At 49.0% G+C, this 70,881-nt stretch overlaps 1 protein-coding gene and 1 pseudogene across 2 annotated transcripts; one reads left to right on the top strand and one right to left on the bottom strand.

Moving 5' to 3' along the window:
• Positions 1–19,858: 19,858 nt before the first annotated feature.
• Positions 19,859–33,944, bottom strand: LOC121167764 (annotated as a pseudogene).
• Positions 33,945–34,361: 417 nt separating this feature from the next.
• LOC121167763 (alanine aminotransferase 2) lies at positions 34,362–66,332 on the top strand. 2 transcript variants are annotated; one of them, XM_040997344.1, is made up of 11 exons: positions 34,362–34,678; positions 43,598–43,687; positions 45,600–45,708; positions 50,587–50,720; positions 52,721–52,964; positions 57,379–57,458; positions 59,309–59,445; positions 62,125–62,299; positions 63,485–63,640; positions 64,468–64,580; positions 65,820–66,332. In XM_040997344.1, the coding sequence occupies exons 1-11, from the start codon at positions 34,433–34,435 to the stop codon at positions 65,908–65,910; spliced, it is 1,575 nt and encodes a 524-aa protein (XP_040853278.1). In that variant the 5' UTR covers positions 34,362–34,432; the 3' UTR covers positions 65,911–66,332. The 2 variants fall into 2 exon arrangements, with proteins under 2 accessions (XP_040853278.1, XP_040853279.1); XM_040997345.1 differs by having other exon boundaries at positions 34,571–34,678; positions 63,485–63,649; positions 64,477–64,580.
• Positions 66,333–70,881: the final 4,549 nt, after the last annotated feature.

Genomic DNA, 70,881 nt, shown 5'->3' with positions numbered 1-70,881 from the left:
GCTTACCCAGCAGAGCTAGATTACAGTATCCACCAGTGAGTGTTGGAACAGGGGATGGGTCACATTAGGCTGGGTCATGACACTAACCAGCATGTGAGAAAATCAGGTCTGAGGGCAGATTCTGTGAAAGATTTGTGGGCCTACCCCTGTGGAACTATAATTTCAGCTGGTTTGCTTAAGAGCTGGGGGTGAATAGACAGGCTGAGGTAGGCAAGACTATGGAACCCTCTGACACTCATGGGTGTTGGGGTTGAGATCAGGCTAGGTTGGTCCAGCCTGCAGCACCTACAGGCACACCCAAGAACTGGGTGCGCGATGGGCAGGGCTGCAACATCCACCAGTTCATACAAAGGTTGGGATGGAGGGGTCAGACTATGTCAGGTAAGGGTCTAGCACCCACCAACATGTGAGATCTGGGTCTGGGAGTGGGCCAGATGAGGGAACTTTGGAAATTCCCCTGGTGGGCCAGAGCTCTCCCAGATGAACATGTGATTTAGCCCTGGGTGGTGGTCAGGTTGAGCAGTGTAGCTCCATCTGTCAGCAAGTATGCGGGTAGGTTCTGGAGGGGGTGGACCAGGCAGGGCCAGGTCAACCTTAGCCCACAGGCATGTACAGAAGGCAGACAGGTGTGTGGGTCATGCCAGGCTAGGTTATCTACTGGTATGCATGAACCAGGGATGGGAACGGAGTAGGCAGGACTAGGCTCCAGCATCTGCCAGCAAGAGTTGAGACTGGAGGGCAGGCTGGGACAGGCCAGGCTGCAACATCTGATGGCAAAGGCCAAGATGGGGGATGGATTATGCCGAGCAGAGCAACCACTGGCAGGTGCAATATCTGTGGCTGGGAACAGGCATGGTTGGGGAGCTAAGGGAATGCTCCAGCTAGGTTGTGGTCCCTACTGGTGAGCTGAGAATCAGAATGGTGACAGTGATCTGGGCTGGACATCACCGCAGTATCTCTTAGCATGAGTGTGGACTGTGTCTCAGGTATGCCAAACTAGGTTAAGCTCCAGCATCCACTGGTGCTTGTGAGAACCAGGGTGGGAGTACAATAGGCTAGGCTAACTTTAGGCTCCCGCTGAACCACATGAAAGCTGTGTCTGGGTGTGGACCTGGTGTGGCTAAGTTGTAGCACCCAACAGTAAGAACCAGAATGGCTGGGCAAGGCTACTATTCCTGCCAGGATAGGAGGTGGACTAAATCAGTCTGGGCCAAGGACCCACTGGTTACCACTGGGAGGTGACCTGATAGAGGAACTTGGGGAACTCCCAGAGTCCAGCTCCATCTGAGTTCAGGACTCGAGAAGGGTGCATGAAATAGGCACAGAGAAGAAAAAAAAAAAAAAAAAGAACCACAATTCCAGGATCATAATGGACAATGCAAGAAAGCTTTTTCTACAGAAGAAGCCAAACTCTGGCACAGACTTTTTACGTCATGGTCAAGTGGGTGTTTTGAAGGATAATTTTGCTTTTGTTTCACCTTAAAGCAGGATGTTATCCATCCTGACCCTGTGGTCAGGAAGTTCTCAATAGATGGTGCATATCAATCAGTAACACATTCCTACTACAATCCTCATTCTACAACTTAATCTTGAATCAGTTAAGGGAGGAAATGCATCACAGAAGGAGGGAGCTAAAGATCAAGGATGGTCAATGGGAGAGAGAGACAGCACGAATTGTAAAAGGCCCTTTTGCTAAGACGTTATCAGCAACATCAACTTCCAAGCTCACATTGATAGTAAAGACCAACTCCACAGAGGCAGACAATGCCTAAATAGATTACAGAAATCTCAGCGGGGTTGTCTGGTGTCCATGCAAAGGGAGGTGGAGCTGCATTCAGGTGGTTGTAGAGACATCCACCAGGCCCTGCCATGCAGTGGGAAATTCCTTGCAGCCCTGCCTGCAATGGAACAATACTCTTCACACCTTCGTGTCCCCCACATCCACTGCACGGACCCCAACAGGGAACTCCTCTGTCAGAATTCAGTCCCTGCAGGTGAGCACAAGAACCAAGTCTGAAAGCAGCACAGACCAGGCCAGCTTACAGTATCTACCAGCATTCCTTTGGTTCAGGTCTAAGGGTGGGCCAAGCTGGGCCAGTTCATAATACCCATTGGCAGACCTGAGAATCAGGACAGGACAGGACAGGATGGGTCAGGTCACAATACCAGCCAGTTGACATTTGGGCCAGGCCTGTGGTCTGGCTGAGCTGGGTTAGGCTGCAAAACTCGCGTATGAGCTTGACCTGGGGGCAGACTAGGCTGGGCCATGATACAGCTCCCACCCGGCAGAGCTGAGTTGAGGCAAGCCACACCAGACTGGGCGGCAGCACTCACCAGCACTCGTGAGACCCAGTGGGAATGGATTGCAAGCTGGTGGAGGAGGGGGTGGGTAGGGAGCTGCTAAGGGGACCTCTCTTCTAAGCCATTGCTCCCACTGGTAAGTGTAAGAACTGGGACTGGGGGCAGACAAAACTAGGCACTGATACAATACCTCTTGGCCTGCAAGTGCATGAACTAGGTTAGAGGGAAAGCCAAGCCAGGCTAAGCAACTGAATCCACTGGTGCATGCAAGAGCCAGAGTAAGTACAAGCTGGTTGGGCTTTGCTACAGCAGCAGCTGGCGAGTAGTGGGACTAAAAACAAATCCTGTCAAGCTAGACTGCAGAACCACCTAAAAAGTACAAGATCCAGGACTGGGAGTGGGCCCAGCAGGGAAACTGTGGGCACCTCTCTGATGGGTTGCAGCTCCCACTGGTGAGCATGGGAACCAGAGCTGAGAGCGGGACTGGCTAGATAGGCAGTGCCACTTGCTGGCATGAGTGTGTACTGAAGAGTAGGGTTGGTTGGGTTGAATTAGGCTTTAACGCCCACTGATATGTATGAGAGCTGAATGGAACAGGAGATGGACTGCATTAGTCTGCTACACATACAAGCAAGTACAGGAACTAGGGCTGGGGGGAGGCCTGGTGGAGGTTACTGGGGGTTGCTCCGACTAGGCTGCAGTTCCCACTGGTATACATGAGGGCCAACCGTATGGCGGGCAGGTTTGGGCTGGGTCATAAGAAAAGGGGGTGAAGTCAGAACTGACCCAGTAATTACAACTACCAGTGTGTGCATAGGTAGATGTGGTGATGGACTGAGCTGGACCTTGTACTAATAAGTACACACAAGAGTCAGGTGTGAGATTGCTTAAGATGAGGTTTCTTTGGGGATCCGCCCCCCAGCTGAACCTTTGGATTCAGAACTCTAACCATGAGGAGAATCACAGGATCTATGGTCTGACCGTGGAATGGGCCTCCTTAGAGGCTCAGAAGGAGCAGTAAACGGTATGCCCAGATGTACATGCAGGATATGGCAGTCCTTTGGAGCCTGCAGAGCACATCTGGTACCATAGCAGAAGGAGGGCAGAACAAACTGATCAACTACTCCAACCAAGCATTGACAACGAATGCATGGGTGAATTGAGGCGACGGGATGGACTGTGTCAGCAAATCAACCTTGGAAGGATTTCCTCATCCTTGGTTTAGCAAGATCGAATTCATTTCAAAACTATCAAAACCATTTGTGCAGAACCCTCGGTGCGTGCTCCAGATTTGGGACTCTGGGGTGACATGGGGTGGCTGTTCCCCATCCTGGATACTGAGGAAACTGGGAGGCTGGGTGCAGTTTCTCCCCTTATCTCCCCCTTCCCCCAGATACAGGAAGAAGAAAAAGAAAATTTGGAAACAATGGTCTCACCCACTTTCCCCTAGTCCTCAACATTTCCCACCCTAATCAACTATGTAAACATCATCAAAACTAAAAGTTTAAAATAAATAAAAATTTTTAAAGGATCTGGATGAACTGTGATTACATCAGTGCTTTGTGGAATGTCTGGCACATAATAGGCTCACAATAAACATCTGGATTCCTGAGTAAAAATCACTGAAGTTGATACATTTTTCTTAAAACAGAAAACTAGACAAGGACAAAGCCCAATAATAATCCAAGCAGAAGTGGGTGCCATGGCATGAGCCCACTAAGCTTTTACCTGAGGTGCTGGCAACACATATGGGTGCCAGTTTGAGTCTCAGCTGCTCCACTTTCAATCCAGCTCCCTGCTAATTGGCTATGGAAAGCAGTGGAAGATGGCCCTTGGATACCTGCATGGGAGACTTAGAAGAAGCTCCTGGTTTCAAACTTGCCCAGCTGCAGCCATCTAGGGAGTAAACATCTGGTTTACTCTGTCTCTCAATATCTCTCTCTGTAACTGCCTTTCAAGTAAAAATAAATAAGATCTTTTTTTGTTTGTTTGTTCTAAAGATTTATTTTTTTATTATTATTATTTTTTTTTATTGGAAAGGCGGATATACAGAGAGGAGAGACAGAGAGGAAGATCTTCCGTCCGATGATTCACTCCCCAAGTGAGCGCAACGGTCGATGCTATGCCGGTCCAAAGCCAGGAGCCTCTTCTAGGTCTCCCACACGGGTGCAGGGTCCCAAAGCTTTGGGCCATCCTCAACTGCTTTCCCAGGCCACAGGCAGGGAGCTGGAAAGGAAGCGGGGCTGCCGGGATTAGAACCGGCACCCATATGGGATCCTGGGCGTGCTAGGCGAGGACCTTAACCACTTTGCGCCACCGCGCCGGGCCCAAAATAAATAAGATCTTAAAGAGAAGGAGAAGGGCGAGGAGAAGGAGGAAGAGGAGAAGGAAGAACCCAGATTCCTAAAGGCAAACAAAAGAAATAAAGGGCAAAAGAAATTACTTTGAATCAGGAAGATTTATATAACCCCACCTGTGTAGCATGAAAATGTGCCCATCTTTCCATACCATTTGCTGCCAGGATCTGAGATTGTTACTAAGAAAGGAGTGGGAGGAGGATGTTAAGAGAAACAAGATGCTAGGCCAGGACACAAGCACCAGCATTTGGGATCTGCACAAGAAGAGCTGGAATACAAGCCTCGTTCGTTTCTTGGGCTTCTCTCAATCATGGAGTTAATGACCTAAAAACTTATGAAGAAGTAACCACTCGAAAGGACAGTTTACACTTGTTAGAGAGAAAGTTCAATCGCAGTCCCAATTTCCCCTCTAGCTGCATTTGTGGAACGGCTATGTTAAAAAGAGAGAAGGGCTATAAATGGCTTACAAATTGGTGTGTGTGTCATAGATTGAAGCAGTTGCTGCTGTACAAGCTGGCAGCAGAATTGTGAATCAGAATCTGAAGTTCCAGAACAAGGTTTGTGAATTAAATCTCACAATGCCCTGTCCTTAATGGCATTCACCAGCTAGGCCCTCACCTCCAGACCAGCCTCAAAAAACCATACCCCAATATGCCAACACACAAAGAAATCACTTCCAGTCACTTCATCAGAGTCTTGTGCCAAAAGATTTTTTTTAAAGATTTATTTTTATTAGAAATGCAGAATTAGAAGGAGAGACAGGGAGATCTTTCGTCCACTTGTTTGCTTTCCAAAAGGCCACGGAACTGCTCCTGTCCAAAGTCAGGAGCTTCTTCTGAGTCTGCCACATGAGGGCAAGGGCACAAGCACTTGGACCATCTTTTGCTTCTTTCCCGGGCCAGGGAGCTAGATTGGAAGTGGAGCAGCTGAGACTTGAATTGGTACTCATATGGGTGTCAGCATTCAGAGCTCAGCCTGCTTTACTACCCACAGCAGCTCCGCATCAAATACTTTCTGTATTGAGAATTTCTCAGGCTAAGGATCAGTACATTTCAGCCAAGACTTGCCTAGATCAAGTCCAATGTGTAGAGATTTTTTTTAGCTCTAACTTGCTTTAGGTTTCACTAAGGTTTACCTTATTGACAGAGACCAGGGCATTAACTTTCATGGGCACAAGACCAGGGTGAAGGCATGCCTCCCTCTGGTAAGGTCCCTGCCATAGGCAGGGATAGGTGTTTCAAATGTTGATGTCTAGGCCTGGTTGCCACACAGACCATGGAGATAAGCAATCATAAGCCTGTGTTAACAGGAGGTTGATCACTTGGCACCAGGCTGCCCGGCAACTAGGAAGACAGTAACTAAAACAATTAACCAATGAATGTGTTTGCTAACAATTGTTGTTTTTAACCTGCAAGTAATCTCAGACTCTCAGTTTTATGTCATGTTTGGTTTCTACACACAGAATAAAAGCAGGCTCAGAGAGGTACTCTGGGCTCTTGTGCTTGTCTTGTGTGCCAAAATTCAACCCTGATCCATGCTATTTATCTTGTTATTCATTCATAATAACTCCTATTTCTACTCAATTCTTTCAGTGCCCATCTCTCAGCCTCGTACCGTGTAGGATTGTTGTGTGCTGGCATCTAACACCCATGCCAGCTCTAAGTATTCTACATACAAGAAATCAATCTTTGTTCATAGCAGTCTTTCAAAGGAAGCAGTTATTAATTGCCATCTCACAATTGAAGCAGCTGAGGCACAGAAATTTTTTTAACTTACCCAAAGTCACATGTCCTAAAATAGTAAAAGTGGTTAGAATCAAGGTGGTTTTGCTACTTCATGGCCCACGGCCAGGCCATGCTGCATGTATACTCTTGGGTGCTGCTACATTAACCAGCCTGGCCCACCCCAGCGCTGGCTCCTGGGCTCACTAGCAGGAGCTGCAGCCTAGCCTAGCCCAACCTCTTCCCAGCTCTGGCTCCCTTGAGTGTTGGTGAGTTTTGTGGTCTCTCCTAGCTTGGCCCATCATCATCTCTAGCTCTTGTGAGTGCTACATTCTCACTGAGGTGAGCCCACAAATCCCTTTCAGAATCTACCCCTAGATTCAGTTCTGCAACCCAGCTTGGTGTGACCCACGCCCTCTGAGACTCACAGGCCATTACTATGGCCTAACTTTGTCACGTACGCTCCCAACCGCAGCTTTTGTGTGTGTTAGAGTGTGGTAAGTGGTAGCAGGGAATGCTACTTAGCCCAGACCAGGTTTTCCATTTGGGCCTCAGGTCCCTTGGCCTGACCCACGTATGCTCTCCAGCTTCCCTCTCTAAACCATGCCATTTCAGCTCCTTTAGCTACCCGGAAGTGCAGTGGCATGGTGAGTAGAAATCCCCAGAAGTTGCTCCTCATCCATCAAGCATGTTCTTGGTGGCCCCTATTCCACTGTGTCCCAGATCCCCTTCCCCAGGCAATCTGCAACTCTTCTTCTGCGCAGCAGTGCACAGCATGCCTGGGAAAGGGGACACAGCAGAACAATGTGTTCCAGCTCAGCATCCCCTACTCCATCTTAAAGATATATAAATGTATGTATGCATGTAGATAGATAGATAGATAGATAGATAGATAGATAGATAGATAGATAGATAGATAGAAACAACCAATCAGCATCGCACACAGGTAGAGTTAACACAGAGTTGTTATTCATGAGGCCCAGAATGCCTGCCAGCTATTGGCTGCTCATCTCCTAGCAGTAAAACACTCCAAAGCAACCCCGGCATTTGCCTACAGCTGGGGAGTTCCTCAGTGTTGCAGCCTTGAGTGGGGGAACTTTGTGGAACTTGGGGGCAAAGCTGTCATGAACAGACTGATGTTTTTTCTCATGAGATTGGAGTACCTGTTGTGGGAGCTTTTTCTATCTATCTGTACGTCTTTCTTTCCTTCTTTCTTCCTGGTAATTGGTTTATTTGAGAGAGAAAAAGAGAGGGAGAGAGAGGGGATGAGGGAGGAAGATCACCCCTCAATGCCTGCAATTTTGTAATACCTGGGTTCAGCCAGGCTAAAGCTAGGAGCCAGCATTCAATCTAGGTCTCCCAGTGAGTAGCAGGGTCCCGGATGTTGAGTCATCACCTACTTCTGTCTGGAGTATGCACTAGCAGTTAGCTGGAATCAAGAGCTCAGCTGGGACCTGAGTCCTGATAGTCTGACACTGGATGCAGAAGCTCCAAGTAGCATTTCAATTTCTATGTCAAATTCTATTCCAGCCCCCTTTTCTATCTTCGGAATGTGTCTGCCCTTTCACTTTTTTACTCTGAATTAAAGCAGCACAAAGCCCTTCACCAGATGTGGCTCCCCAGTTTTGGACTTCTCAGCCTCAGAACCATGAGGCAAAATAAACTTCTCTCCTTTGTAAATTCCCAGTCCCAAATATTCTTTTTTTTTTTAAAGATTTATTTTTATTATTTTTTATTGGAAAGGCGGATATACAGAGAGGAGAGACAGAGAGGAAGATCTTCCGTCCGATGATTCACTCCCCAAGTGAGCACAACGGCCGATACTATGCCGATCCAAAGCCAGGAGCCTCTTCCGGGTCTCCCATGCGGGTGCAGGGTCCCAAGGCTTTGGGCCGTCCTCGACTGCTTTCCCGGGCCACAGGCAGGGAGCTGGATGGGAAGCGGGGCTGCCGGGATTAGAACTGGCGCCCATATGGGATTCCGGGCGTGCAAGGCGAGGACTTAACCACTTTGCGCCACCGCGCCGGGCCCAGTCCCAAATATTCTGTGATAACCTCTAAAAATTAATGAAAGGGGTCCAGCACAGTGGCACAGTAGGCTAATCCTCAGCCATGTGGTCCCAGCATCCTATATGTGCATCAGTTCCTGTCCCAGCTGCCCTGCTTCCCATCCAGCACCCTGATTATAACCTGAGAAAGCAGCAGAGGATGGTCCAAGGCATTGGGAACCTGCATCCATGTGGGAGACCTGGTTTAGACTCCTGGCTCCTGACTTTAGATCAAATCAGTTCCGACCATTGTAAACATCTGGTAAACTGAATCAGAAGTTGGAACAACTTCTATCTCTTCTCTCTTTCTGTAAAATTTGCCTTCCAAATAAAAACAAATAGATCTTTAAAAGTTAATTATCTAGAGAAGGTACCGGGCCTGGCACGGTGACCAGCAACTAAATTCCTTGCCTTGAACGTGCCGGGATCCCATATGGGCACCAGTTCTAATCCCAGCAGCTCCACTTCCCATCCAGCTCCCTGCTTGTGGCCTGGGAAAGCAGTCAAAGATGGCCCAAAGTCTTGGGACCCTGCACCTGCCTGAGAGACCTGGAAGAAGTTCCTGGCTCCTGGCTTCAGATCGGCGCAGTACTGGCAGTTGCACTCACTTGGGGAGTGAATCATCGGATGGAAGATCTTCCTCTCTGTCTCTCCTCCTCTCTGTGTATCTGACTTTGAAATAAAATAAATCTTTTAAAAAAAATAGAGAAGGTACCATCTAAGCTACACCGAGCTATCCCAGTAACAGCTCTTGACTTTTTAAAAATTTCATTTTTTATTTTGATGTTGTTTATGTGGTTGAGAAGGATGCATGCCCATGTGGCTCACCAATCACAGTGGGGAGGGTTGACCAATGGAGGAAAGCACGTGAGACAATTATTTATAATCTCCTCTTTCTTCTTATATCTGAGGAAAGTGAGAAGAGAAGGGGAGAGGATTCTCAGCAGTTCAACGACGTCAGTACCTGGGAATAGGGGACGGCCACCCCGTGTCATCCCAAGGTCCCTGATGTGGAACCTGTTCTGAAGGTACTGCTTAAGTGGTTTACACATTTCTGAGACGCTGATGATTCTGTTGCTTCAAGGTTGAGGAAATCCTTCCAAGATCCATCGGCTGACATAGCTCACTTAGAGACTCCACTCATCCAGACACTGCCTGTCAAAGCTTGACCAAGAAAGCAGTCCAATTTGTTCTGCCCTGCATGATACTAGATGTCCTGTGCAAGCCTCAATGAATCGGCTGTCATGTCCCCCATGTTCATCTGGGCATGCCATCCACTGCACAAGTGTTTTGCCATATGCACTCCATGGTGAGAGCACAAGCCCTTTGATTGTCCCCATGATTGAAGTTCTGGGTCCAGCGGTCCAATTGGGAGTGTCCCCAGAGGTGACCCCAGATCTGACTCCTGTGTGCTAGGCAATGCAGGGTCTGGTTCATTCCATCATCCACATCAACCCACACACACACACACTGGTAGTTGCAGTCATCCTGTCAGTTCTTTTCCCTGCTCCATCTCATACATAAACCAATGGATGCTGTGGCTCAGCCTATCACTCCCCACCACACACACCCTTCACACACAACAGTGGAAACTGCAGCCCAGTCGGAGCGATCTCCAGTAACTCCTACCAGATCTGTCCCCAAACTCGGTTCCTGCACATGCTAGTATGTGCAACAGACTGGTCCAGTTTGTCCCACATGCCATTTGCTCTCATACACATCAATGCATGTTGGAACCTAGCTCAGCCCAACTGACCCCTGTCCAGCAAAACCTGCCTTCAGCCTTGGTTTTCATGCTACCTGGTGGGAACTGAAGCCCATCAAAGAGGTGCCCACAATCTTCCTACTAGGCACACTCCCAGCCCCAGATTCTCACTTTCCAACCTGATAGGACTTGTCTCTAGTCCTAGCAACTACTAGCTGATGTTGTGGCAAATTCCAACCAGCCTACACTTATTCTGGCTCATGCTTGCACCAGTAGATACAGTCACTTAGCCCAGCCTGGCTCTCCCCCAACCAAGCTCAGATGCAGGCCAATGGTCTTTGTAGCCTTGCCCAACCTGTTTTGCACCCAGCCCCAACTCCTGTGCTCACCAGTGGTAGCAGTGGCCCAACAGGGGAGCTCCTGCATTCTCCCTACTGGCCTCTCTCCCTCAGCCCAAGAGCTTACATGTGCTGGTGGGTACTGGTGGGTACTGGTGGGTGCTGTGGCCCAATCTGGCATGGCCCACCTCACCTCAGCACTTGTGAATGGGTATTATAGCCTGGCTCGGCCTTGGGGCCTCCAGTTCCGGCTCATGCTGGCAGGTGTCCTGCACAGTTAGCCCCAAGGCCCAGCCCTAATATGAGCTAACTGGTGCTGCACCCTGTCCTGTTTCTTACATCTGCCAATGGGTGCTCTGAACTGACCCAGCTTGGCCACACCCAACCTGAGCCACATTTATGTCAGCAGTTACTATAAGCTGGCCTGATCTGGGCTGCTCCCAACCTTGGTTCTTGCACTCACCTGCAAGGGACTGCATCCTGACAGAAGAGTTCCCCTAACTCCTCTACCAGGTTACCTCCCAGTGGCAGATCTTATGCTCATTGGTGGGTCCTTTGCCAACCTCCTGTCCTGGTAGGTGCAGTGGCCTTGCCAGACCTGCCCACACCCATTCTGGCTCTTACTGTTGGGTGCTACAACCCAGTCCTGCCTGGCCCAATCCAAGACTTAGCTCTCACCTGGTTCAGCAGGTAGAGCTATCCCAGCCTGTCCTACACCCACCTTGGCTCCTGCAAGCACCAGTGGAGGCTGGAGCCTAGTACATACTGTGTTTGGCACACCCCATACCCAATCCACACCCATTCTGAGGGACACTGAAGCCACGTTCAGGCCAATTTGCTGCCCCCATCCTTACTTTCACACTCACCAGTAGGAACTGTAGCCCAACCAGAGCATTCCCTTGGTTCCCCGGCTAGGCTCACTCTCAGCTATAGATCTTGCATGTGTTGGTGGCTGCTCTAACACAGTCCACCATAAACCACTACTCAGCTTGGCTTTTGCCATTAGATACTGTAGCCTGACCTAGCTTAGCCTGGCCCACCCCATTCCCAACTCTCACTAAAGGTTGCTGTAGCCTAGCTCTGCCTAGCCTCTCCCCACCCCTGGCTTTCACCAAACCGTTGGTGTAATAGCCTAGCCTAACATGGCTTGTACACCTATCCTGGCTCCAGTGCATATCACTGTGCTATGTTTTGATCCAGCCCTGCCTGTTCTGAACCTCCAGAGTCAACCCACATACCTGCTGACTAGTAGAACTACCTTGCCCAACCTGATCATCACCAAGCCCTGACTCGTATGCTTACCAGTGGGAGTGACGGCCCACCAGGAGTTCTCCAAGTTTCCCCATCAGACCCACTCCCAGACCCAGATCTCCTGCATGCCAGAAGATGATAGGCCTTTACCTGGCACAGTCTGCCCCCCAGTCTTGGCCTTTGTGTGTGCTGGTGGATGCTGCGGTCCAGGCTGCCCCACACCCAATTCTTGGGTGGGTCTGCATGTGCTGAAGTCTGTTCCCCACCCCAGTACCCATGAGTGTTGGTGAGTTCTACGGCCTTGCCTAACTCAACCCATTACCACTCCCAGCCCTCAAGCAAATCAACTGGTATGGCAGTGATGGGTTATGCTGGGCTAGATCAGAGCAACCACCAGCACATTCAAGATTTATGGCCTGGTGCTGCCCATTGTAGCAGTCTAGGCATTGAACCAGCAGATGGAAGGTCTCTCATTCTCTCCCTCTCTCTGTAACTCTTACTCTCATAATAATTAAAAATAAATCTTTTGGGGCCTGGCGCCATGGCCTAGCGGCTAAAATCCTTGCCTTCAACACGCCGGGATCCCATATGGGTACTGGCAGCCCCGCTTCCCATCCAGCTCCCTGCTTGTGGCCTGGGAAAGCAGTTGAGGACAGCCCAAAGCCTTGGGATCCTGCACCTGCATGGGAGACCCAGAACAGCTCCTGGCTTCTGATCAGTGCAGCTCTGGCTGTTATGCTCACTTGGGGAGTGAATCATCAGCCAGAAGATCCTCCTCTCTGTCTTTCCTCCTCTATATATTTGACTTTGCAAAAAAATAAATAAATAAATAAATGTAAAAAGAATAAAAATATATCTTTTTTAAAAGGGTTCTGAAAAAGCTGTTTTCTCAGGCCACAAGCAGGAGCTAGATGGGAAGTGGAACAGCTAAAACATGAACAGGTGCTCATATTGGATCCTGGCACTTGCAAGGGGGAGGATTAGCCAGTTAAGCTATTACGCCAGTGTGGTTTCTGCCATCTGATTCATGCATGATATATCCTATCATGGCTGGCACTATGGTACCGTAGATTAAGTCTCTACCTGGGACACGTGCATTTCATATCAACGTCCTGGTCCAAGTCCCAGCTTTTGTGTATCCAGTTCATCTTCCTGCCTACATGCCTTCTGTGTGGCAGCGAGGGATGGCTCAAGTACTCAAGTTCCTGCCAGCTACTTGGGAGCCCCGATAGAGTTCTTGGCTTCTGGCTTTGGTCTACCTGACTATTGTGGATACATAGGGACTGAATCAGCAGTGGCAAGATCTTTCTTGCTAGCTCTCTCATTTTCCCTTCTCCCATTACTCTGCCTTTGAAACAAATAAGTAAACAAGTCTTTAAAAAAAAAAAATTCTGCATAAGCCTAGTGAAAGCTAAGCCAAAAAGTCCATTAAGTACCAAGGCTGTGAGGAAACAGTGAGTCTGCTGGTCAAAGATGAGCCCATGACTCGAGGCCATCACCAAGTTAAAGAACAAAGAGCCAGAACCACATCTCTAAAACGTGTAGCCCTTAGGACGTAATGGATTCATTTTCGCAACTCCATTAACATACATGATAATATTTAACTCTGGCTAATGTTAAAAATGACTTCCAGTGCTTTCTCAGCAGGAAAAAGGGTCATGGGTCAGAGTCTTGAAAATATTGCAAAGTCAATCAGCCATCGAAAACAAGCAGGAAGCTTGGATAAGAGAGGAATGGCCAAAGGCCACTTCAGCCTTATCTACATGTGAATCCTTTCTAAAGAGAAGTTTTTGCAAATCATTCACATAAATAAATATTAACTTTAAAAAGTTGAAATTAAAGAGCAAATTGTGTTATCACACTGTCTTGCTTAATGCCTTCTTACCTTTTTGAAGTAGTAGAATGCTACTGAAACATAACAATGAACATCTGCTGTGTTTGCCTCATCCTTTCTTTTTTCAAATAGAGATTTGTTTTATTTATATTTGGAAGAAAGTGTTATGTGAAAAGAGAGACAATGAGAAAGAACTCTCATCCGCTGGATCACTCCCAAAATGGTCACAAAGGTCTGAAAACAGGAATTTTTTCTGGGTCTCCTGCTCGAGTGCGGGGATCCAAGCACTCAGCCATCTTGCATTGGTCCCTTAGGTGCATTAGCAGGGAGCTGGATTGAAAGTAGAACAGCCAGGACTCAAACTGGCGTCCATATGGAATGTTAGAGCTGCAAGGCAGCTGCTTAAGGCACTAACCCTGTGCCTTCTTATCGTGTAAATTCAAGAAAAAAGGAGAGCCTGTCTCTGGAAACGACGTTCTCCCTGTCACACCTAACTGTGGTGCAGGTTTGTGGCAATGAGTCCTGGCCTGGCTATGGCCAGTAATAATAAATTAAAATAATATTGGTAATTAAAAAAATAAAAATAATATTGGTAATAAATAAAATAATTTGCTTCCTAAGCTCTTCTGGTCTTGTTTCATTCACAATTCTGGTTTTTAAACCTCCTTTATAAACACAAGAACATGACAGACCACCACTATCACTATCGGATCTGCATGCTGTCCACTTCTACGAAGTAAAAAGCAGAGGATGATACAGGACACCTGATGAGGCAGCCAGTACGGATTCACAGGAAGGAATGATGGGGCAAACTGAGCAAGGCAGCTGGAATGAGATGGGCTTGCCTACAACAACAAAGGATGTGCAAAGCAAACCCTGACAGAATTTAAGAGATTTAGGCAACATGAACTATTTTTTTTTTTTTAATTTACTTCTTACTTGAAAAGCAGAGAGAGAGTGTGAGGTTGATGTTCCATCTGGCAGCAAGGAACAGTGCAACAATTCCCAACCCCACACCCCCTGCCGTCACAGACAGGAGCACGGGTCTTTTCCCTCACTCACCTCACCGCCTCCACTCCCTCACACACACTTATTCCTTCTTACTAAGAGACCTTCCGGGGTCTGCAATCCCCTCACATATGTAACAAACATTTTTAAATAAATAAATTTAAAAAAAATTTTTAAAGATGCTTGTAGTGACATCTGCAAAGTGGTAGATTAGGAAGCTCTGTGCCCTTGTTCCCTCCACAGAAACAGAAAATAACAATAAAACCGGTAAGATAATTTCTAGAAATTCTTGAAATCAGTCAGATGCACCACAACCAAATGAATGCCCTATCAGGAAACAGGCATATTGAAAATGGAAGGGCCACTAGGGGTCCTCTTGCACCTGCCCAGCTGGCAGTGGCAGAGGTGGCTCCAGACTGGGCCTGCCAGGAGTCACCTGGATCCAATTTGCTCTGAGAAGCAGCAGGGGGCTTCAGGGCCCCTAACTGGGCCCCTCTTGCCCTGTCTAGGCAAGATCACAATGATCACCAGTGAGAGTTGGATCAGGGGAAGGGTGAAGTTAGAATGGGCCAAGACAATAACTAGCACATAGAAGAATTGGATCTTGTGGCAGAATCTGTGGGGATAAGTGGGCTCACCCCTGTGGAACTGCAATCTCCGCTGGCACACCCAAGAACTGTGGATGGGAACAGGCCTGGTTGGGGAACTAACGGGGTGTCCCAGCTGGGTCGGAATCAAGACCAGATTGAAAAGAGAAGGCTGGGCTGGCCATGGGTATAGTCCCCCTCAGCATGGGTTGTGGACTGGGTCTGGGAAGCAACAGACTGGGCTATACTCCAGCACCCACTGGTACTCATGAGCACCAGGGTGGGTATAGAATGGGCTGGGCTAGGTCTTGACTCCCGCTGAACCACATGAAAGCTGTGTCTGGGCACGGACCAGGTGTGGCTAGGCTGCAACACTCAACAGCAAGAACCAGAATGGGTGTGGGCCAGTTGAGCAAGGTCACTGTTCCTGCCAGGACAAGAGATGGACAAAACCAACCTGGGCCAAGGACCCACTGGTGTATGCGAGATCTACCACTGGGAGGAGATCCGACAGAGGAGCGTGGGAAACTCCATAGTAGGGATGCAGGCGAGCACAAGAACCAAGTCAAGGAGAAACCCTGACCATGCCAGGTTACAGTACCCACCTGCATACGTGTGGGTCATGACTGGGGCAGACCAGGTTCGGCCAGTTTACAATATTCACTGGCACATCTGAGAACCAGGACAGGGTGCAGGAGGTGCCAGGTCAGAATGTGTGAGGAGTTAGACTGGGTAGTAGGTAGTTAGGGCATTCTGGGTCCCCAAGTCATCATTTTTTCTCAAATATAAAGGGGTATTTTCCCCACCATGTCTTGGATTCACCAGAGCACATCTCTCCCAAGACAAGTGCATATTTTAACATATTCCCCAAGAGACAAGGGCGACATTAACATATCAATTCCCCACCTGAAGCATCAGCCTGATTTGCTTCAGACTGGCCTCTTTATCATCAGAAAGGGACCAAGGAAGTGAGCTAGTAACACCTTTCTGACCTTTTGTCCCAGGGCCAGGTACCATGGAAACCAGGAATTTTCTTTATGTATGGAGAAACATCTTTGAGGTAAACCTTTAAAAGATGCTTTCCCCACCATTGATACGCTCTCTTGTTTTCACTTTTCCTCCTGCCACTATGACAGGGGACTAGAGTCATTTTACTTTTCCTCCTGCCACTATGGCAGGGGGTAAGGGTCCTTTCTGTCTCAGAGCCCCCTCCTGTCACTAGGACAGGAGTCTCCTTTCTCAACTTTTCTAATAAATCTTGCTTTAAAACTAAACTGTGTCCGCATGAAAATTCTTCTTTCCTGCGAGACAAGAATTGAGGTTGCTGCCATATTCGGGGTCAAAACCCTACAACAAGGCTGCAACATCAGCCAGCTCACACTGGGGATACTGAGGCCTATGGACACACTGTAGAGATCCCAGCCTGGGGTCAGTGGGAGCCAGGTTCGTGAGCCACAGGAGTGGGGGATTTGGCAAGGCTTGGGTCGCCTGGCCCTGGTCCTTGGACCTGCCTGCAAGTGAAAAAGATGGAGCAGTGGACACAGACCCTGATGCACATGGAGAATATGGCAGCTCATTTGGTACAGTAGCAGAGGAAGGAGAACAGAGCAAATTGGACAACTACCCCAGCAAACAAAGACAGCAAAAATCTGGGTAAATGGAGACTTGAGGTTAACTATGTCAGCCAATGGACATTGGGAGGGTTGCCTCACCCTTGGATTGATGAAATCAACAGCATTTCAGAACTATCCAAACCACTTGGTCAGAACCCTCAGAACATGCACTATAGCGGGACCCTGGGTTGATATTGGGTGGTGGTTCCCCATCCCTGGGTACTGGGACATTTGGGAGGCTGGGTGTGGCTTCCCTCTTTATCTCTCCCCTTTCCTCAGAGACAAGAAAAAATAGAGAATTTGGAAACAATTATTTCACCCACTTTTTCCTAACCCTCAATCTAGTCAATCATGTAATCATCATCAAAAATAAAAATTTTAAAACAATGGAAGGGCCCCAGCTGTAGGCAACTGCCTAGGTTGCCTTGGATCTAGACAAGTAAAGAAGAGGGCTGGAGGCAGGACTTACCAGGCAGCTGCACCCATTGGTACGCACATTGGCTGGTGTGAGGGTGACTAAGCCTGACCTTGCACCAAATGAAGCACTTGAGACCAAGGTCAGAGGACCTCCCAAGGTGAGGTTTCTAATTTGGCTCTCCAACTACATAACTGCACTCAAGCCCGAACCTCAGGGAAAGTCACACAGACAGGTGATCCAACTCCAGAACACAAGTTGCAGGATTGGGTCTCCTCCGCTGCTGACCCTCATGCAAGAATAGCGTGCATACCCAGATGAAGATGGAAGATAAGATACCCAGTTCATCTAAGCCAAGACTTTGAGTAATTCAGTAAAACAGGGAAGAACAGGTTGAACAACACTGTAGACCAGGCTCTACAACAAGCACCTAGGCCTGTGGGCACACTGTAGTAGATATGGACAACCAACAAGCCTAAGAAAGAATTTCTTGCCTCTGGTATAAGGAAGTCAACAACTTCTCAGAACAATCAAGACCACTCCAGTAACATCTTCGGAACATTGCTTCCCGCACTGGGCCATCAAAGGCAACACCAAACAACCCTCTGTGTCTCTGGGCATGGATGCAGGTGATAGTAAGCAGCACCACATTTTTCTTCCCCTTTCTCCCCCACCCTCCGCTATGGACGCAACAGAGAACATGGAAACGCTTATCCTAACCACATCCCCCTGCGCCAACCAAGCCCCTCCATACTAACTAGGGGCCCACATGGGTCTGCAACCCCCTCACCTTTGTAATAAATATTAAAATAACAATGCTGGTTTTTTTTTAATTTTTCAATGTTTTTAATCTACATTTTGGTCTTAGAAATAGTCATTTTTAAAATCTATTTTTCTGTAAGGAACGTAAAAGCACAAAAATCTGCCAAGTATCATATTCACACAAATCCTCAGGTTTTCTATGTGGTCTTCACTGACACAAATTTTTGTGAATGTTTCACCTTTACTGTAAAATCTTTAATCTGTTTAATAAAAAACAAGCTACAATGCTTTTAATGCAATACATACATTATACAATACACATAACATTTCTAAGAAAAGAAAATCTAGGCATTATTTTAAAAAAATGTGAGCAGCTTGGAGAAGCAGGCAAGCTGTCGAGGCTTGGTATGTCTTATTTGCTCTGTGGTTTTCTGTCATTACATTTTTTGTTTTTAAAGATTTATTTTTTTTTTCTGTTATTGTAAAGTCAGATATACAGAGGAGGATATTCCATCCGATGATTCACTCCCCAGGTGGCCGCAACAGCCAGTGCTGCACTGATCCAAAGCCAGGAGCCAGGAGCTTCTTCCGAGTCTCCCAGGTGGGTGCAGAGTCCCAAAGCTTTGGGTTGTCCTCGATTGCTTTCCCAGGCCACAGGCAGGGAGCTGGATAGGAAGTGGAGCTGCCAGGATTAGAACCGGTGCCCATATGGGATCCTGGGGAGTGTTCCAAGGCGAGGACTTTAGCTGCTAGGCCACCGCGCTGGACCCTCAGTCATTACTTTTCAAAAAAAACACATAGCACATGAGGCACAATAATCATCTCCCTTAATAATCTCCCAAATTAAAAACCCATTGTTCGGGCCTGGTGTGGTGGCACAGGTGGTTGAGGTCCTCGCCTTGCACACCCGGGATCCCATATGGGTGCCGGTTCTAATCCCGGCAGCCCTGCTTCCCTTCCAGCTCCCTGCCTGTGGCCCGGGAAGGCAGTCAAGGACGGCCCAAGGCTTTGGGACCCTGCACCCGCGTGGGAGACCCGGAAGAGGCTCCTGGCTTCAGATCAGCATAGCATCGGCCGTTGCGCTCACTTGGGGAGTGAATCATCGGACGGAAGATCTTCCTCTCTGTCTCTCCTCTCTGTCTATCCGCCTTTCCAATAAAAAAAATAATAAAAATAAATCTTAAAAAAAACCCCATTGTTCATGAAACCAGACCAATTATCACAAACTCATTTGCATAATTAACCACAAGCCTGTTACACAGCATTTCATTAGTGGTATCAACAAATGTAGGAGTTCTGGCCACGCAAGAATCTGGACTGGGAATACCTCAAAATTTCTCCGGAGATCTCCCTAACCGAAATGCTGGACTCAGAACCCTAACCAAGAAAAGACAGAACAAGTCAATCAACAACCTCAGCTATTTGTCAGCAGGGAAATACTGGGCAAATGGAGACTCTATGAGGGACTGTGTCAATCAGTGGATCCTTCAACGACCTCATTGTGCTTGGAGTGGCGAGATTGGTAGCGATTCATGAATGGTGAACTATCGAAACCACTTGAGCAAGTATCTCAGAGCAAGTATCTCAGAGCATGCCCCACGTCTGGGATTTGGGGTGGGTGGGAAACTGGGTGGGGCTTCTCCCTTAATGTCCCCTTTTACCCATTTCCCTATAGCCCTGAACCTTTTTACCCCAATTAACTAAGTAAAGATGATCAAAATATTAAAAAAAAAAAGGGTGTGTGTGTGGGGGGAGGTTCTGGCAAGCTTGCTAATCCACAGATATGCCACTTCAACTTCTACCTAGATGTTTAATGCCCCACAGTAAAAAACCTAAACCAGGGAAGGAAATGCAACTGATTTTCTAGGTGCTGGAGTGTTTCATTTGATAACATAAGATGGAGAAAAATCAAGCAACATTTATATGCGCTCTAACTTTTCACTCAGAGATTCTTCCACAATGTCTCTGCTCCACGTGAGAATGCCGAGTTCTTCAGCAATGTTCCCGTTGTCATCCAAAAGCTTTAGCACAGGGTCTGACCCACGCACCTACTTGATTTGTAGTCCCCCGAATCGTTTGGGTTTATCGCTCCTGATGAAAGCTTGGGCTGGAGGGAACCTCCCCGATTTTCATCCGCACACTTCGAGAATAGCTCCGGAGTACAGCTCCTAGATTTCAAATTGTGCTTCTTGGCAGCATCTTCTGCAATCAGGATCCAGCTGCAGTAGGGTGACTGCCCAAGATCACAGGAACTGCAGAGCAAGTTGCTAGGGAAGCCTGATTCTCTGCATGTTTCTGGTGAAAATTCTGCTCCCAAAGCAAAGATTGCCTAAAGCGCAGTGGCCAACAGCATCCACAAGCTGAACGCCAACCCAAGCCCTCTGCCAGCCCCAACTGCCACCGCTACCCGCTCCTGGTGGTCCCAGCTGCCCCAACAATGAATTTAAATACATAGTTTTAAAATTAGGGCCCAACAGCATGGCCTAGCGGCTAAAAGTCCTTGCCTTGAACGTGCCAGGATCCCATATGGGTGCCAGTTTTAGTCCTGGCTGCTCCACTTCCCATCCAGCTCCCTGCTTGTGGCCTGGGAAAGCAGTCAAGGACGGCCCAAAGTCTTGGGACCCTTTACCTGCGTGGGAGAACTGGAAGAGGTTCCTGGCTCTTGGCTTCAGATTGCCTCAGCTCCAGCCGTTGTGCTCACTTGGGAAGTGAATCATCGGACAGAAGATCTTCCTCTCTCTCTCCTCTCTGTGTATCTGACTTTCCAATGAAAAAATAAATCTAAAAAAAAAAAATACATAATTTTAAAATTAGATGGAAGAAAATTCATGGCATGTGACCTCACCCTTAGTCCACACCTTCCTAGACTGGCATGGTAGGGGTTTTAATCTTTTGTTGAAAAATTGATATTTAAAAACAGCAAACTTCCAATCTTCATGATTTTTTTTTAACTATGTTCACCTGGTCTCCAGTTTACTTCTTCAGCAAGTGAGAACTGAGTGGGACTGTTCGTTAATGTCCTAACCATCTCGGGAGTATACTATTCAGTTCTGTGTCAACTAATTTGAAGGGCAGATGGCCAAATGTGCCATGGCTCTAATTAGGAAAGGCTGCAACAAAGTAGCTAGCATAGCTCGCGCAAGTCACAGGATGCTACAGACTCACAGATACCTAGGGAAAGATATTACTGATAAGGAGGACTGCAGAAGGACATTGTGACCCTACAAGGTCAGCGAGCACAGGATTACAATTGATAGGATAATATTTGAAAACAACTGAGTGGGTACCATTCCTATAGCTAAATGGATATCATTTGTATGAGAACAGCTGAGTGGACAGCATGTGAATGAGAACACTTGGTGGGATATACAAAACAAAAGAGTTCCAAACAAAAGTATAGAAACAGTTGATGGGTCCTCCCCTCCCCACCGTGTGGCAACCTAGCAGCTAAAGTCCTCACCTTGAATGGGCCTGGGGTTCCATATGGGCACCAGTTCTAATCACAGCAGCTCCACTTCCCATCCAGCTCCATGTTTGTGGCCTGGGAAAGCAGTCGAGAATGGCCCAAAGCTTTGGGACTCTGCACCCACGTGGGAGACCCAGAAGAGCTCCTGGCTTCGTATTGGCTTGGCACCAGCCATTACAGCCACTTGGGGAGTGAACCATCAAACAGAAGATCTTCCTCTCTTTCTTTCCTGCTTTCTGTATATCTGCCTTTCCAATAAAAATAAACATAAATCTTTAAAAAAATTTTTGATGGGTTTTGTTGATAAGCTCCATACCTTCTCTCATGCTATATAACCCTCAGTGTATAAAGTCTGATGCCACTAATAAAGTTTGGCTTTCGACCATCAGTCAGATTCCGCGAATATTATTATCAGCTCTGCGCACCAAGTCCACAACTGCAGGACAACGACAGAGGACAAAGTTACTGCATATGAGGAAAGCATTCACACAAACCCAGGAAATGCTAAAGCCTAGAAAAGACCTGAAATGACCTTCACACTGAGTGAATTAATGAAGGCATACTATTTCACAGAACCAGTCTATAAAGGTTAGGAGTTGGTCCTGACACGATAGCATAGAGGTTAAAGTCCTTGCCTTGAATGTGCCGGGATCCCATATGGTCACCAGTTCTAATCTCAGCAGCCCCACTTCCCATCCAGCTCCCTGCTTATGGCCTGGGAAAGCAGTTGAGGACGGTCCAAAACCTTGAGACCCTGCACCCACCTGGGAGACCTGGAAGAAGCTCATGGCTCCTGACTTCGGATTGGCCTAGTCCCAGCCATTGCAGCTGCTTGGAAAGAGAACCATCGGACAGAAGATCTTCCTGTCTGTCTCTTCTTTTCTCTGTATATCTGCCTTTCCAATAAAAATTAATAAATCTTTAAAAAAAATTCATTGGAAAGCTCCAATAACAGAATGAGTAAGGCAGAATAAAGAATTTCTTGCCACAGTCGGGAAACAATCAAAAAGCTGGAGATGGGACTGAATCAAGCCAAAAAAATGTAGAGCCAATATAAAAGTTATGGCAGTACCAGAAGACACAGAAAGAGAAGTTGGGCTTAAAAATGTGTTCAATGGACCTAGTGGCTATATCCTTGCCTTGCACACCCTGGGATCCCATATGAGCACCAGTGTGTGTCCCAGCTGCCCCAGTTCCCTTTCAGCAACCTGCATTTGGCCTGGGAAAGCAGTAGAGGATGTCCTGAAACCTTGTGACCCCACATCTGTATGGGAGACCCAGAAGAAGGTCTTGGCTTCAGATCAGTTCACTTCTGGCCATTGTGGCTACCTGAAGAGTGAACCAGTAGATGGAGGATCTTTCTCTGACTCTCCTCTCTGTAAATCTGATTTTCCAATAAAAATAAATTAAATATTTTCAAAAAAAATGTGCTCAATGAAATAATAAACAAAAACTTCCCTAATATGGAGAAAGAATTGGGAAACAAAATACAGGAGGGTAACAAGAACTCCCAATAGAGTTGACCAAAAGAGATCTCTACTATGATACATGATAATCAAGTTCTCTTCAGTTGAACACAGGGAAAAGATGCTTAAATATACACACGAAAAAACATTAACATATAAAGTTACCCCATTTAAACTCAATGCTGACCTCTCAGAGGAAATTCTACAGGCAAGAAGAGAATCCAACAACATATTCCAGATTCTAAAGGGGAAAATAAAACTGTCAGCCCAGAATAACTTACCCAGTAAAGCTTTTTTTTTGTCTGAAAATGAAAGCAAATTCTTCCAAAGAAAAGTTCTTCCAGACCTGCCCTACAAATGATACTTAAAAATATACTCTCTTGATGGAGAAAAGGAATAGCACCTACAAAAACCAAAGGCAAACATGAAGGACATCCCAGTAAAATGACAACAAAAGACTGAATCAATCAATGAACAACCTATTGCTAAAATGACAGGACCAAATTACTGCCTACCCATATTAACCCTGAATATAATATGGCTTGAATTAGTCAACTGAGCCTTATAGATAAGTGGATTGGATCAAAAAACAAAGCCCGTATCTGTTGCCTACAGGAGACACATCTCATCAACAAAAGTATACAGAAACTGAAAGTAAAAGAATGGAAAAAGATATTCCAGGCTAATGGAAAGGAAAAATAAGCTGATGTAGCCATTCTTATATCAGATAATATAGACTTTGACATGAAAAGTATTAAAAGAGATGAAGAAGGACACCACATAATGACCGAAGGATCCATTCAGCAAGAAGAGACCACCTTACTAGTTTCTTGGGATGTTTTCTTTTTCATCTCTAATTTTACTTGGCTTTTCTCTCTTGTTTTTCTTTGCTAGTTTGGCTAAAAGTTTGTTTTGCTCATCTTCTTCAAAAAATAACTCTTTTGTCGCAATTTGTAGCGTTTTGTTTCTATTCCATTTATCTTTGCTGTGATTTTTAGCATTTCTTTATTCTTAAAAATTTTTTTCTTTTTAGTAAGTCCTTGAGATACATTATTAGATCATTTACTTGAGATATTTTGATTTTTGTATTGTTTTTGCTACATCTCATGGATTTTGATATTTTTATTTTCATTTCTTCAAAAATTTTATTGGGGCCTGGCACGATACAATAGCGGCTAAAGTCCTCGCTTGCACACAGATCTGCAGAGAGAAGAGGGACCAGAGAGAAAGATCTTCCATCCACTGGTTCACTCCCCAAAATGTCCAAAGCTGAGCCAATCCAAAGCCAGGAGTCAGGAGCTTCTAGGTCTCCTATGCAGGTGAAGGGACCCAAGGCTTTGAGCCATTGTCTACTGCTTTCCCTGGCCATAAGCAGGGAGCTGGATGGGCAGTGGAGCAGCTGGGACACAAAGTGGCACTCATATGGGATCCCGGTGTATGTGAGAGGAGAACTTTAGTCATTAGGCTACTGTACTGGGCCCAGACTCCTGAATTTTTAGTTAGCTGGGAGGTAGCTAAGGACCCAGCTTGTGGTTGGTGTTTGAAATGAGAACAGTCTTGGAGAGCTGAGTCCTTAATCTTTGGACTCCTAATGCAAGTCTTAGTTCTGCTAAGTTTTCTGGGTGATCATGACAAGTAACCTCTGAACATCAGGTACATTGGATAATAGCAGCACCTCTGGGCTGTTTCAAGGCATTTATGAGATGACAAATTAAAGCATAAAGTTCACGGCCTATCATGTTAAAGTGCTGAAAAAATTAGCTAAAGTTTATCAATAGTATTATTTAATAAAATTTTGTACCAGGACTTCCTAATGATAGAACTAAATAATAGGTATCTCTTAGATAAATATTTGTGTCTGGTCCTCCAGTGCCGGAGTCCAGCTCCAGCTGAGTTTGGAGCTCAAGAAGGGTGCGTGGAGTCGGCGATAAAGAAAGACACAGACACTGTCACTTGGTGCCTTCTTGCTGCCTCTTTGCTCAAGAAGAAGCTGTCCTTTTTATTTACTTAGACACATCACAAGCCTCTGCACAAACATTTGATTTTTTTTTAAAGATTTATTTTTAAAAATTTTTATTTGAAAGGCGGATATACAGAGAGGAGAGACAGAGAGGAAGATCTTCCATCCGATGATTCACTCCCCAAGTGAGTGCAATGGCCGATGCTATGCCGATCCGAAGCCAGGAGCCTCTTCCGGGTCTCCCACGCAGGTGCAGGGTCCCAAAGCTTTGGGCCGTCCTCAACTGCTTTCCCGGGCCACAGGCAGGGAGCTGGAAGGGAAGTGGGGCTGCCGGGATTAGAACCGGTGCCCATATGGGATCCCGGGCGTGCAAGGCGAGGACTTTAACCACTGCGCCACCGCGCCGGGCCCACAAACATTTGATTTTTTATCTTTAACTTTAGAACTAAGACAGCAGGCACAGACACTAATTTTTACTTCATGGTCAACCAGGTGCTCTTAAAGATAATTCTGTAAGTTACTATAATCAGTTTCTTTAAAGCAAGCCATTATTCATTCTTCAGAAGTAGCCATTAGGTGACAGCCAGAACTCCAAGGCCAAGGCACAGATGGTTACCTACTAATTAGTAAAACATTCCTACTACATTTTTATTTTCACAACTTTATCTATCACTTAATGGGATAAGAGAAAAAATAAAAGAGAAAAAACATAAGGATCTAAGAAAGTTTCAAACATTAAATCCCCCTACAACTGCAGGCTCTACAACCTCATAAACAATCAAACAATAATCAAAAGTATATCTCTATGATGTTAATAAAATCACCCTATACTTCCTCTAGTTAAAAAATTATGAAAGCGGCTAAAACAGCTACATTTTCTATGCTCTAAAGAGTTGCAAGGACAGGCTAACTTTTAGGTCACAGTAACTATATTTTTGCCATAGCAGTTTCAGCTCTCACTCCCATCACTTGCATTAATATTTAGGATATTTATCAAGCCCTTTCCCAGAAGGTGTGCTGCATGTCTGGGCCAGATTCTGAGGCAATGGTTAAATACCCAATAAGGTGTCCAGAAATGGCACGGGCTTAATTGTAGGTTTAATTGTACTCCTGTGCGCAGTTAAAGGCCCACTCACCAAGACATCAGTAACATTAACTCTTAAGCTCACAGTAGTTGCCAAAGCCATCTCACAGGGGCAAACAATGCCTCAACAGATCACAGAATTCTTAGTGGGGTACTTGAGTGTCCATGCAAACAGGGGGTGAGACTGCGTCAAGGTGGTCAGAGAGAAATCCGCCGGACCCTGCCAAACAGCTGGAAGCTGCCCAGGCCCTGCCTTCACACCTTCGTGTCATCCACACCTACTGCACGGACCCCAGCACTCCAGTATTTAAATAGGAAACATTTTCTTTTTTAAAATTGTGGACATGTTTGAAGAATGAATAAGAACTAGAACAGAGGAAGTTGAGAAAGAAATGACATGAGGGTTTATACTATTGCACCATTATTTTTTTTCTCCTGAGTTTTAGATCCTAAAGCTGTTTTGTAAGCTTCTCTAGATGAAAGGTTCTTTTCTTTTTTCTTTTCCTTTCTTTCTTTTTTTTTCCCATAAGAAACTATCTGGGAAAACTTGACAAGTGAGTCGTTTGGAAATATCGACTTGAACTGTTGCTTAATGTTTTGTCTGTGTTGTAGGGCATTCAGCAACTCAAGTCACTGAGTTGCTGCTAAGAATTCTCTATGAGATCCTGGAACTGCTTATGACAACACTGCCAAACGTCATCCGAGGGGGAAGTAAAAGTTAGGCCTCATATTCCTGTAAGACCAGGAAGCAAGAAATCAATGGACGTGGAACAATAAACACCCTGCGAAAGAAAGAGGTTTTATTTGCTCATGAAGATTATACAATTGCTCTTTCTCCTTTGCTCTTCTACCCTTTCTGCTTTGCATTCTCCAATACCACCTGGATTTAGTTGGCTTGACTGCTAAGGACAAAATGTGCCTGCATTTGCTTTGCAATGTTATCAATGCAATACTGAACTGTAAATAGCTCTTGTGAAGTACCTTTATTCAGTTTTAATCTCTCTAAATTACATAAACGCTGACCATGCGGTTGCCTGTGCATAGCTTAGCCTGGTATCACAAGTTTATCTTTAACCCACTTTGCACGTCATGTTTAAAGTTTACTGAAATGTACGTCCTGGCTGTTGGCTTTCCTTAACTAATATTTACTTGTTAGAGCAGCAGTGATGTGCTTTGCAGAGCAGGCAGGATCTCAATGAAATCCTCCGAAACTTCTAAAATCCTGGCATTTATTGTTTGCTTATAAATGACACTTTCAGTTAGGATGGGAGCAGACAAGATAGAGGCAGAAAGGGAACAGAAGGAGAGAGAAGGAGAGAGAGCGGACGGAGAAGAAGAGAGAGGGAGAGACTGAAGGGAGATACCTTCTAACATTCTCCAGAAATGGCTCAGTAGTCATCCCTGAAATCAGGCCACACAAATTTTAAAATTTTTCATTAATTAGGCAGGAAGCCCCCATTCTTAGGTTTTAACCTGTGGTAAAATATATACAAACCTAATCAATTTAGCCATATTAGGTTATAGCTCAGTAGCAATAAGAACATTTGCATCATTGTGCAAATCATCACAGCACCACCTCTAACAATATTTAGTAGTTTCAAACCAAAACTAGATATTAATTCAGCCATAATTTCTCATTCACCCTCTCCCTAACCCTTGGTCTATTTTAATTTGTGTCTATGAATTTGACTATTCTACATACCTCTTGTAAGTGGGATTACACAAGATTTGTCCTTTTGTGATCTAGAGTCCTTTAATAGAGTATGTTTGAATTTCATTCACTTTGTAGCACATGTCGGACTTCCCTTCCCTTTTAGGGCTGTTGGTATTCCATGGTATGCAAGTACATTTCGCATTTTGCTCATCCATTCATCTGTCCGGGGTTGTGTCCACCCTTTGACTCCTGTGAATAATGCTGCCAGGAGTGTTGGTGTACAAATATGAAGAGACAAAACAAATAGAAAAATCTGTATCATATTTTCATTCCATTTGTGTATGAACATTTTAATTTTTTTTAAAAAAACATGCCTTTACTTATTTGAATGGCAGAATTAGAGAGAGGAGAGATAGAGATCTTCCATTTGCTGATTCATTCCCCAAGTGGCTGTCCAGCTGGTGCTGGGCCAGGTCGAAGCCAGGAGTCTGGTGCTTCTTTCAGGTCTTCTGTGTAGCTGGCATGGGCACACAAACCTAAGGATCTGGACCATCTGGGCTCATTATCAGGGAGCTGGATCATGAGTCTGTCAGATCGTAAGTGCAGCAGCTGAGATTTGAACTCACACCCATTTGGAGTTCTGGCACTGCAGGCAGAAGTTTAATGTGATGTGCCACACTACCAGGCACATCTATATACTTTTTGAAGTACCCTTATACTTGTTTCAGGACTGGCTTTTACTTTCTTTGAGTACATATCCAGAAATGAAATCATTAAAATTTATAGTAATTCTAAGTTTATTTTTCTAAAATTCATGTTTTAAATCTAACCTTATTATATATTTATTTAAAGATTTGTTTACTTATTTGAAAGGCAATTTTGTGAATATGTGGAGGAGAGACAGAGAGGGAGGGAGAGAGAGAGAGGAGAGAGGAAGAGAGGAAGAGAGGAATCTTCCATTTGCCAGCTCACTTCCTGCATGGTTACAATATTATACTGAGCTGAAGCCAGGAACCAGGATTTTCTTCTGGGTCTGCCACATGGGTCCAGAGCCCAAGGACTTGGGCCTTCTTCTACTGCTTTGCTAGGCACATTAGCAGGGAGCTAGATTGGAAATGGAGCATTCAGGACTCCAACCAGTGCCTGTAATGGATGCCAGTAACTCAGATGGTGGCTTTACTGCGTATACCACAGTGCTGGTCCCATTAAATCTATCATTATTTTCTAAATGTGTTAATTTTTTGGAGCTTAGGAAACACATTAAGCAAAACAGAAAAATTAGTCATCACTCAAAGATAACCACCATTAGCAATACAGTATTTATCCTTTCATACTTAAAACGAAAATTATCTGAAAGGTGGAGTTACAGAGAAAGAGAAAGTTCTTCTAATTGTCAATTCTCTCTACAAATGGCTGCCACATCCTGGTTTGGGCCTCGCAAAGCCAAGAACCAGGAGCTTCATCTGAGTCTCCCACACGATTGGCAGGGGCCCAAATACCTGGGCCATCTCCCGCCTCCTTTCCCAGGCCATCAGCAGGGAACTGGGTCAGAAGTGGAGTAGCTGGGACTTGAACTACCAGGTTCCAGTTTTACCTGCTACATCATAATCTTGAACTACCGGGTGGCAATTTTACCTGCTATATCATAATGCTGACCCCTCCCCCCAAAAGCTTTCTAATTTATCCAATTGTCTATGAGGAAAATAAATCTTAAAACATTCTATCTTAGGACTGACATTGTGCTCAGCAGACCACCCTGTCTACAGAGCCAGCATCCCATGTGGGTACTGGTTCATGTCCTAGCTGCTCCATTTCCCATCCAGCTCTCTGATTATGGCCTGGGAAAGCAGTAGAGGATGGTCCAAAGCCTTGGGACCCTGCATGGGAGACACGGAAGAGGCTCCTGATTCTTGGTTTCAGATAGGCTCAGCTCCAGCCATTCTAGCCAGTTGGGAAGTCACCCAACTGATGAGCCTTTAAAAACACACACACATTATTTCTTGGGGCATAGTGGTTAAGATGCCTACCACAGCTCCCTACTAACGCAGACCCTGAGAGGCATCAGTAGTGGCTCAAGTCACTGGGCCTTGGCACCGATGTGCAAGACCTGGCTTTAGTTCCTGCCTCCTAGCTTCAACTTCAGCCCAGTCGTGGCTGCTGTGGGTATTTAGGGAATGAAACAGAGGATTGGAGATGCTACTCTCTCGGTCCCTCAAATAAACGGAAAAATTCAAGAGGCATTTCTAACCCTCTCAGCAACCTTCTAAGCAGGTGCTGTTGCCCTCACTGACACATGAGGCCATAGTGGCTCAATGAGCAGAAACTACAATGTGGTAAATGGGGGGGGGGGGGACTGTTCAGGTGGGAAGGCAAGGTTGCACTGTCTTCAAGCTTCTTGGAAGAGCACAAAATGAGAATTCAGCTAGAAACGCAGGGAGTTCCACAAAAAGGCTAAGGTCGGAATGGTGGATTACCCCGGCTCAAAAGTGGACAGGAGATTAATGACAAATTTGCAACTCCTTCCTGATTTGACCTTTACTCCGATGATACACCTAGCCTGGCCCTGCCCTTGTGTTTCTCAAACATCAGTGCATCATCAGAATCCTAATTATGGGAAAATTCCTGGGGCAATCTACTTTGGGGATTTCAGAACCAGCAAATTCAGCCAAGGTTCTGAAATCAACATTTTAAGCAAACACTCAGGTGACCCTTGGACAACACTTTGGAATCACTACCTTGGATCCTTGGACATCAATCACTTTAGAATCACATGCTTAAGAGAGTATAAATCAAGGCATTTGATTAATGAGAACACAAATGTCTCCCTGACCTCCCAAATGTACCAAGAGCAAGGGGACTCTGAGTTATCTCTGAAGAACTGCCCAAACACTTAGCCCAATATTGACTCAGCATACCAAGAACTTGCTCATCAGGCCTCCAGCCCTACACTGCCCATGTGCTGCTGCTCCGGGAAGACTCACTGTCTTCTGTGGTTTTCTACAGAAGTGACCCTCAAGGAGCTCAAGAACAAGCTGACTCAGTCTTGGACACTGCTTTTACCACACACCACCCATCTCATGTTGGGTGACATGGTCCTTGTAGAACGTACTTTTTCACTTAAGCAACAAAGTTTACTGGGAACTGCTGTGCCAGGTGATATGCCAGGTGCTGGTGAGAGAGAAGAGCCTGTGTACTTCCAATCACTCAGATGGACCAGCCAACACTGGACTTTCTTGTGTCACAACTCATTCTCCAACACCCTTCACTGCTCCCCTAATCCATTCCAGTCTCCATGGAGCAGAACTTAAATATGAACCTGAGTATGTTGTTCCCCTACTTTAAGCTTTCCAGATGTTTTCAATAAGTTCTTAGGATGAAGCCAAAATTCTTTTGTTGATTAAAATTTTTTGAAGTTTAAATTACACATTGCCTAGACCAATTGTCTTGAAATGTTTGCAGCAGCTGAGACTCGAACTGATGCCCATATGGGAGGCCAGCTTGGTAGTTATGCCATGGGGTGAGCCCCATCCCTTATGTTTTCAAGCCTTACACTTAGAGAACACCACAACTCTCCTATTTTGGATGTGGTCTGCTTGTCCTGACAGTACTCATCCCATATATATTGTACCCTCACCATTTGCTGTCCAGTTACTTTGGCCTTCCTGGAGTCCCTCTATGGTCCCTGGCCTGGGAGGCTGTCCTCACTACTGACCCTGACAGCAGATATGAGTTGCAAGATGGGTATTAGGGATCAACTCCTACAACAGGAAGTAAAAAAAAGCAGAATGGGCAGAGAAAGAAAAACTGTAATGCAAGTCTGACAAAGCCAACCTGGTGGGGAGGCCCCAGAGCTGACCAGCCAACTGGATTTGTATGCCCTGTCTTGCCCGGTCACTGAGTGTAAGCCTCACCAGTTAAGCGTGACTGTGATCTTAGGCAAAGCACCTCTCTGTGCCTACTACCCCCTAGTACTCTTAATCAACCTTTATCAACCTCAGGGCAACGCAACAGCCACATTATCTGGGAAACCTTCACTCAGACCTCTGAGCTCTCATAAAACACCATCCTGTTCAATCCCAGCAGTCGCTGCTTTGTTACCATGATTGATTGTCTGGAGGGTGTCTGCCTTTGCTAAGAAACTGTATGTTCTGTGCAGACAGGAATGGTCTGTTTGACTCACTGCAGTCTCAGAACTCAGTCAGTGCCTGGCATATGGTTGGGGTTCAAGGAAAACTTATCAAGTTAAGGGATTAAGACTGGTGCCATGTCTTGCAAACATATGATTCTCCCAACTGCTTGGTGTGTATTTGAAGCTCTCATCCAGCTCACAGGAAGAACATTCATGATCATATCAATTATGTTCTATCTTTAATAGCAAGGAGACTGCTTGTGCTTGAACTTCATCTAAAAGAGCAAAATGAAAGCAAAGTTCAACCTAGGATGCAATCATCATCATAGCTACAATCTGAAAACGTTCTAAAGGCTCGGTGCATTGTCATGGGCAGCTCAAACTTCCCGAATAAGTGACTTAACCTGGGCCTCATTTGTAAAGCGGGCATATATATTATTGCCTGCTCTTCTGGGCATAGAAGTGCTTTGCTGACTGCAAAACATGGTATACAAGAAAGCCAGGGTGCTTTCTCCTCCTCCTGTGATCTCACAGGAACAGACTGGCAGAGAGCATATTAGGGAAGCGCTAAGGTCTTATATTTGGCAATGATGAAGTAGGAATCCACATAAGTGGGCTGTGTCCTGGGTGTTGTTTTTCTCAGTGATGTAATAGGATTTGTGTTCACCTTCTGAGGTTTTCCCTCTCCGTTCCCTGATCAGGGGTGGAGAAACAAAAAGCACCAATGATGGACTAAACGGGACTGTAGTAACAAAACATGAGTCAACGTTAAGCATTAAGCACCTTCTGGAGGTCAAGCAGTGTTTTTCTCCCTGGCTGGGCAGGGTAGGTAACAGCACGCTACAGGAGGAAGTGGAATCCTTAGAGGGGTTCATTGTAAATACCTGGCCAGAGAGATGGAGGCTGAGAAGGAGCTAGTGTAGACACAGGTGCTGAGGGTGGAATCAACAGACTAGAAACTCAAATAACTTTCCAGGGCTCTCAGTAGACTGGTTTGCTAACACAGAAGCATCAGAGCTATGTCTGGTTCTGCTGTCTGCCCCAGCCTTTTCTCCTTCTGCCCCTTTCCCTGCAACCTGGTTAATCAAAGCGTACGGCATTCTCTTGACAAGAATGACCGAGAGTAAACCACAGCCTTCAGTTCTAAGCTTTGGCTTGTACACTGTTACCACCCTGAGCTTTCTGCATAGTGCCCGAAGCAGGTGTGCCTAGCTCCATTTTACACGAGGAAACTAGGTTTACACAGGCTTTAGGTAAACAGTGGCTGGATGCAACCGTATTAAAACCTGGAGCTCCTGACTCGCACAAATGTGTACATGGTTTTTGTTGTGAAGTAGGAACTCCGGACTGTTTTTCAGCCCGAAAATACCTAGACTTCCAGAATTCCCAAGACAGGAAGGGATCTGAGGGGGGTTTTGCAGATGGAGAATCCGAGGCCAGGAGGAGCGAATGCCCCCCCATCCCAATTGGTGGTGTCCCTCTTACATCAAGCCTCTGCTTGTGGCCACTCTTCGCACTGCCTGTGCCATACCAAGCCTTGCCCTGCACTGGCTCTGAGTGAGTCAGAAAGGGTTTTGTCGGGATACACTTTGGCCAAATAATAATTGCCTGCCTTCCTTAACAAATATTTACTGGTATTTACTGAGTGCCTCCAAGGCACTGTGGATTTGTGAAGAAGAAAAATACTGTCCTTCAGGACATTAATGGAGGAGGGAGTGAAGAGTATCCTGACAGCACAACTATACATTAAAAAAAAAAAAAAGCGGATGCGATGGAGGTGGCAGAGGACTTCAGACTGGTCAAGCAGTGCCTGCCCACCTGCTCCCTTAATGTTCCCAGCACCCTTAGAGACTGTGGGCAGTTCCCCCTGTGGCTATGAAGGCAACGACGTTCACAAGGGGCCAGACTGGCACAATCAAAGTCAGACACCTAACCTCCACTTCCTACCAACCTCCAGTGAGGGCCGGGGAGCAGCGTGGGGCCCTGGATGATGAAACTCTGAGAGAAGACTGCACCATCCCACAGCTCGTGTCCTTGTAGATGTTGGCTGCTGGGGCGGGACACGCCTCCAGAGCGAAGCTGTAAATCGGCTCTGAATTCTCAAAAGTGGAACAGACCACCACTCCTGTCCGGCCTCCACCACCACCCCCGCCCCCGCCTGTCCCCCAGGCGAGGACAAAGAGCCCGCCCAGCTCCTGACAGAAGCCAACGACCGCTCCCGCCTCCTGCCCAGCCCCGCGGGGCATTGTGGGATTTGTAGTTCAACCGACTCGCAACAGCGGCTCCAAAAATGGCCGGAAGAACTACAAAGCCCAGAGGCCAGCGCGCAGGTCGAGGCGGACTCGGTGGCGGTGGGTGTGCGGGCGCAGGGGCCAGGCGGTGCGGGCGCAGAGCGCAGGGATGCGGCTGCGGACTCCAGAGCGGAACAGACGCTGCAGGCGCGAGCTCTAGCCCCTGGTTGTGAGGGGCTGCCAGGCGGCCACAGGCACGTTCCATGCACCTACTGGACGCAGCCTTTGCTAACCCAGCGGTGCAGCTGCCTTTGGCGCGCAGCCGTGTCGCGGTGGAGGGTGCTGGTGGAGAGATGGGTACCGAACCCTAAAGCCGGGCTGGCACCTCTCGCTGAGAGAGCCCTGGGCTGGGCCGGGATTGGCATAAAGGTGTCTGCCTCGGGCTGTGCACGACGTGCTGTCTTTTTTCTTTTTGTGCCAGGATTTCCCTCGGCAGGCGCGCGATGCAGCGGGCTGCAGCGCTGGTCCGGCGGGGCTGCTGCCCCCGGACCCCGGGCCCCTGGGGCCGGCGGAGTCAAAGCAGCGCGGCCGCTGAGGCCTCGGCGGTGCTCAAGGTGCGGCCCGAGCGCAGCAGGCGCGAGCGCATCCTCACCCTAGAGTCCATGAACCCGCAAGTGAAGGCGGTGGAGTACGCGGTGCGGGGCCCCATCGTGCTCAAGGCGGGCGAGATCGAGCTGGAGCTGCAGCGGGTGAGCGCGGGCGCTGGGGTCCGTGGGGGCGGATGGCCCGAGAGCTAGAGAGGGGGCGTCCAGAGAAGCGCGGCGACGACCCCTGGCACGTGCACCCCTCCCACCCCATGGCCGGCACCCGCATTCAGCATTCCCTCGCTTCACCCATGAATGCCGGACACCTGGCACTCAGTAAGGCCTTCCAACACGGTTCACTTGTTGAGCTGAATTCAATAATGGAACGGCCCGAACTGCCAGGAGCTGCACACGTTCGTTACGTGTCCTAAGCAGTGTGGAAGCAGGATTCACCGGGAGTGAGGGCAACGATCCGGGAATGCGATTCTGAGTGAACACATTCTTTGAAGAAAGCCAGCCAAAGCCAGGCGCACTGGTGGGAGGGAGGCAGGCAGGCTCAGAGCAGTTTGTTCCCGAGGAGAGTGGGGGCGTGAGGCGGGACACCCCTGCCCCCCATCTCCGCCCCAGGAACCTTGGCCGGCTGCAGTCTCTATGCCTGAGGACAGTCGCTGCTGGGGGGAAGTTGAAGGGCGGGGTGTTCTTGGGGATTTGATAAGGTGACAACCCCCCCCAGGACACTGTTCAAGTTGGAATTTGGCTGGGATCTTGGCTTCTGTTCACAACTGCCAGTGAAGTGACCGCAGGACCAGGCAGGGCTGGGTGTAAAAGGTAGCCTTGTAGGATGCGGGATTCTCCCCTGGATGGAGTTACGGAGGCAGAATAAAAACAAAACCCCAAAACGTTATCTAGGAAAGGAAACACTCCTAAGAATTGAGGGGGGAAAAAAAAACTCATGAAACAGTCGCTCAGTGGCTTTCTCAATATAGGGTTGACCCAGAATGCCTGGCATGGGGGGGAGGACTCCTGGAGCTTTTTCTCAGAGGCACCACTTTCCAGCCCAGTGTCCCAGGGGTGAGGTGGTCACTTAGTGTCCCTTGAATACTGGGAGGTAGCCTAGAAGGGATCATGACCCTTAGTGCCCGTTCACATGGGGACTTGGGACGTTGGATGAGCTCCTGGCTTGCTAAGACGTCATGGGGACATCTAGTTCTGCTGACTCAAGACAGTGAGCTGGACGAGTCAGAGTCCAGTGTCTTCTGCCGACTACGGGCTAAGTTTAAAGCCTGGGCCAGAGAGCACCAAATCGGCTTCTGTGCCTCTGTGCTTTGGGGAAATGGGCCCTGGGCAGGGAACATGGGTCTTTCCTGCAGTGCCCCTTGCTGGTATGTGGCAGGCAGCAGCTGGCCTCCCCTTGAGGCAGTGATCTGTCAGTTAACACAAAGTTGGGATCCCAGTATTGGGGTTTATCACGTTACAGTTGATTCAAAGGATCTCCACCTTTTGCTAACAAGCAGTGTCTGTGTTGGTGCTGTGAAAGATGAGCACAATGGGGCACTTCCTTTGCTTCCAGGGAGCTGATTGCCATGTTGCTGCCTGGCTGGACTTAAACCTCCCTCCGCCAGTTCATGAAGGATTGGTGGGCCATTTTAACAGGCAGAGCAAGCATGAGGATGTTCTAAATGGAAAGGGTGCTGTGAGCAAAGACCGGAGCTTTCCAAGTTCTGGGTGTTTGGGGAAGGGAGTTGATGATGTTTAGTAGGTGGTGTTTAGGTGCTGGACCCAGGATTTGATGCTGTGTTTTGAAGGGAAGTAGGAGCCAGGAGGGTTTCCAGCAGAGATGTGGCTCACAGGTGGTCATATTTGGTCATTGGACCCAGCGTTCCCTGATCCTCCTGCGTAACCTAGCATTTGTTGAGAAAGTTCTTTCTGTGCGCCGACATTGTTGGGTGCGCCCGTTCAGGCCCATTCTTTTTTCACTTAATTGAATCTCAGTTATGTAGCCATTTAAGTGCTGGAGCTCCAAACGTGGCCAAGCCAGCATCGCCTCACTTAGACATTGCATGCTTTGGAGAAAGCTGCTCTTCCCTTGGGCGGCTCAAACAATGGCGCCTCTGAGACGGCTGTGTTTTCCCAAGCATATCTTGGTATTTGTGTGTTTATTGGCTTGCTTTGGCTTTGCCTGTCATTGGTGTATCTACCTCTGTTGAACTTTGGTGACTAACATGGGATTGAGGTTACAAGAGGTTTGCTTTGGTTAGACAAGGATGTGTAGACTTTAGGCAAATCCTATATTAGCTCCTGGCCTTTCAGATTCCATTATTTGTAAAAGGAGAGAAGTGGCCTGATTGATCCATGGTTCCTCCTGCCCTAAGTTTTGTATCTCCTTGTCTTGGGGGACTCAAAATAGCCCTGATGGTAGTACGAGGGCCTTTGCGCTGCCTTGAAGAACCGTTTTACCAGGCGTTGTACAAACCCAGGCTGTTTGGCTTGACACACGGCTGCAGTGGTGGACTTTGGGGCGGCTAGCATGAGTGAGTCCTTGTCCTTTTTGCTTCTCAGACAGGACTGCCTGAGCCTGAAGGAGGAGGGGGAGTGACCGAGGATCGTGAAAGGGGCCATTCTCCTCCAGGCCCGGCTGTGCACTCTCAGGGCGGCCCTGTTTCTCTAGCAGCTGTCAGGCAGAGAACCTGCTTTGGCTTCTCATTGGGAGCTGCACTTAAGCACTAAGCTATAATTAAAAGGAGTATTGAATTGAAAAGATCTGACAGTTCTTCCTCAGCTTTTTTTAACTTCCCTTTATGGAGGCGTAGGGGTTGGGGGTTGGCACAGGTAGACACAGGAATGGCTTCACTTCTTCCGCTTATAAAAGTTACACATGGTTAATTGTGGCACAGCAGGTTAAACCACGCCCTGTGACACCAGCATCCCAGCTGGTTCGTGTCCCAGATGTTCTACTCTCAATTCAGCTCCCTGCTAATGGCCTGGGAAAGGCAGTGGTGGATGGAGTACTTGGGCCTCTGCCACTCATGTGGGAGACAGATGAAGCTTCTGACTTCAGCCTGACCCAGCCCTAGCTGATGTGATCATTTGGGTAGTGAATCAGCATAAGGAAGCTTTCTCTCCCATCCCCTCCACTCCAGTGCACCCTCTTCCTTCCGTCTCATCTCCTGACTCTTTTTTTCTCATCCCTTACCCACCCATGTCCCCAATTCTATCTTCAAATAAACTTGAAAGAAAAAAAGCACACACAGTCAAGGTAAAACATTCAAAAAGCTATCTGTGTGGTGACATCAGCATGTGTGACATCCAAACACAGGCAGGCACAGAGCACTTGACTATAGTCAACAAAGAGCTAAGGTTGGTGTGACCCCAGAGGTGCCAAGCTCAGGTGCTGTTGAAACCTCACTCAGCTTCTATAGAGTTGGGTGCTGAGACAGAAAAAAAAAAAATGGGCTCTCACCCAGTGGTTCCTTCCCCAGATGTGGCCAGTTTGGCCAGTTTGTAGTCCCAGTCCCAGGGCAGAGCAGGGTGTGGAGTGATAGGGCCGTTTGGGGATGGGGCTGAAGGTGGCAGCTGGGAACTTAACCAGGTCTCCCACAAAGGAGGCAGGAATCTAATTATCTGAGCTGTTACTGCTGCCTCTTAGGTCCCACAGTAGCAGAAAGTTGGAATCAAGAGCCAGAATCAGGAACTAAACGCAGGCATTCTGGTGTAGGCATTTTAATTGCTAGGCTTAAACACCCAGCCCACACATACCTGAGAACAGTTTCTGAAGGCATCCAGTAAGATAAGCCCTTTACCTGCCCAAATCACTGGATCTCCACCTTCTGCCCTTGTGTGCACCAGGCCTCAGGCTGTTGCCCTTGGTTTGCTCTTCAAGATGAGGCCGATGTGTTTCTCCTAAGATGAGTTGGGGAGACATCAGTGAGAACATTTTGAACGGCAAAGAATCGATTAGAATAGCAAACTACCAAGAGTTGTTTGGGGGGAGGCAGTGCTAAGGGCCCATGTTCCCCTGCCTTCTTGAGTGTGGGACTGGCTTCTCCCTCCCGAGACTTGGCCTTGCTCTTGTGATAACCCTGTTTGGAGTTCTTTGTGTCCGCTCAGCTTCAGCGGGGGTAACTCATGGCGCCTCTCCCGAGAGTTCAAGGTCCGTGCTCTGCATTCCTGCTTCAGTAGGAACCCTTGCCTCATTGTCCAGTCAATGCTATGGTTTCTTCCCATCTGGAGCAGGTCCGGTGCTGTGTTTGCATATTCCTGGTTTTAGGGATGCTGGAGTTCAGCTAGGTTCCGTCTCTCTCTGGAGCTCTGTGTATGACCACCCACCTGCCACAGTGCCCACCGTCTCCCATTTGGGGCTCAGGAGGTTGAGAGCTTTTCTTCTCACACGAGGTTTCTGGGGCCTGGCCCTTCTCTCTCACCCCTGCCCAAACCCTTCCCTTGCCTGCTTCCTGTTCTTCACTAGCCTGGACTCTGTAGAGTGACACCTTCATCTGTACTGCTTGCTCCTGGCCCTGGGCATGCATGATCGAGAGTCATTAAACAAGAGGGAGGCTCTCTGGGGAGTACCCATCCTACCTAGTCCCCACCTAGATGTTACGTGAAATGATGAGAGCCACCTGCTGCACAAGGAAACTATTGGGCCTGTTTTATTTTACTCCCAGCTTTATGGAAGTGTGGTTGAAAGAAAGAAAGGAAAAGTATGTATATAGTCAAGGTATACAACTTGATAGTTTGGTGTTGTAAACAGATGACAGGTTAATCTATAGATCCATCACTACATGCAGTTGCCTGCTTGTGTGTGTGTGTGTGTGTGTACACAAGGTAAGGGGGTTAAGAATTACTCCCTTACATATTTCAAGTGAGTGAGAAGAGAAGGTGCTACCAAGCCACCATTTGATCCCACCGCTTACAACGGAAGCTTTGGCCCGAATTGCCCTGTCTACCCCATCTCCCAGCTCCTGGTAACCCCTGTCTGTTTCTGCCCTTCTGTGAGTTCAGACTTTTTCTAGTCCCTTTTTCTATGTATGGTATCAGACAGTATTTGTCTTTCGGTATCGCTCTTAGCAAAATATCCTCCACATGTTGTATCAAGTAGCCCTTTTTGTGGCAAAGTAATATTTCACTGTGTGTGACATCCACATTATATTTCTGTATCCATTATCTGTTGGTAAAACTTCTGTTGATTTTTTTTTAAAGACTTATTTTATTTGAGAAGCAGATTTACAGAGAAAGGAAAGAGACATGTTCCATCTGCTGGTTAACTTCCCAAATGGCCACAGTGGCCAGAGCTGAGCCAACCTGAAGCCTGGGGCCAGGAGCCTTGAGCCTCCTCCAGGTGTCCCACATGGGTGCAGGGGTCCAAGGATTTGAGCCATCCTTTGCTGCATTCTCATGCCTTAGGAAGGGAGCTGGATGGGAAGTGGAGCAGCTGGGCGTTGAACCATATGTGATGAAGGTTAGGTTGGAAAGCTACCATCATTGCCCCCTTAGGTTGATTCTTATGTAGGCAATTTTGAATACTACTGCAATGAACATGAAGTGCAGGTATTTTAAGTTACTGATTTAATTTCCTTCAGATGTGTACTTGCAAGTTGCATTGAGTCAAGCAACCTCCATATTGTTTTCCATAATGAATGTTCTAATTTGCAGTTTCACCAATCTTACTGGATACCCTCACCAGTAATTATCTTTTAACATTTGGGGCCTGGCACAATGGCTTGGTGGCTAAATCCTCACCCTGAATGCAACAGGGTCCCGTATGGGTGCTGTTTCATGTCCCTGCTGCTCTGCTTCCCATCCAGCTCCCTGCTTGTGGCCTAGGAAAGCAGTAGAGGATGGCCCAAAGCCTTGGGACCCTGCACGCGCATGGGAGACCCAGAAGAGGCTCCTGTTTTCAGATTAGTTCAACTCCAGCTGTTGCAGCCACTTGAGAAGTGAACCAGCAGTTGGAAGATCTTCCTCTCTGTCTTTCCTTCTCTCTGTATATGTGTCTTTCCAATAAAAATGAATAGATCTTAAAAAAAAAAAAAAAAAAAAGCTTTTGGATTAGTAGGTGTCCTAATCCAGGTTAAAGCATATTTCATTGTGGTTTAGATTTGCATTTGATTAGTAATTTTGAATCTACTTTTTGTGTATCTATTTGCTATTCAGGTCCTTTGCTCATTTTAGAACTGGGTTTTTATTATTTATTTATTTAGTCTTTTATTTTTTTTTGGTTTTGAGTTGGAACTCTTTGTGTATTTTGGATGGTAGCTCCTTGTCAGGTAACAGTTTACAGATACTCCCGTCCTATAGGTTGCCTTTTCTTTTATTATTTTCCTTCGCTGTCCTTTCCTTGGACCTGTTAGAATCATCCACTGGCACCATGAGGCTGGTGCTGTGGGCAGGGAAAGACAATACTGGTAATACTCTTTGAAATAGACCATTCCCAAAGCCTAGGGTCTTCTCCCCTGACACCTGCCTGAACCGAAGTGGTGGGAAGTGAGTCCCCCCCAGGGTGGGAGTGTCCTCAGTGCTGCACGCAGAGCAGCTCCTACGTGTATGAGTTATGTGTCTGTGAGGCCCTGTGACCTGGCCCTTTGGCTGGGCTGGGCGATGTCACCATTGGGTGGACCAATCAGGCCTGGACGAGTCACTGTGTGCAAGAGTCTGCCTCAGGCTCCTTGGTCTTTCCCAATCCCTGTGGACTTTGAGTGGCCAGACACAAGAATCTGCACAGAACAATCTCTTCTGTGTGGTGGCTCTTGGCTGGGCATGCTGGGGCCCTTGCCCAGTTTCCTGTCCCCTAGTTCATCCATCAAAGCAAAGTGTCTAGTGTCCTCGGGCACCCAGGCCCAGGAAGGGAGATTTGCAGTGTTTCCAGGCTCCATGTCAGCAGACTCTGAATTGGTTGGGCAATGCCAGGCGAGGGCACGGGAAAGGAACTTTGGGGCTCCAATCTAGGCATTATTCTCTTCCTGTGTTGGGCTGGCCTGGGGCCCGCAGCTGTGTGTTGGTTCCTGGCCTTCCCAACTGTGACAGATTTATTCCCCACTAAAGAATAAGTTGTGCCTGTACCGCAGACATGGTCAGCTAATCAGGCCTGGGGGTTGAGGCAGTTCAGTTAAGCTGGCAGAGTGTCTCACACCAGGAGCTAGGCTACTGCCAGGGGTGAGGAGGTTATGGGGTGGGCTGAGCCTGCCTTTTTGTAGAGAATGGCTTGGGTTTCTACCCCACCCACAGCCTTCTTGGCTCCTTCCTGTGTTGCCAGCCAGAAGAGGCTACAGACCCACAGCCCAAGCCTCCCAGGGTTGTCTGCTCTCAGCCTCAGCCGTGCTCAGGGGCAGTGAATGGATGCTGCTACTTACCTGTCCTCCACACACGCCTGCTAATTCTGAAGCCCTGGGCATAGTTCTCCGTGTTTGCCCATCTCTGAAGAAATCAATGGAAAGCCCAGTGCGATGGCTCAGTTGACTAATCTTCCACCTCCAAGTGCCAGGATCCCATAAGGATGCCAGTTCATGTCCTAACTACCCCACTTCCCATCCAGCTCCCTGCCTTTGGCCTGGGAGGGCAGTGGAGGTTGGTCCCAAATCCTTGGAACCCTGCACTAGCCTGGGATACCTGGAAGAAGCTCCTGGCTCCTGGTTTTGTATCAGCTTAGCTCTGGTCATTGAGGCCATTTGGGGAGTGGTCCAGTGGATGGAGTATCTTTGTTTCTCCTCTCCGCAGGTCTGCCTTTCCAATAAAAATAAATGATCTTTGGAGAGAGAAAGAGAGAGAAGAGACACAAGGGATTTAAAGTGTTCCTCCCTGCCACACAGAGCTCTTAGAGGCTCCTTGCCCCCATATCTCCATGCCTTATTACTTAGGACTCAAGGGTGATAAGAAAGAGTTAGAAAAACTTATTTTCCAAGCCCACTGATTACTAAAAAAACGAAGGTTTCTGAACTTGTTTTTAATTTGTGCATGGCATGAAATGGAGGGGAAAAAAACTAAGTGTCGAAACCATAGACGTGCATCTCTAACGTTTGTGTTTGGGGTGCCTTCAGGCCAAGGGCAGCTGAAGGTGGGAGGTGGCCAGGCGGTCCTGCTCAGGTTGCCGCCTGGCATTGCCACCTCAGTGCCCTACCCCCGCTTCCTCTGCCGTGACCCTCGGGCTGGATTTGTGAGAGGATGATATTTGTACTCTGCCAAGTGCTTTCACACTGTTTATTTCAGATTATCCCGTCAGCCACCCTAGGAGGTCCTTGAACCTGTTGTTGATTCCAAGTCTTCCAGGGCTAGTTGTTGCGTTTATCAGGCAGCTGGGTGGAATTCTGTGTTTGCCAAGTCCCTGCAGTTCCGTATGTCAAACTTCATTTTCACCTTTGCTGTAGCTGGGGTGTGCCTGTCTCCACCTAGTGATGTCACAGGCATCTCTTGAGTCTCTCTGCTCTCCTTTCTGGGTTAAGCTCATTGCTCAGGAGTGGCCTCCATTTTGCTCTTCAACCCATCTCTTTGTTGCTAGAGTTTTCTTTTTTTAATAGGACAATCAGTTCCCATTCATCATTGTGCAGAGCCAGGGTTGTATGGGAATAACCCTAAGAATTCCCTGCTGATCAGTGTTTTCTGGAAGTGAAGGAGTCCTCAGTGCCCTTGGCCGTGCTTGGGGTGTGGGTATAGAGAGTCTGGGGTCCCCTCTCCCAAATGTTTGGCATCTTCTGTGCAGATACTGTTTGCCCGAAGCCTCCCTCTGAGGGCCTGCAGGCACCTCAGACTGCTCTGGTTGCCCAGGAAAGCTTTACAGCCTTTCTGGAAAGTGGGAACTTTCTGGCAGTGGGACATAGTGATTAAGAGATCTTGGAGTCTGGCTTCCTGGGTTCATCCCGGTGACATGATCGGTGACATGCCCTTGGATGTCTGTCTGTGTAATTAAATTAATACTAGTTCTACCTTGTTGTGGTGGTTGCGAAGGTTAAATGGGACCAGGCATGTCATGTCTCACACTCGGTAAGGCTCAAAATAGGGCTGCTTATTAATATCCTCTGGGTGCATGGCTTGGCCTCCGGAATCCAGTGTATGAATGTCTAAGTAACCACCTGTTGCCTTCTCTCCACTCAGGGTATCAAAAAACCCTTCACTGAGGTCATCCGAGCCAACATTGGGGATGCCCAGGCCATGGGCCAGCAGCCAATCACCTTCCTCCGACAGGTGAGTCAGCCTGTTTGTCTATCTAATCCCCTCAGGACCCAGAAGGCACCAGCATCCTACGGGGATGTGCTGTTGACTTGCAGCTCTTATTATCAATGTTTGCTGGTGCTCCAACTTAATCTTCTCGCCTTCTAAGGTTATTCAGAATCCTACACTCGTTTTGGGATTACTTTGGGGTAGGAAGCTTCCAGGAAGGTGCATGATCCTGGATATTGAGTAGTAGAGGCTCAGTGGGCAAGAACAGCAGTGGGGTGGACAGCTGGGTAGGAGACAGGAAGAAGGCGAAGTGATTTGGTGGGTTGAGCTAGAGCTTCCAAATGAGACACCCCGAATTTGGGTGTTGGCTGTGTCCCTTACTAAACAAGCAGCCTTGGGCGTGTGGAGCTCACCAGAATGTGCCCCAAAGGGCTTCTGGGGTCACCTTGAGAGGATGAGTATGGTAGCCTTCCCCCTTATCCAGAGGAGAGTCCGGGGCTCTGCTGCCATCAGCTGCTGCTCCGAGTGTGGTTCGTTCAGCTCACTGCTCATCCTTCAGGTGGAGGCATGGTTCAGTGTTTTAGTGTAACAACAACCTGAAGGATGTTGCATTAGAACTGGGATTGGTGGGCCTGAGAGGGAAAAGCAGGGTGAGGGAATGAAATGAGGCAAGCTGAACAAAGGCAGGCATCCCAGCAGTGTGGAAGCTTGTTCTGTGTGGTTAAGGTTCACCCATTGGGATGGGCAATGATGTTGAATGCTAGGCACCCATTAGGATGCAATGATGTTGAATGCTAGGCACCTGTTTTGATTTTCTTTGCCCAAGTCTCTGACTCTGGGGATGGTACAAAGGAAGTTTGACCTTGTCCTGTGCCGTGGAGTAGTGGGGAGCTGGGGTCTCAACTTGAAGCCCCTGTGGGTAATGGGGACCACCGTATCATTCCCTCCTGTGGCCACCACTGTTGACCCTCAGAGCATGCCAGCTGCCTGTGAGTGTAGAAATGGATCAGAGTGACTGTTTCCAAGGAGGTGGAGCAGGAGGACATCGGAGGCCCTGATTGTGCTAGAAGCACACACTTGGTAGGAGAGGGTCTTGGGTCATGCATAGCCCCGGCCTTGCCCGACTAATAGGCAGGTCCCCAGATCCTATCCCTGAATCTGATGATGGCAGGGCCAGTGCCTCCTGTAGCCTTCATGTACTTCTCTGGTCTTTATTAGTACACCTTGTGGGGAGGGGAACAAGCTAGGTCAGGGCATATATCATGCCCACTCCAAGAACCCAGGCATGGACTGAAGGCACCTGGCTGGTAGCAGAGCCATGAGCCCTCATTGTCAGCCCCAGTGCACCTGGCTCAGGTGCTGAGCTGCCAGCTTAGGCTTGCCTGGTGAGCTGGGGTTAACCAGCACCTTTGCACACCTTTCCTGGTTTAATGCTTTTAATTTGTGAGGTTTGGGTGATTCTATCTATAATAGAGTTGAGAAAGCTGGCTTGGTTTACAGATGACAAAGGAGGAACACAGGGTGTGGGGATGCTCAGGCTATGAGTTGGGAGGGGACCTTTCTTTGCAGCCTTATTCCTGTCAGTTGGACTTCACCTGCCTGCCCAGCTCTGGCCTCTTTCTCAGAAGACCCCTGGTTTTTATGGCCTGGTATGTGGGAGCTCACTGTCCTTCATGGGCCAGTCAGAGCCAGGGGCTCAGCAGCAAGCCTCACTTGATTTCTCCGGAGGAGCCCCTTCTGGACCCTCGAGTGCAGGTTATGGTGCACCCTAGCTCCCAGCAGCCACCCCTGCCATGCTGCAGAGAACCCACTCGAGCTCCCAAAGGCCGAGCTGTTTGTAGAGAGACCCACTGTCCTCTGCCCAGTGTCCCTCGTGTCCAACGTGGGGTGCTGGGGCAGAGGTACTGGGAGCCCAGCCTGACCTTTGTTCCCCCAGGTGATGGCACTCTGCACCTACCCAAACCTGTTGGACAGTCCCAACTTTCCAGAAGATGCTAAGAAACGAGCCCGGAGGATCCTACAGGCTTGTGGCGGGAACAGCCTGGGTGAGGCTTCAACGGGCCGGGTCCCCAGGAGCATGGAATGAGTGTGTATTTCCAACACAGCTCTGGGCCCCAGTCCTTCCATGTGTGTCCGTTTGTGACTGTGTGAATGTGTATGGAATGGTTGGCGCACAGAGTAAAGGAAAAATAACATTTCCTCTTTACCAAAAAAAAAAAAAATTTGAAAGAGTTATAGAGTGAGAGCAATCTTCCACTCATTGATTCACTCCTCTAGTTGGCTGCAGTGGCTGCATCTGAGCCAGTCCAAAGCCAGGAGCCAGGAGCTTCTTTAGGGTCTCCCACGTGGGTGCAAGGCCCCAAGGGCCATTCTCTGCTGCTCTCCCAGACACGTTAGCAGAGAGCTAAATCGGAAGTGGAGCAGTGACCCCGACCTGCTGGTCACCAAGGCAGTGGCTTTTATGCCTCCTACCCTCCCCCGCATCACAGCACGGGCCCCAGTAGCATTCCACCTCTCGGTACTTTTGGTCTCAGATGCTGGTACCTGCATTTTACTGGATTTGGGGTTTTATGTCTGGGAACCAGTTTCAACAGATTTTGAGCTTTCCAAGCAGATTTGACCCAGTGGTCAGTCTCGGCAACAAGGGACCAAGGGGCCGTAGTGCTCAGTGTCCCCGCCACTCTGGACACATCCCCGTGTTTTGATGGCTGGGGAGAAGTGCCTCGGGAGCCTTCTGGCCCTGTTTCTGTGGCCTCCTTCATGCCGACTGTGTCAGCTGCTCCTCCTGTTCCCTGGCCTTTCCTTTGTTGGGAGCCCACACCCAGCTGTCCGCCTCCTGATGGAATGGCCAGCAGGCAAGAGCTCTGCGGGAAGGCGGCCCTGGAATGTGCCCCCTCTCCATGTGAAAATGATCCTCACTCTCCCATCCCTGCTCCGATGGATTTCCTACTCTGGCTTTTTGTTCTCATCTCATTTTCTGCCCTGTTTCTCTCCATTTCCTCTACTCGGCATCTATGCAGGGAATCCACTTCTGTTGCCCCGAGGAAGCTACTTATTCTTAGAGCATGCGCTGGGATCCCAGGGCATGCCACCAGAGAGTGAGATGGCAAATGAGATGGGGAGTGCTGTGACTTGCTCAACAGGGGGGTCAGACCCCCCACACCCCCACCCCGACACACACACACACACACACACACACACACCATGGTTTCGGTCATCTTCCTGACTCCCGCTACCTTGTTGTGCTGTTTCTCCTTTGAGAGCCATGTGCTTGAATTTTGGGTTGTAGCCCGTAACACACACACACACACACACACACACCCCTTCTCCAAGTCTGCACTGTCCTGGTCATGTTAGGAATTTTCACCATTTACTCAAGACCCCAGATGCCACACAGGAGATTTTTTTATTAGGTGTAGAGGGAGACCTCGTGCATGTGGAAGGGGGCAAAGGCAGGAAAGGGGGCAGAGATTGAGGAAGAGCGGGAGGCGGGGGGGACTCCTGCCATAGTGGTAGGAGGGGGACTCCAGGGGACCCCAGCAAAGGAGAGGGCCGCAAGCACCTGGAGAGGAAGAGAGAGAGAAATCCAAAGAGAACATAGGGGTATTGGGAGTAAAAACCAAGGGGATTGGTGCGTAGCCTGTCAGGTACAAACTGGGTACTGAATAGCGGGAGACTTTACAGGAATGAAACAATCCAAAAATCAGGGGAACTGAACCCTAAGGGAAGCAACTATTTAAAGCAGCAACAGGTGTAAAATGATGGGTGTCTCATCAGTCTTCAGAGGCTGAGATTCCAAGTCGCTGCTCACAGGTCAAGTCCATCTGGGGAAGGGCAGTCCCTTGCTTTCCTGCCTGCCAGACTAGATTGCTTTGGGGTCAGGGTCTTATGGTCCCGGATCTAAAGCACAGGCTGGTAAGAGGCAGCCCATGGCAAGAGGCCTGGCCATCGGGCTCCTCGCTTCCTGTATCCTCTGCCTGTTGTAGTGGTCAAAGGTGTCTCTCATGGCTGAGGGCCTAAAAGTCCCGGAAGCCAGATGCAGGAGCGGTGATGAGGTGCGAGATGCCTACAGAAAGGAATGGAGAAGACCAAACCTGGCTGCCTCCCTCTAGGCCTCATCAACAGGCGTTTGTTAGCCAGAGCTGGGCCTGTGGGGTTTGGAGGTTGTGTCCATGGAAGTCTCTCAGTTATTACAGATAGAGAAAAATTGGGGCCCAGAGCGGTGGCACAGTGGTTAAGGTCCTCGCCTTGCACGCCTGGGATCCCATATGGGCACCGGTTCTAATCCCAGCAGCCCCAGTTCCCATCCAGCTCCCTGCCTGTGGCCTGGGAAAGCAGTCGAGGACGGCCCAAGGCTTTAGGACCCTGCACCCACGTGGGAGACCCGGAAGAGGCTCCTGGCTTCGGACTGGCATAGCATCGGCCGTTGTGCTCACTTGGGGAATGAATCATCAGACAGAAGATCTTCCTCTCTGTCTCTCCTCTCTGTATATCCGCCTTTCCAATAAAAATTTTTAAAAATAATAGAGAAAAATTGACTCCCACTTGAGCACCTGTGGAAGAAGGTACTCTTTGAGCCTGGAAGTACTTTGTACAGCCACCACCCTCTGGTGTTTTCAAGGAAGACTGACAGGTGTGCCGAAGCCCCTCCCCCTTACGGGTCCTGACCTTGGAAGGAGAGGCAGTGTGGTTTTTCCAATAACAAAGACATGGGGGGTGGGGTGCTGCTCTCTGTTTACTAAGCTTTGGGCAACTCGAGCACTTTCCTGCTCATTAGATAGAAAATAGAACCTGTCGGGGTGCCCTAGGGTCACTCTGACCCAAGTGGGATTTAAAATACTTCCATTGATTAATTAATTTTTTCCTAATTGAGGTTTTTATTGGTGTCGAGGATCAATACACAGATATTTTAAATTGTACACAATTCTTTTTTATTTGATTGAAAGTAAGTTACATAAAGAGTGAGGGAGAGACAGAGAAAAATCTTCCATCTGGTAGTTCACCCCACACATGGCTGCAGTGGCCCAACCAGTTGAGCCAGGAGCTTTGGGGGGGAGGGGGGGGTCCTCCCTTGTTTAAGAACCTAAGCACTGGATCCCAGTGCTATAGCGTAGCGGTTAAAGTCCTGGCCTTGAAAGCACCGGGATCCCATATGGTTGCCGGGTTCTAATCCTGGCAGTCCCACTCCCCATCCAATTCCCAGCTTGTGCCCTGAGAAAGCAGTTGAGGACAGCCCAGAACCTTGAGACCCTGCACCTGCATGGGAGACTCCAGGCTCCTGGCTTCGGATTGGCTCAGCTCCAGCCATTGCGGCCGCTCTGGGAGTAAACCATCAGATGGAAGATCTCTCTGTCTCTCCTCCTCTCTGTATATCCACCTTTCCAATAAAAATAAAATAATAATAATAAAAAAAAGAGCCTAAGCATTAGGGCCATCTCTGCTGCTTTCCCAGGCGTTTTAGTAAGGAGCTGGAGTGGAAACAGAGCAGCTCAGACTCAAACCAGCTCCTATATGGGATGCTGCTGTCACGGGTCATAGCTGTACCTGTTGTGCCACAACAGAGTTCAGCTCAGACTTTCTAAAAATTATTCCAACCGTAGCATCCTACATCTACTGGCTAGCAGCGACCCTGCTGGAGAGTGACAGAGAAAGAGGGAGAGATAGTGAGAGATCTTCCATCTGCTGAGTCCCTGCACAAATGGCAGCCACAGCTAGGGTTGGGTCGGGCCGAAGCCAGGAGCCCAGAGCTCCATCTGGGTCTCGGATGTGACCAGGGCCCACGCACTTGGGCCATTGTCCTCTGTTTTTTTCTAGTCTCATCAGCAGGATGTTGGATTAGAATTGAGAACCCACGCTCATATCCAATGCTGGTGTTATAGGTGTGGCTTACAACATCACCCCACACCCCACCACCATGGGAGATTTTAAAATTTATTTTTCAAATATATATATATATATAATTTAATTATGTGACGGACTGAGAGAGTAAACATACTGTGATCTGCTGTTTCACTCCCTAATGACCATAGCAGCCAAGGCTGGGCTGGGGTAGAAGCTGGGAGCCAGGAGCTTGGTCCAGAAGTGGCAGAGACTCGGTTACCTATGTATTTCTGCTACCTTTCAGGATCTGCCTTGGCAGGAAGCTGCAGTCAGGAGCCAAAGCCAGGGATGAAACGGGCATTCCTATACTGTGGGATGCAAGATGGTCACTAGGCTAAATTTCTACTCCCCAACTGGAGTATTAAATATGGAGATGAAGCCTTGAAGTTCACCTCTGACATGCTTTTCTTAGTTATTACAGCATCAGATTCCGTGGAAGCATGCATGTATAGCAACGCAATAAAAGCATGGGAACCCCAGTTCTAATGAGAAGATTGATTTATTTAAAGTCAGAAGTAAGGGTGTTCCATCTGTTAGTTCACTGCCCAAGTGGCTGTGACCGCTAGGATTGGGACAGACTGAACCCCTGAGTCTCCATTGTGGGTGACAGGGGCCCAACCATTCGGGCCATCTTCCCCTGCCTTTCCCAGGCCATTGACAGGAACAGGATCAGAAGTGCATTGGCACTTACACGGGATGCTGACATCCTAACAACCTCTCTGCTGATTTCCTTTGTCATAAAACATACAGATGGGTGTAAGCACCATGTGACTTGTTGGAAGCCAGGGCCTAGAATAATGCTAAACTTAAAATAGGCACACACACTGGGGGAGTGAATGACTGAGTCAATGGTTAAATGATTGGCTGGCTGGATGGGTGAGGCCCAGACAAATGTTAAGCATCTTGTCACAGTTCCAGAGTCCAGAACAGTGGGAGTTGGACCCCACCCAAGAGCCCTACCCTACCATTCATTCCTTCCCTCCATGAGTTGTGTTGAGTACTCCCTGCTGCCTCTGGTTGCCATCTTGCTTGTTTTCTTCCAGGGTCTTACAGTGCCAGCCAGGGTGTCAACTGCATCCGTGAAGATGTGGCTGCCTACATCACCAGGCGGGATGGCGGTGTCCCTGCAGACCCAGACAACATCTACCTGACCACTGGAGCTAGCGATGGCATTACTGTACGTGGGACATCCCATGTTATCACCCAGGGCTCACACACATGAACCGTCCTGCATATTGGGGCCATGTATTAGAACTGGCTGGTAGAGGACCAGGCCTGGTGAAGAAGGATGGCCACTGCCCTGGAAATCAACAGTCCTTGCCTCCTCATTGCTAAATTCTAAGCACTTTATGTTCCCGGAAGGCAAAGAGACAACTGGTTGCGGTAGAAAAGTATTGAGAACAGGATTAACAGAGGAAAGGGAGTGGGAGGGGTACTGTGAGTGGGGGGTCTGAAGAGATTCCGCCCCTCAGACAGTAGTCATCAGCCTATTTCTGCTGTTTGATGGGAAGGGGACATGAAGACGTGCAGAGGCCCGGGTCCACAGCAAGAAGGTAGATTTCAATGGGCGGAAGAGCCCTGATTTACATCCAGGTCAAGCAGGCAGCTCTGAGTCAAAGCCAGCAGGATCTTAGACCAGAAAGTGGCATAGTAGGTGACATCTTCAGCCCCAGTTTTCACCCAGGGCATACCTCACACACAGAGAGGAACCATGGGGCACCCTAGGGTTCCAGGTCCTGGAGCCGGGCAGCATGCCAGACACTGGGGAAGCCCTGGGTGTGAAACAGCCCTTGAGCCCTCCCCCACCATAGCCCTGGTACACAGCAGCATTGAGATCACGTAAGTGAGCCTCATGGCACCAGCTTGCACTTTCTGTTCTGCAGAAAAGGACAGAGTACACAGGAAGGAACCGCAGAGGAAGGGAAGGTGGGGTCAGGGGCAGCATGCCTCTCTGGGGAGGCTGAGCAGGCCGAGAAGGGGAGGGAGCAGGTGAACTGGCAGAGGCCTGAGTGGAAGCCAAGAGTCCAGTGAAGGAGGCCACGTTCTGGGTCACTGTTCTGATGCGGGGTCTCCCCCACAAGGCCACGTTCAGGGTCACTGTTTTGAGAAATGGAGAACCCTGGAAGGCTGTGAAGGGAGGAGCATGGATTGATGCTCTCAAGTGTTGGCTGGGAGTGGGTATGGTGGGTGTGAAGAGCTTGGAGGGGCCATGTGGAATTAGGCCCACGGGAGATGCAGCCCCAGGGCTCCTGTAGTGAGTTGGCCAGAGGAGGCTGAGCTTGGGTGTCTTATAGCCACCATTCTCTGTTCCTCCCAGCTGGCAGCTCCTCTGCTCTGCCTAGCCTGGGAGCAGTGAGCTGGCTTTGTCTCGGGGCCTTCTCTCCTGTTGTTGTTTGCTGTTTGGTTTCCTTGCCCATAGTCCTTCCAGTGAATTCAGCACTTGTTGAAGGAGGAAGGAAACGGGCCTAGCCGCATGAAGTGATCTGACCACTTTCAGTCAGTTCTTAGGACATTTGGAATTGCAGCACTAGGGCTGCAGCTCTAGCCTCTGCTGTGGGGGTCTCAGAGAAGCCCACCAGGGGCCAGGGCCCTGGAGCAGGGGAGGGAGGGAGGGGCCCACATGCTTCCGTGAAAACAACCAAACAGTTGCATGTTGCAAGGAACTGGGCCTGAAAAGGCTTACCCCCATGTGTAAGGTGGCGACTCTGTCTGCAGAGGGTTTTGGCTTACTAATTTAGTTGTTGCCACTTCCACAAACACCTCACTGGATTTCCATGGTTTGTTTTCTCTCCGCAATCCCTCCAACCCCGAAAACAGGTTGAAGCGCCATCTGGTGGCAGTAGATGAATATTTTTATCCCATTTCTGCACAGATTCTTGGACCACACCCCAGACACCCCAGGTCAGGGTTTCAGGGCTGAGTCAAAAATGATTGTGAAACATGACCAGTTCCGGTTTCAGAAGTACTGAGAACATGCACTAGGTACTGAGTCGTAACTATCTGCCACACATTGAGCTCAGAACTCTTGCTTTGTCCTTCCAGTAGCCCTAGGAGGTACAGACTTGGGGCACTGAAGGTGCTTGCAACAGGTTACCCTGGGCTTAGGGCTTGTCTGCTCATCAGCTTCCAGGAGTGGGAAGTGGCAGGGGCCTCCTAGATGTGCTTTTTCCATTGCAGACAACCCTGAAGATCCTCGTCTCTGGGGGTGGCAAGTCCCGAACGGGGGTGATGATCCCCATCCCACAGTACCCCCTCTACTCGGCAGTCATCTCTGAGCTCGGCGCCGTCCAGGTAAACTACTACCTGGACGAGGAGAACTGCTGGGCCCTCAACGTGAACGAGCTCCGGCGGGCAGTTCGGGAGGCCAAAGACCACTGTGACCCCAAGGTGCTCTGCATCATCAACCCTGGGAACCCCACAGGTCTGTACTTTGCTCCCTGGCTGGTTTCTTGGGTTGCATACATCTGGGCACTACAGAGTTCAATACTATGCAGTCCTCCATGCCCCAATTTCCTATTGCCGTTCCGCTAACACAAAACCATCCCATTTGCCTCCGGAGGTGAACAGATAGAGGCATTTGCTTGGGTGGAGTTGTACTATTACGAGAACCAGTTTTGTGTTTTCTTTCCTGTCCTGTCGGTGACAACTGTCCTGGAGATTGTTTACATTATTCAGCATCCGTTGGAGGCCTCGTTTGACCTTCCTTCCCATTTGTTTTTTAAACTGCTTGTTCAGGATGTTTGTATGTGCATTTTTATGTGTTGTGTCTTGTCCTCGCTTTTTGACACAGCACCTCTGTGTAGCTTGAGGCCTGAGAAATACCATACTTAAAACAAAAGCAAATACAGCCTGCTTAAAAAAAAAAAAAAAGGCTGTTGTTTCTAGAAATTGAAAGGTGCCCCATTTTGCATATTGTTCTTTAAAAAAAAAAAGTGCACAGCTCTGCGGTGTTCCTCTGTGCCTGATGCTGTTCTGGGCGCAGGGAACAAGTACTCCTCGCGCCTCCTTTGTTGAGCAAATCTGGGTCGGGGCCAGAGCGTGTTGGAGCTGATTGTGGAGTCCGCTGCTCGGGAACATCAAAATGATGCCTCAATCAGCTGAGGGCACCACTTGAATTCCTGAGTGCTGAAACGGCTGCAGCTGGCAGTAACCCTGGTCTGTTTACCCCGTCTCCTCCGCGGGGGAAGGGACCAAGACTCTTAACAGTGATGAACTAGTTCTCAATCAGGGAAGGGATGCCAAAGGGAGCACCCCCCCAGAGCTTCTCGAGGCCATGTAAAGCCCCTGACTCTTCTCTGGGCATCTGTTCTGTGCCACAGGGGCTGACTGAGAACTGCTGCCTAAGATAGTGGTCTTGCAATTGTAGCCTGTCACATTACAGACTGCCAGGGCCCAGCCCCATGATTTTTGATGTGCTCAGGCTTGTAAATTTGCATTTCTAATAAGCTCCTGGGTAATAATTATGCTGGACCACACTTGAAATAACAAGTGCGACAGGAATTCAGGAGAGACTCATCCAGCTTGCATTGGAGTCGGTACTTTCCCGATCGGATGTTTATAGAAATCTCTCGCCCCAGCTGTCTGGCAACAAGAAACTGCCAGAGATGTCCCTGTTCTAAGTAAAAGCACTTTGTGAGTGCGCATTCAAATAAGCAGTTTTGATTTTTATTATTGTTGATTCGTGCGCACAGTCCAGGGTCCTAAATGTGTGACAGTTCGTCATCTCCCAGGAAAGAGGAGGTGGCAAATAGAAACCCACCTGTGAAGTGTCTGTGTCTTGTTTGTGCCACACGCTGTGGCCCGTTTGGCTGTAAGGTGCCAAAATGGCCTGGGCTGTGCCATAGGAGTGGCCTGCTTCAACCATTGCCTACCTGCTGAGCAAGTGGAAAGGAAAAGCCTCTCCCGTAGTGGTACCCACAGTCCCAGGCCAGACTCTGATCAGCCAGTTAGGTCACCTGTGTGCTGCTGAACTAGTAAAGTCAATGTGATGCTGATGAGCCCGGTCCTGGGGCTCCTTACAGGACAGACCTGACGTGTTGCTCTAAGAAGGGAAGAGTGTTCAGCAGGCACATGCAGCAGGTGTTCCTGCCGCTTTGTGACAGATTGCTTTGGTCTAGCTTTTGGTGTGAAGCACTTAGAACCTTTGGCTCCTGACTGCTGGAGTTGGGCACAGCTGCACCTGGCCCAGCTAAAGCCGTGGGACTTTCTTCTCCAACACGGTCCCTGCATTTGCTCCTCTACATGACTTTTCTGTCCCAGACACTGGGGAGAAATAAGCACTGTCCTTATCCTCAGGTTTGTATCATACACATCAGTGAAATTATTTACTTATGTTAAGTCTCATTTCCTCCATTGGTCCAAAGGCTTTTGAGGTTCTAGTCCTACTCGGTTCTTCTTTATGGACCCCTTAGCATTTTTAGTGCACAGGGCTTATTCTGGTGCTCAAAAACTTGCTCCTAACAGAATATAATTTGGCATTATGTAAGCATGAGAAGGCAAGTCCAGGAGGATTTGCAGGCAGTCTGTCCTGCTAGTTGTCCATGGAAACAGCTGCTGTTTCCCTGTAGAAACCAGGACTGGCCATCCCCATGGAGCCCCAGAACCTGAGCTTGCTTGAAGCCTGCCTGGTCCTTGCACGACAGTCTCTTAGGAGTTGGTCTCTTAGGAGAGAAATTGATCTATTGCTTAGGTTAGACGTGACTCCTGGCTGAATCATGTCATACCCTTGTAAGAGACATGTGTGAGGGGGCTTTAAAAAATTCATGGGAAGTAAAATTAAAATTTATTTTGATGCAAAAAAACTGTATAGTTTTTTATAATGTACATTCTCCATGAACTGTTTGAAGACATACTGTGTGGTGTGTATGTCTACATTCTTGCATAGATAAAAATATGCATATCTTAGTTTTTGTTTTTATCTATTTGAAGGGTAGCAAGAGAGAGAAATGTGTTCCAATTGATGGTTCATTCCCATATGCCTGCAGCAGCTGGGGCTGATCCTGGCCAATGCTAGGAGCCCAGAACTCAGACTACTCCCACATGGAAAGTAGGGACCCAGGTATTGAACCATGTCACCTGTTGCTGCTGGAGTTCAGCTTCAGTCGAGTTCAGAACTTAAGAAGGGTGCATGGAGTAGGCATAGAAAAGAAATGGACCACTACGATTTCATGGTCATAATGGACAAGTGCAAGAAAGTTGTCCCCTTTATTTATACAGAAAACTTCACAAACTCTGGCAGACTTTTGACGTCATGGTCAAGTGGGTGTATCCAAGAATAATTCTGCCATTTGTTTCACCTAAAAACTCGATAGAAGTTCCTACTACAATTCTTATTCTACAACTCAATCTTGTATCACAAAGAAAAGGAGAACCTAAAGATCAAGGAAAGAATGAAACCTTAAACACAGATCCCTTCATTAGCATAAGGTCAATGGGGCCAGCCAAGACAGCATGAATAATGAAAGGCCCTTTTGCAAATTATTGACATTAACCTCCAAGTTCACATTGATAGTAAAAAGCCAACTCCACCGCAGCAAACAATGCCTGAATGGATTACAAAATTCTTCCACAGGGTGGTCTGGTGTCCATGCAAAGGAAGGTGGAGCTGCATTCAGGTGGTTGTAGAGACATCCGCGGGCCCTGCCATGCAGCGGGAAATTCCTTGCAGCCCTGCCTGCAATGGAACAATACTCTTCACACCTTCGTGTCTCCCACATCCACTGCATGGACCCCAGCATGTTGCCTCTCAGAATGTGCATTAGCTGGATTTTAAAAAGTGCAGCTGAGCCTCATACTCGGGCACTCTGGTAGGGGGTTCTGGTATCTTAAGTGATGTCTTAGCCATTTGTAATCAAATGCCCACCCTTTTCATAAAATTTATATATTCTACATCCTTTATATCAAGATATATGTTTACGTGGAAGTAACGTGTGCATGTGTCCATATAAAAATAGCATGTGTGTATGTATCCATACACCTCAGTAGTGTATGTGGCTTCCTGTATACCCGTGTCCATACTGGCCTTGTAGTGCTGCTTTCCCAGAGTTTACTGGGAACACACCAGGCTGTCCCAGAGCCACACTCAATGTGGATCTCCGGTAGTAGCGGGCAGAGGTCATTTCTGCATTGTTGCCTTTGTTCCTTTCTTCACTTGTCTCCATTGAACTTCTGGGTTAGTCTCTTGCTCCTGGCACGCGTTTTCTCCAAAACAAGGGATGGATGTTTCCTCTGTCAATGTTGAGTTGAGTCTTGAAAGGAGATCAGACCAAGGAAAGCTTGAATACTCGACCTGGGTCTGAGGCAAGGCCTGCCACCGCGGAAGCAGCCAACAGCTGACACCATGGCTGGTGCCCAGACTCGCTCATTTGACAGTTATGTTGCAGATACTCCTTGAGCACCTGCTGAGTCTGACTCATGGAACTCATACATGCTCCCCGGGTGAGGAAGTTTGGTCATGCCACCCAGCTACCAGAACATTCAGTGCAGTTCTCTCAATCATTGGCTGCTAAGGTGTAGTCAGAGGAGCACCTAAGCTCAGAGCTTTGTTTTCCTGTTGTTTCTGTGCACTCCAGCACGCGCACACATGCACACACATGTCTTGAGAATAACAAGAAAGCTCAATGTGAAATGTTGCTCCATATACCAACTTAAGTGAGTGAAACAGATGGAACCAGACCAGAGTCCTTGGAGACTGAGCCCGCTGCCACGCACAGCAACAAGAGCGGGTGACTCTTGGGCTCTTGAGAGAACCCGTGGGATTCTCTGTGGGATTCTGACCAGGGGACCACCTAAAAGGCATTACAACGTACATTTTGGTTTTCTTGGGGATTTTATAGGCCAGGTACAAAGCAGAAAGTGCATAGAAGAAGTGATTCACTTTGCCTGGGAAGAGAAGCTCTTTCTCCTGGCCGATGAGGTAAGAGCAGTGCTAGCCCCCCGTCCCAGGGGAGGGGGAGCATCCTTCGGGGGATGGGTCTAGCCCTGATTTTCTGCAGCCAGAAAGAGGGATTTGGGCCAATGGTGAGCATATTCAGTGACCTCAATTTTTCCTATATTGATTTAGATTTTTATAAATTTCAGAATTTAGTCCACATCACTTTAAGTTTAAAATAAAAATAATTATTATAAAGTGTGACTTGATTGAGAGACTCAGACTGGATCTTCCAGATTCATCGCTTTTCCCATCTCTGTTGGCTACCTACTCAGGCTTGTTATCTTCCCAGTCTAGAAAGGGGGCTCTTCATCCTGAGTTCCAGCAACAGTTTTGAGAGTTGAGCCTCATGGGTTCAACTTGAGTCCTGCTCTCTCTGTTGAACTAGTCAATGTGGCCTGCAGTTTGCATCATGCAAATTGGCCAGGTCCAGAGCCAGATCTCTGCTTTGTGTCCAGTGTCCACAAACCACCCAAAGGAGGATGCCTTTCCCTGAGGAGAGACCAAGGTGCTCTGACCTAAGAAGGGAATGTGAATGGCAGGTCCCTAAAGCTGCAGTTCTGAGCCTCCTGCTGCTTCCATGCCTGTCATCTCATTTCATTCACACAACATCCTCTGAGGAGTTGAAACCCGGTTCTGAACCCAGGTCTAGCCATTGTTTTCCTGTTTAGCAAGGAAAAAAAAATTACAGATTTACTTTGTTATTTAATTGAAAGTTATAGAGAGAATCTTGCGTCCACTGGTTCACTCCCCGTATGGCTGCAATAGCCAGGGCTGGACCACACCCAAGACAGGAACCTGGAATACCATCTGGGTCTCCCATGTAAGAGGCAGAGACTCAACTACTTGGGCCACAGGTTCATCATTAGAGAAGCAGATCAGAAGTGGAGCAGCTAGGACTGGGACCAGTGCTCATATGAGATGCCAGAGTTGTAAGCAATGGCTTAACCTACCATGCCATGATGCCAGCCTCTGCAAGCAAAAAAATTGAGTCTCCCTCAAATCTCATTTTGTCTTTTTCTGGCTAACTGTTGCTTCTGGCACATTGCCTTGCTGCCTTCCCTGCCTAGTGTCCTCCCACCCCCACATGCACACAGCTTTCCCAGCAGACTTGCGGAAATTCATAGTCAAAGGGCCGGAGCTTCAGTTCTTAAAGGAGAGGAGGGGTAGCAGAGATCTGAAGTGTTCTTTGTGACCTGTGTGCAGGCATGCCCTTGGGTCTGAACGATGGTACTGGCTTTGTCCCAGACCGAGTCACAGCGAAAGCTTCTGCTTACCCTGATTCCAGGCCAGGGGGTGGGCAGAGCCACATGTTTGCCTGCCAGACTGGGTACAAGGAGGGACAAAGTTGGTGTATATGCTGCTCTGACAAAGAAAACCCAAAACATTTCCAGACTAAGTGTTGTATAGGAAACAACCAAGCTAGCTCTGGTGCATCAATTGCTCTTGTTATCTTTGTTGTCAAAGAAAGTAAATGTGGTACTTTAAGGGGCCATTTTACTTGAGAAGATGGAAGGCCTGGGGGAATTGCTGGTCAGATGAGGTAGACAGGAAGCTTGAGAGTGAATGGGGAGAAATTGAGCTCCTGAGCTATTGATGCTCAGTGTCCAACCTGAGGCCATCCTCCTTGTTTGTTCTGGAATGTTCCTTCAGGTATGTTCTGGCTCATCCCCGGAGGCGAAAAGACTGGCTGGTGCATGCAGAACTAGGCCTCACAATATACACCTTGACTGCAGGCTAACCCTCTCCCCAGGCTCTGTCCCCTGGCCACCCTCGGCAGCCACCTGCCTCTCTGGACTCAGCAGTGACTATCCCTGTCATGTCCTCCCCTGCAGGTGTACCAGGACAACGTGTACTCTCCGGACTGCAAGTTCCACTCCTTTAAGAAGGTGCTTTATGAGATGGGGCCTGAATATTCCAACAACGTGGAGCTCGCCTCCTTCCACTCCACCTCCAAGGGCTACATGGGCGAGTATGTTGGTCCCAGCCTCCCTCCCACCATCCTGGGCCTGCTTGGTCTCAAAGCTGCCTCTTCCTCGGCTGTGCCCTGAAGTCTACCCACTTGGACAGAAGCGAGATGGCTCTTCGCTGTTGCCTCTGCTGGTTTAAGAAGTAGGAAGAGACAGGCTGTGCCTCCCTGAGGGTGTGTGAATAGTCCCTGTACAGAGGCTGAAATAAGATAAGGTGGTGGCCCAAAGAATGCAGGCTGAAAATGATGGACCTGAAAAACAGTCTCACAGTAGCTGCTGACACCTGCCAACCCTCTAACCATTGCTCCAAATTGACTGGAGTCCAAGGAGCTAGGGAAAGCAGATTGAGTGGACAATGATAGTAGGGTGATGACCAAGCTCTACAAGGTCATCCAGCTCTGGGTGACTCCAGGGACCAGGAGGTCAGCTTCAGACTTGCATTTGTCCCTTCAGCTAACATTTACCAAGTGTTTGCTATGATATTAGCAGTAACTGCTACAATTCCTGGTCTCACAGAGTTCATGTCCAGGTGAACAAAGAGTAAAATCATGTGTCAGAAAAAAAAGTAATTAAAGAAGAGTTAGGAACCTGGAAATGGAGATGGGAGGGTCATAGGCTAGAAAACCACAGCCCCACTGGGCAGTGGGCTGCTGTGCTCTGAGTCACAGGACGGGGAAGGAAGGAGCTAGGCAGATACTTGGGGAAGTACATTCCAAGCAGAGGGAGTACAGTGTGAAAGCCCTGAGCTGGTGTGAACAGCAAGGAAGCTGGACTGGAGCAGGCTTGGGCCAAGTCCAACAGTTGAGACCCAAGAAGTTGCGGGAGGCAGATGACCTGGGCCACTTTGATTGCTCTTACGCTTTTATCCAATGTGATGGAAGCCGCTGGAGTGTATGGCCACAGGTGTGCCCTCCCCTGAATTGTGTTTTCCTATGCTCCTGGTTGCTGTGGGGTTGGGCAGGGGCAAGATACAGGGACTCTTGGTGGAAGGTTGCTGTAGTCCTCCTGGAGAAAGATGGGCAGAAGATCCTAGAAGCATTTGGGAGTGGAGTTGGCAGGAGATGCTGAAGGAGAAGAAGGGTGTGAGAGACACCAAGGGCGAGTCCCAGGTTTCCCCGTTCAGGCTGCAGGAAGGATGGGGCTGATGGGATCAGCAAACAAGGTGGTTTGCTCTTGGACACAGTACGGTTGTGAACACCTGTTTGGTGTCCAGGTAGGGACGGGTGTGGGTCTATAGGTGAGACTAGCGGATGTCCGATATGTAGGAGACATGGTGTGTGGGTTGTTAGTGTTGTCTCGCACTGAGGCGTGTCTGAGGACTGGGATGCAACCCCAGGTGCCCAGAGAATGAGCGAGGAGAGTCGGAAGTGGCAAAGGAGCCCAAGAAGGAGGGAGTAGTGAGCCAAGGGAGCAGCCAAGGGCGTTTCTTTGGTGCTGAGTGTTGGCATGTAGAGGTTTCTCGGTTGTTGGGATGGAAGTCTGCAACTGAAGGAGGAGATACCCTGGCCGGGTCAAGAGAGCTGACCTGGCTTTATTTGATCTGATCTCCTGGACTCCATATACTGAGTGATTCTTTCTCAGCAGATCTGTTATCCATTGGCTTATTTGTGAATGAGATGTCAAGCCTGCACCTGCCCCTCATCCCTACATGCTCCCGGATGTTGGTATACTGAGTTCTGCCCTGCTGTTTGCAGTCCCTGATCATCTAGGATTAGACAGCTCTGCTCAGCTTGATTTCCTGCTCATTAGCAGAGGATTACCCAGGACGCTCTGCCTCTCTACAATTGTTATGGGAAGCCTTTCTGAGATTCTGCTCAGAAAGCTGCCTTGGAATGTCCAGCACAGGGCATCAGGTGGAATATCTCGTTGCCAGTTCAGTTCAGCAGCGAGATCATACAGGTGCTGTGAGGTTGGAGATGGGGCGCACCCAGGGCCTTGCACGTTTCTGAAATTATTGATCTGAGCCACCAGACCAAAGCTTCCAAAGGTACGGCTGCCATGGTCTATCTGGTTCAGAGAGTTTTTAAAAACTTATTTCACAAGCCTGGCTTATTTTTGCATAATTTGACTGTTTCAGTCAGATGTCTTGAAAGTAAATTATAAGACTGAACTTGAAGTGACTTACTCCAAACCGCCATTTCAAAAAACTCTGTGTTGGTAAAAAGCACAGGAGCTTGATGATGTCAGTGGGGCCTGCCTCTTGGCCTCTGGCTATGTCTGTTTTCTTTCTCAGCTGGGCTCTTCCTCTGAGCCGCCTGTGCTTCAGGCAGCCAAGACAGTTCCAGGCCAATGCTTTTTGGTACCTACCCCTGGAACCTGTGTTGAGCAAAGGCCAGACTATGTTGCTATGACCAAATGGCCCAAAACTGCAGTGACTCAAACAAGATGGAAGTGTAACATAACAATCCAAAGACGGGGAGCATGCAGAGCAGCCTGCGCTCCATGGAATCCTTCAGGATCCGTCTTCACTGTGGTGTTGGTCACCAGCACTCGAGCCTGCTCAGTCCACTTCCCAGGAGGCAGGACAAGAGATCGCTCACATCCACCTTCCTGGCCCTTGGGTGGCAGAGGTGGGGATGGTTGTGGGTTCTGCCCGTCCAAGTTGACACCTTATTGAGGTCTGTGTGTCTCGTGGCTTCTCTCTGCCTCTCTTACCCTTTCCTCTCCCTCTCTCCCTCCAGGTGTGGCTACAGGGGGGGATACATGGAAGTGATCAACCTGCACCCCGAGATCAAGGGCCAGCTGGTGAAACTGCTGTCCGTCCGTCTGTGCCCGCCAGTGTCTGGACAGGCCGCCATGGACATTGTCGTGAACCCCCCCGTGCCGGGAGAGGAGTCCTTTGAGCAGTTCAGCAGGGTGAGTGTGTGTCACTGCTGCCAGCCAGGTGGCAGGTAGCTAGATGAGTGTGGCCCCTGGGGCTCCCTCGGTCTCCTTTGCTGCCTCCCAGACTCCCCAGGAGTTGATAAAGTTGGAGGATGCAATGGGTGGGGTCTTCAAGAGGGAGGACCAGGACTGCATGTGGGCAGGTGGCAGGTAGACTCTGCTTCCTCTTCCCTTTGAGGCACCCAGTAGGAAGGACCTGAGTCCTGATGACCCCCTGGGGGATTTTGGCACTGAGCTGGGGAAAAGATGGAGATGTTTGTGGGCACAGCATGGCTTGTAGGCCACAGGCCTCTGGTCCCACCAGGATTCCTCCAGCCCCATATGATCCAGCCCAGGCTCTCTGATAGCGGCTGACAAAAGCCTGACTCCCAAACAAAGATTTGATGAACTACAGAACCAGGAAGTCAGGTCCCCAGTCTCCCAGGCCTACATTGGGTGGGGTTTTTTTTCCCGGTTTTGTGAGTGTGTGATAAAATAATGTATGACCAGCAAGTGGCCATCCTGACCCCTCTCAGGTGGTTGGTGCTGTGGCACCTGTCCCATGCACCTTGGACAGTTAGTCCCTAGCATCCATCCCACAGGTCACCCCAAGCTGAAGCTCCATTCCTGCTACATACGAGTGTTCCCCGTGTCTCTGTGAGCTCCTTGTGGCTGGCTTGTGCTCAGAGCTCAGAGCCTTGCTGTCGAGGTGCGTGGCTGTGGGAGTGTGTGGCACAAGGCCCTTCCTCACGTGGGTCCAGCCGGCCTCTGTGTGGATGAGTCACGCTGGCTTCTCTGCTCACCTGCAGCCTTGCACCTGCTTACTCCCTCCCCCACCCTACAGCCAGCTCTGGTCTTGCACAATACCCTGTCTGAGAGTTCCCCGAAGGAAGTGGCTCTAGGGCATCCCATCCAAGGCCACCCAGTCTAAGGGACAGGAATGGTCTTCCTCATGCTCAGTGCTGTGCCCTGGCTGTCCACGACTCACCCTTGTCCTGAGGGTCCCTTTGGATTCATGGCTTGGGGCAGTCTCCTGGACATTACACTCACCTCCATGGCTGGCTGTGGAAATGCACACATAAGCTTGCCTTTTGTCAGTCCACCCAGCGACTCCTCCCAGTGCCTGGGAGCCGTCCTTGTCTGCAGTGACTGATTCCTGTGCCCTTCGTCTCTTACCAGGAGAAGGAGTCCGTCCTGGGGAACCTCGCCAAGAAAGCAAAGCTGACGGAAGACCTGTTTAACCAGGTCCCAGGGATCCACTGCAACCCCCTGCAGGGAGCCATGTATGCCTTTCCTCGGATCTTCATCCCCACCAAGGCCGTGGAGGAGGCTCAGGTCTGGGGTGCAGTCTGGCTGGCTCACACTCTCCCCTGGCTGGGTTTGCGGGGTGCGGGGGGTGGCGCTGCATGCCCTGGGGAGCAGAGGTGCTACTGATCCTGTGGTCCTGGACCTTGTAGTCCTCTTGGTCAGATAATGTCTACCACACCAGCACAACAGAGGACCCAGCTCAAGCACAATGCTATAGTGGTGGGGCACACACAAGGTGAGCCTGGGTCACTGGAGCCCAGAAAACACTGCTGCTCCAAAGGGAGGGACTCGGATAAAACGCAACCAGAGGACAGCACCAGACACTTCCTGGGCTTGTGCACCTGTCACCTGGGTGGGACCACAGGCCCCAAGTGGAGGATTGGGTCAGAGGGGTTTCTGGAACTGAGGTTCGCAGCCCACCCCCCCAGAACCTCCTGACAGCCTACAGCATCAGAATCACTAGTGGAGGAGAATCCGGCAGTGGTTGAGCAAACTGCAGTGTGTGAGCAGCCTCAACAGCCTCCCTTGAAGAGCTTGCTCCCCGCTGGATGCAGCCCAGGGCCCTGATCTCACAGGAGGCCACCCTCCAACCTTGCTGAGCAGTCCCCTGGGAAGAAATAGACTGGCATTCTGCGGGAAACGGCAGAGTGCCAATGCCGCAGCCATCCTGCAGTGACGTCAGGAGTCTGGTCTCCTGCCCCAGCTACCCGCACTGTTCTTTTCCTCCCGAAGGGAGCTGGGAGGAAAAAGGTCTCACCATTAGATCACCTGCTGCTTAGATGGCATTGGCTTTGAGGGTTTGAGTGCTCGTATGGCGTGAGGCCAGCAAGTACTTTTCACCCCTGCCCCCACAGGCCCATAAGATGGCCCCAGACATGTTCTACTGCATGAAGCTCCTGGAGGAGACGGGTATCTGTGTTGTGCCCGGCAGCGGCTTTGGCCAGAGGGAAGGCACCTATCATTTCAGGTACCATGGGGCCAGGGGTAATGGGGCACAAGATGAGAGATGGCGATATGCAGAGGCCTGACCCGTGCCACCCCATTCTATCCTGCCACAGAGCCAGGCTCAGGCCTTTGCCCACTGAGGCAAGCTGGGTGACCCAGGGTCATCTGCAGGAGGCTGGCCTTAGCTGTCCTGCCACTCGCCTTCACTACCTCTGTCTGTCATGCTAAGGGTCGTTATGTTTGCATGGCCCTTTGAAGTTCTCTGATGGCAGTGATGGCCTGCAGGCCCAACCCTGCCTCTTAAGGTGCTATACTTACAAGGGTGGGGATGAGCTCCGTCCCCCACATGTGGTAGCCCTGTCCCCACACATCACAGCCCTGCTTCCGCACACTGGATCCCTGTCCCATGCACCAAAGCTCTGTTCCATGTGCCAGGCCCTGCCCCAAATACCAGAGCTCCATCCTATGCACTGGGGCCCTGTCCCACATGCCAGGCCTTGTCGAACATCCATGACCTTGTCGCCATATACCAGGCCTTGTCCCACACACCAGGGGTCTGTCCCTCACTCCCTCACCAACCTACCCTCTTCCTGGTGCAGGTGCTAGAGCTGAGGTGGCAGGAGCAGCGCTGCAAGGGCTCCTTGGCCTGTTCTGTTCAGAACAGCAGCTTCTCCATGCAAGTTACTCTCACAAGTCTCCCATGACTGATGCTAAAAGGAATAGTCTTAAGCTGGTGGCACGTGGAGCCAAGCCCTGACTTACAGTGATGGTTTTAGATAGTGTCCCCAAGATGAACACCCCACATCCGGGTGACAGTTTCGTTTCTGTCAGGAGCACCTCAGTCATTCCTGCAGACTATTTCAGGAGTGGAGTAACGGGACTGGAGGGATTTCCATGGCAGCATGGCTGGCTCTCCTCTCACTATCCCAGTCACTTCCTGTTGTCCCCGCCCAAGCCACCCTCCCTCTGGCTCCCTACCCCTCTGGGAATGCCTGTAGGGGGAGGGAGTTAATGCTTGGAGGTTGTCCTACTGTTCCCAAGTAACTCTAGAAAGTTCTGTGTAGCCATGGGAATGCTGTGCAGGCCTCCTGCAGTAATGGCCAATTTTTCCTAGCTAGTTTACCTGTCTCCCCTAGTTTTTTGATTTTAGGTGTGCATGTCACTTGAGTAAAGAGACAGTGCGGAAACTAAGGGCTGGGATTGCACATGTGCAGGTGCCGTCTCGAGGCTCCTTGCCCACGCCTGCTCACTCTCCCTGCAGGATGACCATCCTCCCACCAGTGGAGAAGCTGAAGACGGTGCTCCAGAAGGTCAAGGACTTCCACATAAAGTTCCTGGAGAAGTACGCGTGAGCTCGCCGTGGGCCCGGGGAGCCAGGGGGACCTGTCCTGGGTTTGGCCTGCCGCCACCCAGCCAGGCCTCCCCCAGCGGCTCTGCCGCAGCCTCAGTTGGCCCAGGAGACGTCTTTCTTCGTGCCTTGATGTTGGGAGCACTTGTCTTCGGAGGAAACCTTGGAGACCCTGTTTATTGTTGCAACCAAAGTAGAGGGACTTGCTCAGCAGGTGTGGCTAAGGGTCTCAAAATCTCTGTTTAGTGGTGATGCTTTGGGAGCAGTCCATTGGGGTTTCCCACAGCCAGAGTGAAGTCATGGGGGGTGTTCCAGATCCAGACTCCAGCAGGTGTTGGGACATGCCTAACTTCACTACTAGAGGATTGGAAATCTAAAACTCAGCAAACGTGATCTGCAAAATAAAACCCTTAGTGGTGTGAAAAATCTAGTCTTTCCAACAGTAGGGCCCACAAGTCCGTGGGGACTGAGCCTGCTGCCATGAGGCTCACCAGTGGCACCCAGGTTGGCCTAGGCTGTGGTGGACAGTGGAGGAGACAGCCAAAGGTCAGACAATCCCTCAAAGGATGACTGGCCTGAAGCCTCCACTTCGGAGCTGCACCAGCCGCCAGTGAGAACTCTGTCTAGCTACAGTTTGAGGGACGAAGGATCCTCTTGGACATGCCGAGCCTGGACGCATGTCCAGGTTACCCTGGACTTCAGGGTTACAGATACAGCCCAGAAAAGTCCCAGTTAGAGGGATGCTGCCTGGTAACCATCTCACAGGTTACCAATCAGTGCCAGTGCTCTCGCCAGGGCCTGATGGCCCCTGTACACTAATGCCCCTTGCTGGCGGCAGGGGCAACAGTGACAGACTGAAAATGTCCTGAGCCAGGAGTGGGGGGTGGGTGCTTGAGGACTTGACCCCCCCTGACAGTCAGACTCATGTAGTTTCTAGAATTGTTTCAAACTGAGTTTGGCCCCATCTTCTAGCTCTCCATGGGTGAAGGGAACAGAGCTTGGCGGCGAGAGGGGAGGTGATCTGATCTGACTGGAGATGTTTTAACCGAATGCAAAGAGCTCTGCCTTCACCTTGACTCCTGGCTCTGTACCTAACCCCAGTCTAGTTGCACTGGTCATCCCTCTGGGCCAGGAGAGGGGCAGTCACGAAACACGCAGCCTCCCTGGCACTAGCATCCTCGCTGGCCCACATCCCGAGGGAGCAGGTGCCATGGGCAACAGCTCCACTTGGTGTTCTCCCGTTACTGGGAGCCCTCCGCTGACCTTCCTTCTGCTGCGGGAAGTCGGGGAAGCTCTGCCAGCTCAGGACCCTGGGGACCCAGCAAGTCTCCAAGTAGACTGGAAGGAGCTGGGCAAGGGAAGTCAGAAGAGGTCACGAGGTGAGGCCCACAGCAGTCCCGATCCGGTAACTCCCACACTGGGTGCGTGCTGGGGAAGAAGCTGAAGACCACAAACTGCCATTGCACTCCCCAGGAGGGGGGTAGCCACCACCTGTCATGGTAAAAGGGAGTATTTCAGAACTTCTTCCCCCTGCCCCCCAAAATGAAGAAATTCCACTTGTGCTTGCAGTATGGTACATAAACCAGGACGTGTCCTAAGGTCATGAGATCTCCGGTGGAGAGGTGAAATAGTAGAAGCTAGTATATTTTTTATATTTTTGTAACAATTGCTTTTTTCATGGGGAAGGGAGGAAGGGTTAGCATTTGTAGTCTTAACAAGCCCGGTAATTTTTTTTTTTACAAATCTCTTCAGATTATAAATAACCCCTTACAACTTTGCAACGTTTACATGATTTTTTTAAAGATATGGTTTGCTTTTGAAACAAACAAATGATAAGGTCAGCCGGGGTGGGTAAAAAAAAAACCTCAGGTCGGAGTGCTGACCATCGGTTACCGTGGTGCCTTTCCTGTCTGGGCACCACCTGGGAATGCTGTCTGTGGCTTGGGGTTGCATTTTGGATCTACAGTTGGGAAGCTGCTGCTGTTCATCTGGGTGCCGGCAGGGGGGGACGTGCCCCAGGCCTGGAGTTCAGGCCGCGTTCCGGACCCGTACATGCAAGTATACAGGAGGACCAGGCCTGGGCCTGCTGTGGCTGTTTTTCAACCCCGGGCTCTCACAGGCATCTCCCAACATAGGTACTTAATGATAGCTGTTGCTGGAAAATTCTAAACAATAAAGTATGTGTCCGAAATGGTGACGGCGTTGAGCTTTCCTTGTGGTTTACCTCTGGGAGTGGAGTGCACAACCCCCACTGCACATCTTCGTTCTGTCATGTACATTTCTGGCACAGCCTGAACACTGTTTTTGCAAACTCCAGTTAGCAGCTTTTCAGCTTCCATGTCTTACCACCCCTAAGATCCCTGGAATTCCCCCCACTTTTTTTGAAGTAGGGAAACTTGGGGTTAAATAGTTGCAGGCTATGGCTTTCTGAAGGAGGATGTTAAAAGAAGTTACAGCTTCTTCGCAGGGTTGGGGGCACTGGCCAGTAGGGGGAGCTGGAGAGGAAGCTCCCGGGGAAGCACATGCAGGAGTTTTGTCTACAGTAGAGACTTCATTCATTTACCCCAGCTTTGTTCCATACTAAATCAATTCTAATGTGTAGTTTGGGAACACAGAACTTTCTTTAAGGGAAAAGCTAAAATCTCTATTCAGGGAAAATTGGAAAAATTTTTTTAAAATGAGGACTCTCCATTGGAAACCATAGAAACTTGTGGGGTAGCTAAGCAAGAAAGAGAAAAGAGGCGTGTGCTTCTTCAGGTAACTCCTGGGGGGAGCTGGCTTTTGTGCTGAGGGTCCCTCCAGGCAGCAACACTCACCAGCACAAGACCTGTTGCTGGGAGCGTGCCTGGTAGGAGAGGGTGGGGTACTCCCCTGCTAGGCTGCAGCTCCCACTGATAAGTGTAAGAGCCAGGGCTAGGAGCAGGCCAGACCAGACTGGGCTGCAGCACCCATTGGCATATATGTAAGCTGGGTCTGAATGCAAGTCAGGCAGGGTCGGTCTGCAGCACACGGAGTAGCACAATTCAGAGCCAGAACAGGGTACATGCAGGCCAGGCCAGGGAGGACTGCAACATTTGCCAGTTCACATGAGGGCTTGGACTGGGAGTGGGCCAGGCTGGGCTAGGCTGCTGTACTCAACAGTAAAAGCTGGACTGGGGATGAGCCGAGGTGAGCCTGGCTGAGCAATACCTGCTGCCAAATGCCAAGACTGGGGTGGATCATTCAGACTGAGTTGTACCACCAGCTAGCAAATGCCAGGATGGTGCAAAGCATGTCAGGCTGGACCACAATACCCCATGACAGATACAAGATCAGAGGCTGGGGACATGCCTGGCAGGGCAACTATGGGCACTATGTACCTGTGGTTAGTGAGTGCAAGAACCAGGGCTGAGGGGTGGACCAGGCTGTACAAGGCTGTAACATCTGTTGGTGTACATGACGGCTGGGTGTCTGGGGATGGATGGGTCAAGCTGAGCTAAGTTGTGGAACTCATGGATGTACACAAGAGCCAGATGGGATGTGGGCTGGGCTGGGCTAGGCCACAGCAGAGGCTGGCACATGCAAAAGGCAGGGCTGTGGGTTGGCTTGGTGGGAGTTATTGGGGGTTGTTTTTATCTGGGCTGCAGCAAGCCCTTTGCTATGAGTGAAGACAGTCCAGTGGGCTGGCTGGGCAGGGCTGCAGCACCCTTTAGTTCATATGAGTCACGGGGTTGGGACAGAACTGACCAGGCAGCTTGCATCCTGCCAGTGCAGGTAGGTAATAGACTGAATCTGATACTGCACAGGCTGATGCACACAAGAGTCAAGTCTGAGGTCACCCCAGGCAAGGTTTCTTGTGGACTCCCCAACTAGATTTCTGGATGCAGACCCTGGCCACAGGGAGAATCACAGGATGTGTAGTTCGACTTTGGAGTGTGTGTGTATTGAGACAGGGCCTGCTCAGTTGCTGATGCCTGTGTTGTGGACAGCATGCCCAGACACACATGGGGGACATGACGGCCAGCTCATCTAGGCCAGCAGGGGACATCAAGTGCTTCATCAGAGGATGGAAAGAACAGGCTGAACAATTCTGGCCAAACTTTGCAGTATGCTTCTGGGTCAGTGGATGCACTAAGGTGGACTTTGTCAACCATAAACCTTGGAAAGGTTTTATGAACCCTGGAGCAACAAAATCAACAACTTCTGTGAACTATCAGAATCACCTAAGTAACATTCTTGGAACACTGTTAGCACATCTGGATCTCTAAGGCATCATCAAACAACTGTCCCCCATTCCTGGCTGCTTATATAGTTTGACACCACAGAACAGTCCTCTTCCCCTTCTCCCCTGCTGACACAGGAGGAAAAAAAAAGCTGAAACTATCCCACCCACCTTCCTTCACACATGACTCTCCCCACCCTAATCAGAGGCCCACATGGGCATGCATCCCTCTCAACCATGTAAACAATATTAAAAAGAAAATTAGAAAAAGTTTAAGAGATGTATTTATTTGAAGGGAACAATGAGAGAAGGAGGGAGGGGAAGAGAGAGGAAATATTTTCCATCCCTAGTTCCCTCCCCTGGAGAGCAGCAGTACCTGGGGCCTGTGCAGACCCAAACCAGGAGCCCAGAAGTCCATCTGGACCACCCACGTGGGTGGCAGGTGGGTGACCTGGGTCATCTTTCTCTGCTCTCCCAGGCACATTATGAGGGAATGGAAGCAGAGCAAGGCCAGAGACAAAGCCAGCAGCTTAGCGTGCCAGCCTCAATCACCTCTTATAAAAAAGACAGACGCAGAATCCTAGTGGTGCTTAGAACATGAGAATAGCATACATTATACAAAAATGTAAAAAAAAAAGAAGTTCTGATTATCCATGCAAACACATAATGTGAAAAGGCTGAAAAGGAAAATCAAGATGTAAAACTTGCAGTCTTCCAAGGAGAGCAAATCAAGCCTGGTTTTCTGGACCAGAAACCCTTCTTTCTCTCCTCTTC

This window comes from Ochotona curzoniae, unplaced genomic scaffold (assembly GCF_017591425.1).
Source record: "Ochotona curzoniae isolate NIBS_2020 unplaced genomic scaffold, NIBS_Ocur_1.0 patch425, whole genome shotgun sequence".
In the NCBI taxonomy this organism is placed as follows: Eukaryota; Metazoa; Chordata; class Mammalia; order Lagomorpha; family Ochotonidae; genus Ochotona; species Ochotona curzoniae.
The sequence above is the reverse complement of the archived record's forward strand: the minus strand, read 5'-3'. Positions and strand labels throughout refer to the sequence as shown.

Excerpts from the sequence above, each read along its gene's own strand:
- LOC121167763 (XM_040997344.1), top strand. The coding sequence starts at position 34,433 with ATGCAGCGGGCTGCAGCGCTGGTCCGGCGGGGCTGCTGCCCCCGGACC. Across the intron at positions 59,446-62,124 it reads TCCAAGGGCTACATGGGCGA|GTGTGGCTACAGGGGGGGAT; the intron begins GTATGTTGGTCC and ends CTCTCCCTCCAG. Across the intron at positions 63,641-64,467 it reads AGGCCGTGGAGGAGGCTCAG|GCCCATAAGATGGCCCCAGA; the intron begins GTCTGGGGTGCA and ends CTGCCCCCACAG.